The 71,439-nt window shown below is 41.5% G+C and overlaps 5 protein-coding genes across 5 annotated transcripts; 2 read left to right on the top strand and 3 right to left on the bottom strand.

The window, feature by feature from the left end:
- Positions 1–12,128: 12,128 nt before the first annotated feature.
- Positions 12,129–15,547, bottom strand: LOC134880186 (histone H3.3A). The gene is made up of 4 exons (XM_063906947.1): positions 15,407–15,547; positions 14,354–14,497; positions 14,014–14,167; positions 12,129–13,598 (listed from the first exon to the last, which is right to left on the bottom strand). The coding sequence occupies exons 2-4, from the start codon at positions 14,479–14,481 to the stop codon at positions 13,470–13,472; spliced, it is 411 nt and encodes a 136-aa protein (XP_063763017.1). The 5' UTR covers positions 14,482–14,497; positions 15,407–15,547; the 3' UTR covers positions 12,129–13,469.
- Positions 15,548–17,301: 1,754 nt separating this feature from the next.
- Positions 17,302–20,247, bottom strand: LOC134880185 (histone H3.3A). Its single transcript, XM_063906946.1, has 4 exons — positions 20,087–20,247; positions 18,973–19,116; positions 18,290–18,443; positions 17,302–18,203 (listed from the first exon to the last, which is right to left on the bottom strand). Exons 2-4 carry the CDS (start codon positions 19,098–19,100, stop codon positions 18,075–18,077), a joined length of 411 nt encoding a protein of 136 aa, XP_063763016.1. The 5' UTR covers positions 19,101–19,116; positions 20,087–20,247; the 3' UTR covers positions 17,302–18,074.
- A 1,325-nt stretch (positions 20,248–21,572) lies between these two features.
- On the top strand, positions 21,573–31,941 carry nop53 (NOP53 ribosome biogenesis factor). Its single transcript, XM_063907287.1, has 12 exons — positions 21,573–21,820; positions 22,896–22,972; positions 23,126–23,225; positions 26,721–26,923; positions 27,263–27,318; positions 27,443–27,538; positions 28,350–28,451; positions 28,546–28,713; positions 29,121–29,296; positions 31,024–31,090; positions 31,439–31,515; positions 31,626–31,941. Exons 1-12 carry the CDS (start codon positions 21,615–21,617, stop codon positions 31,684–31,686), a joined length of 1,389 nt encoding a protein of 462 aa, XP_063763357.1. The 5' UTR covers positions 21,573–21,614; the 3' UTR covers positions 31,687–31,941.
- LOC134880004 (general transcription factor II-I repeat domain-containing protein 2A-like) lies at positions 23,619–25,388 on the bottom strand. Its single transcript, XM_063906647.1, has 2 exons — positions 24,975–25,388; positions 23,619–24,706 (listed from the first exon to the last, which is right to left on the bottom strand). The coding sequence occupies exons 1-2, from the start codon at positions 25,386–25,388 to the stop codon at positions 23,732–23,734; spliced, it is 1,389 nt and encodes a 462-aa protein (XP_063762717.1). The 3' UTR covers positions 23,619–23,731.
- A 4,379-nt stretch (positions 31,942–36,320) lies between the features above and the next one.
- LOC134880799 (gap junction delta-2 protein) lies at positions 36,321–67,767 on the top strand. The gene is made up of 2 exons (XM_063907878.1): positions 36,321–37,262; positions 60,249–67,767. Exons 1-2 carry the CDS (start codon positions 37,174–37,176, stop codon positions 61,096–61,098), a joined length of 939 nt encoding a protein of 312 aa, XP_063763948.1. The 5' UTR covers positions 36,321–37,173; the 3' UTR covers positions 61,099–67,767.
- The last annotated feature ends 3,672 nt before the right edge of the window (positions 67,768–71,439 follow it).

Genomic DNA, 71,439 nt, shown 5'->3' with positions numbered 1-71,439 from the left:
ATGTACAGTGCACAGTATAGTACACACACAAAATGTAACCTCTGCATTTAACCGAGCTAATAGGAGCAGTTATTAGGTCAGTTAAAGCAGTGATTCTTAAACTAGGGGTCGCGACCCCAAACGGGGTCGGCAAAAACTTCCGTGGGGTCGCAAAATTATTTGTTACTTCAGTCGGAAATTAGCTGTTATAACACCTGGTGAAACAACGAAAAATAAAATGTCAATACAATGAAAATCTGCCTTTTTCTCATTCCTACACGCTGTTAAGAGGGAGAGAGAGAGAGAAAAAAAAAAGTTGCCCAGCTTTAAATGGCGTTTCGAATCGTTTATTGGTCCTATGATAGAAACAATGTAACAATCTGCGCCCACTGTTCAAACTCAATTTCTTCCCGGTTTTTTTACAATACGTCATAGTTAACTCGCCACGTTACTAGCCACGTTTGTGATACTAGCCACTTTTTTAGCCACTAGCCTAGTTATAACTTTCATCAAAAATGGACAGGTGGCTGCTAAAAAACAATGATTTGAGCTCAGAAGTGCCATCTACCTCCAGTTGTGCACCTACTCCTCCGCGATCCTCAGATGGGACAAGTTTGGCCGGTGGTGAGAATAAAAAAGACCCACCAACGAGGCGTCGCCGATACCTGAAAGAATTTCTTAAATATGGATTCACGTGCCAGGTAAAACATGAGCTCGACCACCCACAGTGTGTTATTTGCGGCGATGTTCTGGCACATGAAAGTTTAAAGCCCACAAAAATGAGACGACATCTCGAAAGCCGACATCCAGATGATGCTCAGAAACCCATGACATTTTTTTTACGAAAAGAAGCTGCGCTGCATGGGCAAAAGACCGTTGTGCATAGCCAAGCTACTGTGCCCACCAAAGCCTTGGCAGCGTCATACAAAGTGGCCCACCTTGTAGCCAAAGCACAAAAGCCACACACAATTGCTGAAAGCCTCATCCTTCCTGCAGCAATTGCGATGACCACAGCAATGCATGGTGAAAAGATCGCAAGTGTGCTTAAACAGATTCCCCTCTCCAATGATACCATGTCCAAACGCATTAACGACATCGCTAATGATATGAAATGCCAGCTCATCGAGAGAGTGAAAAACAGCCGGTTTTCTTTGCAGTTAGACGAGTCTACTGACTTGACTAATGTAGCCCATTTAATGGTTTTCATTCGCTACAGTCATGACGGGAAACTGCATGAGGACATGCTGTGCTGCTCTCCGATGGAAGGAAGATGTACTGGTGGAGACATTTTTAACTGTCTTAATGGTTGGATGGAGGAGACAGGCCTGGATTGGGATAAATGCATAAGCATATGCACTGACGGTGCCGGGGCTATGATGGGAAAACACAAAGGGCTGAAAGCCAAGGTCCTTAGCGTTGCACCACATGTCAAGTTCACACACTGCATTATCCATAGGGAGGCCCTGGCATCCAAGACACTTGAACCCGAGCTTAACAATGTTCTTCAAACAGCAATCCAAATAGTGAATTCGATCAAATCGCGCCCTTTAAATTCACGACTCTTCGCCCTTCTCTGCCAGGAAATGGGGTCTGCACATGAATCCCTTCTTTTTCATTCAGAGGTAAGGTGGCTTTCACGGGGCAAAGTTCTTACACGCCTGTTCGAGTTGCGAAGCGAGGTGCGCACCTTCCTCTCAGACGTGCATTCCCCTCTTGCAGACCATCTCACTGACTCGAGATGGTTATCACGTCTTGCATACCTGGCGTGCATATTTGACAAATTAAATAGTCTCAACCTGTCACTACAAGGCCCCAGCACAAACATCCTGACCCTCTCAGACAAAGTGAATGCTTTCACAAAAAAATTGCAGCGTTGGGCAGCCCGTGCAGAGAGTGGGGACTTTGAAATGTTCTCGGAGCTGCACGACTTTTTGGAGAGTGACATGAATGCCAATTCATTGAAAGAGTCAATAACCTGTCATCTTCGTAGTCTCCTCGACAAATTCAATAAGTATTTCCTCACGGAGAATGTAGAGCCTTTTGACTGGGTACGACAACCATTCACCAACTGCTCCTCAAACAACCTGCCATCTGAGCTCGAGGATGCGCTGATTGAGCTGTCCAGCGACCGCACATTGCAGGCGTCGTTTGCCTCAAAAACTCTAGATGAATTCTGGCTGTCAGTTGTGCAGGAATACCCCGGGTTGTCCAAGGCTGCCATGGACATCCTCACGCCGTTTGGATCAACCTATCTGTGCGAAAAGACATTTTCGTCCCTGGCCTACATAAAGAACAAATACAGATGTCGTCTCAACAGCATGGAGGAGAATCTTCGTGTTGCTGTGAGCAGCATCGATCCCCGAATTGACCTGCTATGCTCGCGGAAGCAGGCCCATCCTTCTCATTGACATGGCGTCCGTATAAGAGGAAGTGAGATCGTTCCAATCATACACACTCTCTGTTGACTCTTGACTCCCGTTTGATTTGGACATTTGTTTCATTGCTTTGTTTGTTCCAGTTCTTGTTTGCGTTAATAAATTGTTGCCGCCCAGGCCTTTTCTTACACATTGCCTATTTGTTTTTGCTTGATTGACAGTCGTTACCATGGGTTTGCAATGCATAACGTTGTCCTGGCAACGCGATTTACAGCCCGCCCCCAAACAACCAAACTGCAGATGGCATTGCTGTTTCTTTCAAAATGTATGACTATCACTCAAATCATTGGAGACGCAAACTCGTAAATTAATTCACACAAAATCGTTCCTTTTCCATAAAATAATCGTCATACATTGTTAATTTGTTTGGATTGGAACAAAAAATCGGTTGCTACGGAAACGTGACGTCACACTTACACACTTTTGGGAAAGTGGGGTCACCAAACCTCTCCAGTTTTTTTTGTGGGGTCGTCAGACAAAAAGTTTAAGAACCACTGAGTTAAAGCACTGATTTACAATTTTGGTGAACCAAAATTCAATTAACTCACCATACAGTGTTAGTCAAGCATTGTTTTCCTACGATACCTTTAAATTCCTACCTGGAATAAATGAAAAATCATGAATTAGATTTTCGAGCCCAACATTGAAAAGAAATTACAATTTCTCACAATCTAGTGTGTAATTACATTTGGATTCTTAATTGAAGTTAACAACTATTTTGGTATGTTTCGAAGAAGCATTTGACCGTTGAAACTGACTACTCTTAAAGTAAAGTATAGCATAAGAAAGTAAATCCGTCCATACATTGTTTTCTAAAGCTTGCTGACATCGTTAGCCTTTCAAGTTTGAAGCCAAATCTACACTTTAATGTTAGTTTCTAGAACAAATGGACGCAGACTTTTCTATTTTAGTCACTCTGCCAAAACATTTAAACATCAGCACTACATGTGGAGGGTAAGAATATTTCAAGTTCATAAAAATCAAATTAAATTATAATACTTATTCTTCAGTGCTAAAAATAGACTTATGCAATCAGATGTAACAGTACTTCTTCAAACTGAGAGGTACTTTCTACATTAACACTCTAAAGAAAATCAGACTGGGAGTTCCTGCTGAGCTGTTGAGCTTTGCCCTCTTTCCTCCACACTTACGACCTGCTGTTTTCTTAATCTGACTCCCTGCATGTTGAATACATCTTTCACATTGTGCAAAAATATTATTCACAAACATTGTATTCTTTCAGAGCTCCACTTTGTCCAACATTAGGGCCATTAGTTATGCCATTTGCATTTTTCAAATCCCCCTTTTAGTGTAAACCCCTGCATATCTTCATCCCCCCTTTATCTGCCTTCCTGTGCTCCTCTTCCTTTGTCCCAATATCTGACTATCTCCCATCTCTCTTCCCTTCTTTCTCTTTCTCATCTGCAGGCCATCTGAACTCCCCCCCCCCCCCCCTATGTAACTCCCCTCCTGCATCTCCTCCCTCACTTTCAGTAATTCCAGCGTTGCCTCTCTCGCTTGCGACGCTCGCCCTAATCCAGCTCTGACCTCAATCCCGTGATGTAACGGATCATGTGATGTAGGGGAGGAAGAGAGAGAAATAAAAAAAGGAGAGAGAGGGGACGTAAAGTGGGGAAACATGGTCTAATCCCCGCTGCTGGAGCTGCAGACCAATCACAAACTGATGGGTAGGGGGTCAGGGGGTGCCTCCATTAAGTTACAAAATATTAGTCAGACACACTGGTACACACACACATACCAGCACACACATAGGAGCACACACACACACACACACACACACACACGCCCCTTCTGGAAACAACAAGTCAACATGTTTGTTTCATCTCTGTGACTCAGTTTACATGCCAATATGTCAGCGCACTGCCAACAACAACACACCAAGCAGTCTGTTTACGACTGACAGGCAGCCTCACACACATAAATATTTACTGTGTGAGATATAATGAAATCATATAAGTGTTTTATACCTAGTGGTAGAAAAACACAGTTTGCTGCGTCCTAAACCACAGGCTCAAAGCTGAAGCCTTCAAATGATACTCTATAGACTTACATAAAAGCACCGTTGAAACACCAGCTGATCATCTAAATGTCTAGTTTTCTAGTAATTTGTCATGTCCCTTTTAACAACTTCCTTCCTCTTGTGTTTATGTAAGCACCATTATCAGCCAGGAGAATTCCTTGTTGTACATAAACCTGCTTCATTTAATAAACCTTATTCTGATTCTAAATGTGGATTAAATATATGAATATATATCCTAAATAAATATAATTTATACTAACCTTTTTATAGATGCTTTTTATGTGTGAGATTGGTGTAGTATGTTGTCTTCCATGATGATTTTAACCCTTATTAACACCTGGGAAGTGCTGTAAACATGAAATCTATGTTTAAAAAAATAGCATTAGCCATTTGAACAAACTGTTTATCAAGGAATTAATGAACAAAAGGACTTTTTGTGAATGTTGAAATGTGTTTCTTTAGTTTCCACCTGCCCGTCTTGTGTTATGTAATACCATAACTGGTCATTAGGGGGAGCTGTTGGAAAATAACACAGCATAATAACAGAAAGAAATAAAGAAAATACACTCCTGTATGTTTGCTTCTCCATCCCTCTTTTGTAGTAGAAGTAGACATGTGGCCTGCAAGACACAAGCCAGTACACAAGACTAGTCCCCACAATGTGACAGATGTGTATATTGTATTGTATATAATACAAACACACACACATATTTTCTTGCTCACAAGGGGTAACTTCAGTTGCATGTTGGCTGTGGTCTTTGTGGTGTGTTCAGGCCTTTGTGTTTAGCCTTCAGTTTTCTAGGTTGCTAGAGCTAATTCAAACAAAGTGTACTGCAACTCCTTTACTCTCTTTTCTGTTGACAAAAAAGTCAGCTGGGTGGCATGTTTGGATTTCTGTTTTAGCCCAAAGTAAGTGTGATCACACAACAGTCTTTGTAGTCAAAATCTTGAATTAAGTGATGATCTTTTTGTATTCAACACTGAATCCAATTGGGCAGTTCATCATTTTTGCTACCTGTTGTCATTCAGCTTTTCCTAATTCATTTCAGATGAACGTCACAATTCCCTAGAGTTGATTGGAGGTTCATTCAGATCACCTGTGGCATGCATTATGGGAACTGGCTGCTAATTAGGAATTGAGAGCAGCTTGATGGTGAGGAATCCTTTTCTCTTTGGTATAAAAGGGGTAAGGAAACTGCACTCCCAAATCATTCGTACCCTTCCTCCACTTGATGCACACCTTAGTTCTGCAGATATTGTCAGAAACAGTCTCATCTTTAGACCCGTTTCTGATGGAAGGTGGTCCTAAATCTTTGCTGGAGTTAATTTTATTTATTTTTCTTAACTTTCCAATAGGTTACATGAAATAAGGTGGATTTGGTGCTATCCGTGTAATAGGAATGCTTCTGTTTTGGTCAATTCTGACAGAAAATCCCATCATTTACATTTAGTTATTTTGAATAATCGTCTTCCATTGTAAAACGTACTTTTTACCCTTAAACTGCTTTATTTCTTACGTGGTTGGGAACTGGTTCTCAGGCTTTTTCCTCATCAGCAGAAATTGGAGGAATCAGAAGAACAATGTAGTCTGTTTTAGCAAGTAGATTTATTGAGTGTGTATTCATGAATTGTGTATCCAACTGGAATCTAAGTATCAGTCAGTAAACACCCATTATATTATTGGAAAATCCAGACATTGCCATGGTTGCATGTGAATCTTTGCTGTTTGTATATATTTAGAAGATCACTTTAAGTATTAGCAACTTGGTGCATGTTGTTTTGGTTTTCCAACTCATCAAAAACAGTGGTTATGTCTCACAGCACTCAAACTGTATCGACAATCTGTAGGATGTACTTTGTATCTGAAGACAGACATGATGTTCTGTCAGTGTCAGCTCTTGTTAAACAGTCTGTGTGGCTTTCCTGAACCCTGCTGTGCTGCTAGTTGTCTTCTAGTTTGTGCTAATGGCTAAACATGGTTAATCCCTGGGAGCAGCGCCCAACCCGATGCCCCACCCTTGGGTCCTGCACCCCCCCCCCCCACACACACACACTCACCATGTGTCTTTGTGCACTCGTACACTACATTAATCTCAGTGCTGAGCTCATCTAGTCTGAACCCACTAACCCCCGCCCCGCCATTACCGTCTCACCCTAACCACAACCCCCACTATAAAAACCCAAAATACCCCACCTGTACTTTTGTAACTTTTCAGAAACCAACACTGTCCGATGAAGTCTGACATTTTCCTTGCATGACTCCATTTGTAACATCAAACAAGGACAAATATTCAGAAACGATACACGGAAAACATCATGATAACTGAAGAGAAGCATGCTCAAGACCCTCTAACGTACATCAGACCTGAGATTTAACGCTCAGGTTGACTGGTGCACAAAGGAGGGCTTCAGTTTGGGACCCATTAATACTCATGAACGTAGACTGTCAAAACTTCAAGTCTTGCCGTGTATATTTTTCTAATATCTAGTCAGAATATGTCTTCACACATAATAACCTAAGAAGTAACAACGCAGTGAGATATAGGGTCTTGCTTTTAGATGTATCTCAGATGAAACAAGTATTTCTTGACATTTTTATTGGGAAATCATCAGAAAACTGAAAACCTTTGAGCATTTCTGGCACAACATTTCGTTTATCCTGGTCGAATAAAGTTCAAAATAAGTCTTAATAACAGGACCTCATTTATCTAAATACACCATCTTATTTCAAGAAATCTCCCCAAGCAAACTTTCACTTGTTCTATTGGCAGTTTTCTTGACTTATTACAACCAAAACAGCTTGTTTTTATGATTCTTTTACTTGATTTTGGAGCAGCATTTTTTCCAGCGTACCTGCAGATATTGTTCAGTGCTGCTTTGTGAATTACGCTTTGAGGGAAACATCCTTTAAACTGGAGTTTGTTTATTTTGATGCAAAACAAATACGTTTCTAACAACAGTAGATCAGCTAAGGGTGGAGGTTGGGGTAGAAAGACCCATGTTGATTTATTTGATTGAGGATGCTGTTTTGTTATGTTGACATTTTTATGAGACAAGGTTGGAAATCAAAATGTAGTTGACTTGACCTTTTTTATTCTTCAACACTTGTTTTTGTAATGATTGTGAGAAAAGGCAGTTGCCGTTGCATCTGTCTGTGATGATGGCAGGCCTTTTGGTATTAAAAGGACCATCACTTCATACAAAGGAATTTGTTTCAAGCAAACCCCGGCCTTAAGATCAATAGTCTCTCTTCCAAAAATAGACAATCCCATAATTATGGTCACTTAATGCTGTTTTTCCAGGTTAGGCTGTGTAAAGGTCAAGACATCAAGGTGTTAGCCTTCTGAAGTTCTCTTTTAAAAACCCATTCCTAATTATTTCAGTAATGTTTGATGCCTTAATCTAAAATGTGAAAGCGCAGAATAATTCTAAAAAAAACTGGCATGTTCTGCTGTGATCTTTTTGGCACTATTCATGACATGGATCTGGTACAAACACCATACATTATAATGTGTTTGGTCGTGGTTTCCTGCACCCTGGCAATACTTATGTTTATACTAATGTCATAGAAGATGTGCATTTTCCAGTAAATTGAACCAAAACTGTTAATAGGCGGGCGGTGGTGGCAAAGTCCATAGGGGCTTGGCCTGGGAACTGGAATGTCACCAGTTCAAGTCCCCGAAAGACCAAGTTGTTCCCGTGGTGTCCCTGAGCAAGGCACCGTTACCTACACTGCTCCCCGGGCGCCGTACATAATGGCAGCCCACTGCTCCTAACACTAGGATGGGTCAAATGCAGAGACCTAGTCCAGCAGTGGCTCAGTCAGTAGGGGCTTGGACTGGGAACCGTAGGGTCGCCGGTTCAAGTCCCCAACAGACTTGAAATATGGAAAGTGGACTGCTACTTGGAGAGGTCCCAGTTCACCTCCTAGGCCCTGCTGTGGTGCCCTTGAGCAAGGTACCGGATATATAATGTCCAAACAATTTTTATATCATTTGTTTTTATTATAACTTTTCAAATACTCACCTCTCTCTCTTTTTATATTACTAATGGGATGGCACCTTTCAATATATTGGAACATTATTGGGAGAACCTTTTCCTGAACCAGCCCCTTCAACGCTGGACAGAAACAACCACTTTGTGCTTTGTCAGCTTCCTTTTGATTTCATCCTTACAATCAATCAGCAATTTATTGGTTATTTATTCTTAACTACCAACACAACTCTTTAAGTGAGGGGGAGGAAGGAGACAAGGGATAATTGTGCCAAATAAGAGAAATTATTAAAACAAGTCACAGTCCTCAGCCTAAACATTTACAGGGGACGGTGTGTCACATAAACCTCAACGTCTACCTGTGTGTATATTTCTTCCGTCCTCCACTTTAATCTGCAGTCATGAATTCCTGTCTCAGCGGCTACTCGTCCACTGAGTTTTGTGCCAATTAGGACCCCCCCATCCACCCACCCACTACATACTGTACATCTGCCCCTCTTCCTTCCTCCCCTTCTGTCCCTCTCGACCCGTCTCTAAGCCCCCTCCCATCCCACACACACAACACACACACACACACACACACACACACACACACACACACACACACATACACACACACACACACACACACACTGTACCAGTTGTGTACTAATCTGGGGATGACCTCTCAACCTGCCCCCTCATCTTCCCCCCAACTAACATCTCTCTCTTCCTCAACATCCATCCACCTCTCTCCACCGACCACACACACCCCATCTCTCCATCTCGCCTCACCCCTCCTCCCTCCCTCCCTCCCTCTTCCAATCCCAGCACTGTGTTAATCTGGTGCTGGTTTGACGGTCAGCACTTTGAGCGGCAGACAGACAGATTGGCTTTAATCCCCTGAGTGCCACAGATGGAGCGCCACTACACAGACCTTGGGGAAGGCGAATGCACAGTTGTGAACACACACACACACACACACACACACACACACACACACACACACACACACACACACACACACACACACACACACACACGGACAAAGACAAAGACATGCGATTGGAAAATAAATAACTATGCACATAGATGTGTTCACATGTACGGTCCATTATATGCTCTGCAATTAGGACAGCTCCTGTTAATATACACACACACACACTAAGGTATTCTCACATGATGCTGCTCGTGAAGCCACTGTGCTCCATGTTTCTGAGGAAAAATCACAATAAACAAATAAAAAAGGGTGTTTTGTTGGATGTCTTCAGTTTCTGTTGTTTGAGCACTTCGAGCTGCATCCTGTGAGTGAAAAGTGCCTTTAAAATAAGGATCTAATATTTATCAGTATTACTATTTTGATCTCTGGCTTGTGATTTGATAACGTGATTGATTTTGAATCACTTTTATTGGTTTCTAAAGGTCTTAATGGTCTTGTGTAGCTTTTTACAAGATTTGCTTTTAATTTATTGACCCTCTAGAACTCTGAGGTCTTCTAGTCTTCTTATTTTATTCCTGTTTATTCTTGTTTTATTCAGTCCTGTGTTGGTGTTAAGTATTATTTTTTGAATCACTCTGGTTATTACCTGGTAAGCAGGAGTGGTTGTTGCTTTTAAATGTTGTGTATGTTTTTGATTTGTGAAGCACTTTGTCTTACCTTCATGTATGCAAAGTGTAAATAATGCTTGGTCTCATTCCTAGTTTGCAGAATAAAAATGAATGCAAAATATATTTCCCACAGCATGCAATCATCCTCATTATTGAGACTTATTTCGAACAATAAATCCCTGGTCCCACATACTTCCCCGGGCTTTGCTCAAAGTGTTTGTGTTCAAATCCTGAAAGAAACATTTCTTTGATATCCGGCCATGTAATCCTGCAGTTTAGCTAAGATTTATTCTTCAAACTCAAAGAATAAAACCACTTCATGTTGAATTAACTGTGTGAAGTTTTTCCTGGGAAAATGTATATTCCTGTATACACATGTGAAGAGAAGACATTATAGTACATGAAGTATACGATGGTTCAATAGTTTACAAACTCATCACAGCTCTATGTAGGTTATATGTAATACTTGAAACACATTTGGAATAACAGCTATATATCTAACTCCAGTTATTCCCAAATACTTTTACAATATTTGAGAAAAAGCAACGGGTAAAAACTGTGTGTTTTTGTTCCCGGACGGAAAATAAATGGACGGTGTTCGGCTTATTTTTAGAGTATGAATTTACACAAATAGTCTACTAACTACAAACAGCCGGCTACACAGAGAGTGATACTCAGTTTTTAACACCTTAAAATGTGCCGGGATTGAGACTGCATAAGATTTACTTGGTAAAATAAACCTAGAAAGCAAAACAATTGGAAATGTCCAGTTTGTGCCACTTCGAGACAATGAATCTGCAAGGAATGAAATAATTAATACTTCAATATGTGGCTATTAAACAATACGAACTATCAATCAGAAGTGTGTGTGTGTGTGTGTGTGTGTGTGTGTGTGTGTGTGTGTGTGTGTGTGTCCCATTCAAAACAACAGGATTAAAGGCTGGTGTTTGATTAGATGTTTGTTTGTCTACGTGTATTTTATTGTAATGAGTATACTCGAGGCCACAGTGACATTAGTGGTGTGTGTGTGTGTGTGTGTGTGTGTGTGTGTGTGTGTGTGTGTGTGTGTGTGTGTGTGTGTGTGTGTGTGTGTGTGTCTATTTCATTGTAATGAATATGGCTGAGGGCATGGCTTTATCCTCTTTTAATCAAGGAAGTAGAAGGATGAAATGAAACACTGATGAGGGGAATGATGTCGCTCCACAGAAGGATATTAATTGTAATACTGGAGTGTCACAACTGTGTGTGTGTGTGTGTGTGTGTGTGTGTGTGTGTGTGTGTGTGTGTGTGTGTGTGTGTGTGTGTGTGTGTGTGTGTGTGTGTGTGTGTGTGTGTGTGTGTTAAAGATTGGTACATAACAACCTTCCAGGCAGAAATCAATCACTTCTATCATCAGAAAAAACAACTGTAAAGAGTAGAATTCCTATTAATACTTGACCTGTATCTTCACATGTAAATGTTGATATCAATTGTTAGAAAGTAGTAGAATAACAGAAACGAATGTATACAACACACATGTCAGTGTATGTATATTTTTAGAAGGAGAAACGCAATGGCACAGGGATAACACTGCTCTTTTTAACTCCAAGCTAAAGCCTAATTTGATATCAGTAGAGCTTCATTTGTCGGTGTGCAGCAGACGTTACAAACATACATACTGCTCTGCTGCTCCCTAGTGGGGAAACGGGGGAACTGCGGAAAGGACATGAGGATTAAAGAACAATGTATTGATCCAGGATGAAGGGGTATTTTATTACATAGTAGAGGGGTTTTAGGGCAATAACATGCTTTATTTAATTGTGTTGAGACTATCTGGGAGAGCATTTCTTCGGCAGTGTCAGAAAATAAAAACAAAATCAGTTTGTGTTTAACTTTTAGCGCTAATTGTAGATTATTTTTTACAGAATTGGAAATTGTTTCAGTTGTATCTATTAAAATGTACTTTATTAGGCTGGTGAGGAAACAGAGATGGCTTTCAACTCTACTGTTACTTTTCTCTTATAGTAGTACTCTTCTATGATAGCACATTATAGGTGTTATTATAAAAGTGGGTGTGATAAAACAGATACAACATACACGTGAAGCACTGACAGTGTGTGTGTAACATCCATTTATTACCACCTTATATGACAAATCTGGAAATTACAAACATTGTTTAATTGAAACATTATCCTCAACATTTCCAAAAAAAAAAAGAAACAAAAAAGAAAAACAGGAAATCAAACTGAGCAAAAAATAATACAAATTAAGTTAAAAAGGTGACGAGTCAACCTGAGAAACAGCAAACAGACGATCAAGTGATCCGGAGAACAACTAGAAGCAAAGGGGGGACGTGAACAGAAACACAACTCATTATTTGTCATTTAATACTGATTTATAAACAGTTTCACACTTCAATCCGTTATTTGTTTTTTACACTTTGAGAGCTTTTGGTTTTTTTACATTACAAACCTAGAGCAACCGTTGTCATAAAAACGCTCTTTATTAGAAAATAAGCCACTGCTACAAAAGTATTTGTGAGACCAAACTCAGGCTCTCGAGCTTTGGCTTTAAATAATTAGATGAAACTAATTTGAACCTCACAAAAACAGAGGCTAAACTCTTCTGTCAGGTAGGAAAAGAGCGTCCACAAGAGGATCAGACTTTGGTGCCAAAATGAGTTAGTAGCTTCACATTTAGGTAGAAAAAAACAAACTGTTCGAATCGTTTTGTTCTTCTCTGTAGGTGTTTTAATTCTGATGTATCCCCCCCGCCCCTCATCTCCATGTCATCAACAAATGGTTTTAAGTAGGAAAACAAATCCTGTGCTTAAAAAACCTAACACGATGCATGAAAGCAAAGAGCAATATGATGACCGTACATTTCAGAAGATTCTGATGGGTTGTATACAATATGCTGTGGTGATCAGAGCTGACACTCATGCACAAACAGGGACAGATGATCCTTCCTGACTGACGCTGCTCTCTGCACATTTCTGAGCGGCCGCAGAGGATGGAGCGCAGGAGGAGAGGACCGGGAGCGTTCATGTAGCACCCTGCTGCAGAGAAGAGACCAGAGTCTCCCAGCAGACACAGACCCAACCTCTCCTCCGGTCTGTCCCTCCCAAATTTGCAATGTTCTAGTTTTTTCTTCCTTATTCTATCCACAAAACATCCTTAACTTCCCATCGTCACAGACAGTGCAAACTAGGAGACGTGTGCTTGAGGAGACCTCATCACCAAAGAGTCGGTACATGCAGAAAAAGTACCCTAGAGTATCCTGCTGCCGAGAGCACTATGAAAAACACGACCATACACTTTATCCATAATATAATCAGTTTTCCTCTACACACTACTAACACAGGGAGGAGGGCGGGAGGGGCAGAGGGACGGAGAGACAGACATGTGAAGGAAGGGCAGGAAGAGGTGAAAAGGAGAAAGATAAAAAGAGAGCGTTTAAGCGCGCTCCCCACGGATACGACGTGCCAGCTGGATGTCTTTGGGCATGATGGTGACACGCTTGGCGTGGATGGCGCACAGGTTGGTGTCCTCAAACAGACCCACCAGGTAGGCCTCGCTGGCCTCCTGCAGAGCGGAGAACAGGGATGTCAGCAGAGCAAAAAATATTGTTTATTTGGTAAAGTTTGTCTTTTGAAAGTGTATTATGGTTGATTTTCAGCTAAGTAATGGTACACAATGTACAGATTAATAATCATATAATACTTCCCCCCCCCCACATATTAACATGTTTAACATGAATTTGTGTCTCAAGTTTGAGGAAAATGAGTGAAAGTGTATCAGATTAGAACATGTTTAACTACATTTTTACTTTTAGCACAACATTGTATGAGTGTAGTGCTTATATGGAAAGAGAGGTATTTTCCACACTGTATATATGTATACACATTAATAGTATTTTATTAAAAAGCTTTGTCTTTGGGTTAATATCCTCTCAATCATAAGCCCATGTTTAGTGTATGGATTTGGTTGTTATTCTGACCTGCAGAGCACCGATGGCAGCACTCTGGAAACGCAGATCGGTCTTGAAGTCCTGGGCGATTTCTCTCACCAGACGCTGGAAGGGCAGCTTGCGGATCAGAAGCTCAGTGGACTTCTGGTAACGACGGATCTCACGCAGAGCCACAGTACCGGGCCTTCACAAAACATACACATTAAGTATTATTTGCAGAACTGTTGAACAACTTACTATGTCAACCAAATCTAGATCAGAGTATGATAAGCAGTGTGTTAAGTCTTGGGTTTAAGACTTTCTTGTACCAAAAAAAAATGTTGTTCTTTAAATATCATTTTGTCACCATTGTAAAGATGGTGAGTCTCACCTGTAACGATGGGGCTTCTTGACTCCACCGGTGGATGGGGCGCTCTTACGGGCAGCCTTTGTGGCCAGCTGCTTACGGGGGGCTTTGCCTCCAGTGGACTTACGGGCGGTCTGCTTGGTACGGGCCATGGCTATTAAAGATCACCTGAAGAAGATACGGGGAAGAAAGATGACACATCTCTTTAGTATCCACATTTTAGGTCATTCTCCTTTTACGAATTCATCTTTTTTGTGTATTTTCATTATCCTCTTCACCCAACAACAACAAAAACTGTCAAATGTAGTAAACGATTGTGTTTTATTGCTGTATTTTGTAGGCTCAATTCTCCACCCAAAGAAACTTCTTAAGTCATGGTTATTAACTCTCCAGGCATATACACATAAGCATAATATAAAACGTGTGTTTAGTAGTAGCAGGGAACTTCATTTAAGTTTACTTTTTCGTAAAGTAAACACAAGACAATCCCTTTAACAATCGGCCCAACGGATGTCAATCAAACACGACCGACGATACGATTGGTTGACAGACCATTACGTTTCTGTAAATACAGCGCTTTGAGCCAATCCGCGTGTAGACACTAGAAAGTAGGCAGGTTCTAACAATTGCCTTCCACTGTTGCTAGGTCCGCCTCTCCCCCGCTCTGATGATGGCGGCGGTTTGATGCGCAAACGGGATAAAGACCCAGGGCAGAAGTGCACTGGAGTAGCACGTAAACAAGTTCAATTTTACTAAAAACCGCAGTTCAACCGTACCGGGAAATACGAGAACAACACAGAAGACATTTCAGGGACCTCATAGATAAGAATATGGGAGGCGAACGGTCACTAACGGCTGCGTAAAACCGAGCTCACGAGCGCATAATTTGAAATGTTCATCTCAACGGAGAAAACGGCTGTATTTCCACCGTAGCTTCGAACGCGGTGTTTGTTATTTCCCCACGCGACAAAATAAGAGCTTTTTCTCCCTTAAATGTACCCAGAAATGAAATAAAAACACAACTTAAAAATGTTAAAGTTCTTTAGTGAAATCTGTGGTGTATTTTGAGGGGCTTACCTGGGGGGGAAAGTGAGTAGAAGTGGGGAGAAATGTTTGGCTTGTCTCTTATTTTCTTCTTCGTTTCCACAATGGGAAGCAGCGTCCAGCGGGAAAATGGCCGCCGCGTCAATCACATGTCCCACAATGCAACAGTGTTGTCAACATTTCTGTTGTTTAGTTTGATCAGATTTTGATACAAAAAATAATAATTAAAAAGATCAGATTTACGTAATTGATCTCAAATTGGGGCATTTTTTTCGGAAAAGCAGCATGTAAAACAGGGCATTGCTCATAATTAGACATTACAAGAATAGAAAATAAACAAAAACTGTTGGGAAACAGGAGAAAGCATGGACAACTTATTATAAACACTATTAATATCAAGCTTAGGGGAGTGTAATTTCAAGATATTTCAATGAATTTACCCAATAAAACTTTTAAAAGACAGACACAGACTTAACATTGAAAGTAAGTGCGATTACTGGGAGTAAAACAATACTATTAACTACATATTTTCAGTTAATTATTTATTTCCAGGGATGTAATTGCCAACTTTTAAAGAATGAAACATGAGAATATTGAACTGAATAGGCAATTTATAATGTATTGCTTCAGTCCGGAGCAGATAGAAATAATTACACTGTATTTAACTATTTATTGTTTAGGGACAATACCATTTTCCTATTTAAACGTGGTCAGGATATATAGTACATTAACTTTTTTGCACTTTATGCCTGAATTTGAAGAATTCAGCTCCTTTTTAATACATGTTAAAAGCAGACAAAGACCTTTTAAAAGTGATTATACTGAATGTGATGCATAAACTCAGGCATAGTTAAATTTTAACATATTTTCGTTTTTATATGTCTATACATACGTTTCTATACATGATGTATGGTATCATATACCATATATGAACATGTAAAGAAATAATAGAAGATAATGATGTTCAACACATGCCAACACCACAATACATTTTCATAGTTTTAATATTACCGACATAACTTTAAAGTGATCTTTTTTGAATTAAAAATCCTATTTCACTCAATTGTAGGGTTGTTTAGAGGTGGATTCATGAGACAAAGTGGTTAGCAGTGACTGATGTTTTTTTACCTCAACTACTTTATGCAACTTTTTCAAAAGTTGGTAAGTAAGAATAACTTATTCTGAGAAAGATGCATAGATTTAACTGTCGTAATACTTAAGAATGGTAAATACTACTGAATTTGCTGTAACCATCATTCTAGATACTCATTCATCTGCTTGCTTGAAAATGACAGTATTAAAGCAGTTGTAGATAGATTTTGTTAGGGAATATTTTGTGTAAGCTTGTAAATCTTTAGCTCATTTGCATCTCTTCTCTCTGTCCTCCTCTGACCTGGCTCTACGGCCTTGCAGGTGCTGTTATCTTCATTAACGAGGGGCAGCCTGGGCTTCCGAAGCCTTGTTGTTCCCACAGTGGATACAAGCTCACGCTGACCTAAGATTGGCTTTATTGTTTAGTGACAGCTAGCGCCAGTTTATCTGGCCCACTATGCTCCGGTAAACACCTTATCTCTGACCTAGATGACAGTTTAAGTCAAACATATTGTCTGAGCTTGTTTAGTCTGACATTTGAAGAATGTTGATTATCCATTTGGAACCAGTTCAAACCTCTTCCTATTGTCGAGATCTTCAGAATTGGTTTGGCAACCGCTGTGGCAACTCGTGTCTACAGTAAATGTCTTGTCAATTCTCCAGCCGTAACTCCGATTAAACCCAACAGTGTTTTGCCATCAAGTTCCTGCTCTCCAGCGTCTCTCTGAGTTTTGTCTCCATTGCTTCAGAAGTTTCCACCACAGATTTTCTGTCGAGAGACTTACTGTTTTTCAGCTCAAATATGACGTTACATAGTAATTATTCACACAAACAGCTTATAACCACACAAATCTGTTTATTATGTTTGTATGCGAATTCCAGAGTACAAATATTTTGCTCTTAAAAATGCCTGAAAACATAAATCAAAAACACAGTAGAAAAAAAAAATAGGTTCTCATATCAACCTGAGAGAGGAACAAAAAGTCAAAACATTACCTGGACATAATAACGTGGCTGAAAATCAAAGTATGATCACCATAGGTCTGCTACATATACGCCGCTTGCATTCTGCCAAAAATGCAGTGTCATCATAGCACAATGACGTTTTCTAATTGACAACCAGAATCAAACTAAAGTTTTTGACACATTGAACACTAACAGTAGAAATACACCATTGTTGTAAAAAAGAAAGAATAATCACTACTTTTACCACAAATCTATATTTAAAGTAAAGAAAAGCAAAAGACCCATTATATCAATTTAAATGTCCGTGTGAAGATGAAGATGTCTTAACCTTAATGAGATTTCCTATGCACATTTCACATCGCACACTATTCTTGCCTTGCCAAAACACCTGATGCATGGAGATAACAAACATTAATGTGAGCTAGCTAGTTAGAAGTGAGGAGTGATGGAAACATGATGATATCTCTAAGGAAACTCAGCTACTAGTAGCACCAAAGAAGACATTATCATACATTTTACGATTATCACAATCATATGATATTTATATATAGGACCTCAAACCAAACTACCAACTAAGTATAGAGGGAGGAAAAGAGTGGTGACAGGGGACAAGAGGACAGCATATAACAAACCAGGAAGCATTTTAAGCACGCTCCCCACGGATACGACGTGCCAGCTGGATGTCTTTGGGCATGATGGTGACACGCTTGGCGTGGATGGCGCACAGGTTGGTGTCCTCAAACAGACCCACCAGGTAAGCCTCGCTGGCCTCCTGCAGAGACAAAACATTCATTGTTAGTTAGAATGCTACAACATGGTATTAGTCTTTCATTATTCGTAATGGTGCGAGGTCCTGACCTGCAGCGCTCCGATGGCAGCACTCTGGAAACGCAGATCGGTCTTGAAGTCCTGGGCGATTTCTCTCACCAGACGCTGGAAGGGCAGCTTGCGGATCAGCAGCTCAGTGGACTTCTGGTAACGACGGATCTCACGCAGAGCCACAGTACCGGGCCTGGAGAGCAGAGGCAAAAATGTTCAGATGCACAATTTAAGGTGGGAGAAAATGAGCTGACCAGTTTTACAAAAAGTTATGTTATACTTTTCTGATTTCAACAAAACAAAATTATCTTGGGCTCTATTTTATCTTGACCTTGCACCTCTGAATGCTTTTGATAGGGTTAATGAGTGTTTGAACCCCAGCCTCAGTCTCTCTCTAATAGTAGGAGACTGAGAGACCAGGGTAGAAAATAATCAACACTCAAAAATGTTTTACCAAAATGTAATCCACACAACAGTCTAAATGCAGAATATACTGTACATTGCCTATTGTGTTTAATGAGAAGGTTAATAAAAATGTTATTAATAGGGAAGTCAAATACATCCCTAAAGAGTTAATTTGGGGCTGAAGGAGAACTATTGAGTCCACCTGTCAGTTGAATTTGTTGTTTATATCCACATATTGAAAAGGGGCATAAAACTGAAGCATCCCCTGTGTTGCTGATTCTTTCCAACACAAACCAAGGCACTATATGGACTCTCACCTGTAACGATGGGGCTTCTTGACTCCACCGGTGGATGGGGCGCTCTTACGGGCAGCCTTTGTGGCCAGCTGCTTACGGGGGGCTTTGCCTCCAGTGGACTTACGGGCGGTCTGCTTGGTACGGGCCATGGCTATTAAAGATCACCTGAGGGCACATTACGAAGTTTGCTTTGGTAAAGAAACTAAAATTAGTTTTTAAGGAACATGTGCAAAAGAATAGTGTGAGGGGGAGAGGATGTGAAAGATACAAATGTACTTTTTCAGTTTTATTTCTGATTGAATTAGAATTGTACATCTACTCATGAGTTAGAGTGCGATATAAAAGCAAACATCAGAACCAGAGCCTCGATTTGTTAATTTATTATAGCCAAGACAGCTTATGTAATGTATGACGGCCGTAAAATGGAAAGCAATAGTGTCGAATCATGGTAGAGCTTCTTATCATGTGAACCAATCAGATTTTGTAAACAAGCGTCTGAGGCGGGATGCTATACATTTGTAGGCCAATCATTTAATTTCAAATACAAGTCTAACCAATCACAACACGATGACGAACAGACAATTCCCGCCCCTTGCGCAGTGGACGTGGGTTGGTTCGATTCTTTACACTGCGCAGTCCGGTTGCGCACAAGGCCTGATATTTTATTCAGAATGAGCTATAACGAGGGAAAACCAAGCGTGCCCGCCCGCCTCGGCTGCCCGCTGTCAGCAAACGAGTACACATAAAGATGATGGCTGGCTGGCTGGCTAGAAGAATGTAAACGGGAAGGAAAAAAATCGTTGTACTAAACGAGGAAGGTGGTTATAAAAACGACGGAATTATATACAAACCGCGGCATTAAAGTTGAATATAGTTTTTGTAAAAGACAGTAGAGATGTCAGGGGATCAATTGGTGAACAATATTTTGTCAGATGACCCCTCAGTTTAGGCGCATTTCCGAGTCAAATTTGACCGAGATCACAAGTGCTTTTAAGGTCCCCCGAGCAGGCAGATAATAAGCTCGACTGCTCTGCGTTTTCTTTTTCACCAAAAATAATGGAAAAAACACGTCCATCCGAAAAATAACACAACATTAAATGATAGATTGGAGTTTTATCGAAATGATGAGACCTACCTTTGCAAACTTCGTGAAAGATAACAGGTCAAAAATGGGAATTTATTCTTGAGTCTCTAAAGCGTTGTTCTTCTCGCTATAAAATGAAGGGAGGAAAAAAAGGAAAAAGAACATAGGAGAGCAACAGGAGACACATTTCCCATGATGCACCTGGGACAAACATATTACATACATGCTGCAACATGACAAACAGCTGTATTGTCACAAACACATGCAAAGTCATGCAACAAAATCTCTTTAATTCTGGTTTTTGACACTTTTGATAGGTTGTGTTATTTGTTGTTTAATAGCATTTATTTTATTTTAAAAACCAAACATTCAAAAAGACTTTTAATATCCGAAAACTTGAAAAGAAACAGAGTGGTATTTACGGTTGCAGACTTTAAAAACTATATTCAGTTTTTAAATATGTAATTTAATACTTTTACATATTATTTATTTTTAATTACATTTATTTTATTTAACAAACAACCAAAGCACTTTTAATATCTGTGAAAAATAATATTATCAGAGTAGTTTCAAGTGTTGCAGACTTTTTACCAATTATATTCATAGTATTGAATTATGTAATGAATATACACAATTACAATTTAAAACCAATACAACAACAATGTTACTCCTTGTTCAGACTGCAATGGAAAACGGTCTATATTCTCACTCTGTTGTCAATTAATACAAATATCATTATGTTATAAAATGTGAAACACAATAAATGTTTAAACTTTTGTTTAAGAGACAGCAAATACAGTATTTACACTGTGAGTCCTGCAGGGGGCGCCTTTTACTTTTTTTAATACACACATTGCAGACAAGTACCCAAAGAAACATAAACTCGATTTCAAAAATATTAAACATAAAACTAAATTTAATCAAGGCAAAAATAGGGTAATATTATAAAATCACAATTACTCAGACATTTTATGTTTTCTTATGATTTCCGGTTTTACTACTTTTTTAGTCCAACATAATTTTTATTCTGTAGCATTTTTGGGTTAGGGTTAATTTATTATACATTAGTTAGTCAGTTTTTCAGAACATTTTGAATAAAACATGCTTTGAAATAAGAATCAGGAATAGGAATAGGAATCACCCATTTCAAAAAAAGGGGTGGGCACATGTTCCCAGGGACCCCAGTGTAAATAACACCTATGTGCATATAACAGGAAAGCCTTATATTTTTCTTATGCATCGGTGTATAATACCTTTAAACATTGGTTTTGCAACACATTCTTGCACTGTTTTATGTCCACACTGTTTCTACTTGCACTTTATTTTTGTATTTGTATTCATGTTTTATGTCTTATTTATATTTGTGTTGCATTGTTTGAGGATCCTGGGACTTTCATCCCCATATCTAAACTGTAGCTACTGTGCATAGGACTACAATGCCTTTGAGCCCTTGAATAAAGGTATAGTAACGTAATGGTAATACCCTCGCTGTCCTGCACAGGGCGCGCCTGCGTCGTCCCTCGCGCACATAAAAGGACGCCTCGTGACGTGTTTTCTTTCCCCATTCCTCGGCTCCATCATGGCGGCCAACAGGAGGATTAAACGCATGGCGTCCTCCCAGCCTGGTTTTCTCAATTTAAAGTCCACATCGGACTCTGCAGGCCTGGCCAGCACTCGGAGAAAACGTCTGAACAAGAACAAGAAGAAGAACTGGAACAAACACATCGACATCAACGATGTGGACGAGTTTCTGGAAGACATCCGACACCAGGAGAGAACCACAGGGTGAGAAACATGTGCGGAAAAACAACCGTGTGATGTTTACATTCAACTATAACTCTAAGACATGTCCAAAATGAAGCTTAATTACAGGATATTTTGTCAGGTTTTAACCGTTCATCACCCATGGTTTTGTCGTCGTTTCCCCTACATAACCGTTATGTTTTTCAACCGTTGAATGTGTCTTTAGCAGTTAGCTACTAAAGCTAACTTGTTGTTATAGAAGGGTTAGGGTTAGTCGTTACTCGGGTAGTTGCTCTATTCTTTTTTACGTAATGGATTTGCTTTGTTGAACAACTCCAGTCATATCTTGCCACTAGTGTAAAGTATCCAAGGACATCATTTAAATAAGTTCAATTACCTTTTACTCGAGTATTTCCGTGTAATGCTACTTTATATTTTTACTCCATACATTCAAAAATACTGAGTACTTTTCCACCTCTGCCAATTAGTTTGCCACGTTACTAATGTTCCCACATAGTCAAATTCATGTCAACGGTATTTATTTTCTTCATAAAACACAAATTGTCTGGTTCCACCTCCAAAAATGAGGATTTGCCGGTTTAGCCTTTTTTTTGTTAATTGTTAATAAAACTGAAAATGGCATTTCCCCGGGTAGCCATCACTTCAACTGGAAACTTAGCTACTGAAAAAACAAAAACCCGATGTATGCCATGAGGGCTATCCTGACAGACTTCCTAAAATAACATGTGCAAAAGTAAATAAATAAAAAATGTGTTTTCATTTATGTGATGCCCATTGCCTATTTATTTGGAAACACTTTGAATGCTTTGGACACACTTTGAATACTATGGACTATTTGCCAAAATAATGTTAGCCAACCAGTTTTGCCTCATCATATAATACTCTACAACTAAACCAAGGAAAATATGTGCATTTGTTTGTATGTTTAGTCTATAAATGCCTTTGTCTGCTCAAGATCGATTCTGGTTGTTAAGCTTTGTTTCAGCTGTTGTCTTGAATGTTTTTGGACAAAATAAGCAAGCTGCTCATCAAGGATTTGTGATTGCCAATTCCTTTTATTACTTGGCTGTCATAAAATGTTACGTTTGTTTTACAGGGGTCTGCTTTCTGAGAAGTCAGACGACACTTTGTTCTTTTTGGATGTCGGACCACCAAAGAAAGCTGAACCGAAAGGTAAATGTGTAACTCAAGATTATTTCTGCAGGTCTACTATTGGGTCATGCATTTCTCAAAGGAAAAGCTCATCAGTTTGGTGGTCATTTTATCACATATCTCAATAGATGCCTGATTCTGACTCTAGATGTTATCTTTTTCCCTTGGCTGTAGCGCCACCGCTTGAGGTGAAGATGAGGAAAGGGAAGCCGGTGCGTCCTCTGAGGATAGACCTGATCCTACAGCGCGACTCCCTCGTTCCCGTACCTAAAGAGTCAGTATCCAGCTCCGTGCTTTACCCTGCTCTTTTGCAGTTTCACTTCTAGTTGATTTTCCTTCTTTTTGATACTCATTTTGACAGCTGGCACATAAAATGTTTGGAACTTTTATTTACTAAATTTGATTTTATTGTCATAAAAGACATTCTATACCAGGGGTCACCAACCTTTTTTGAACTGAGGGCTACTTCTTGGGTACCGATTAATGTGAAGGGCTACCAATTTGGTACGCTTCAAATTTGCGCGGTTTACCTTTAATTGTATGTTATTATTAATAGTAAAACTAATTAGTTATATTCACCTGTTTGAGGACACTGCTCATTTTAACAAATTTGCACAATAGGCCTAATTATCAATAATGGCTTAAAAAGGAAGGAAACAGACAAATATCAAAATCAGCACTTTATTTCTATTTCACTGTAATCACCATCAAACAGAACAACATAACATTAAACAAAAGTATTTATAGGCCTATTTAATCCATCACAATCTTTCATAAGTTTTAATGGGAAGCCTGGCATTGCATGCTGGCAACCAGGGCCTCGTAATCTGGGCTGTAATTTGACACTGCAAGTCTGAGTGAGTCTTGCAGATGTGCATCAGTGAGCCGTGTTCTGTGTTCGTTTTTTATGAAATTCATGTCAGAAAAGGCTGATTCACAAAGATAGGTAGACCCAAACAGACTGGCAACCTTCATTGCTGCTGTGCACAGACCACTGTACTTTTCAGTATCAACAAGGCCCCAAAAGTTTGCTGCAGCCTGGTGGGCTTTGAGGCGAATGTCATTCTGCAGTGTCACTATTTCTATTTCCACCTGCCCAGCATCCAAGCTGAACATTGCACTTAGTTGCTCAGCAATGGACGTTGTGTCCACGTTTATAAATGGATTCGAAACGAACGACACACATGGCTCAAGTTTATCAATGTCACAAAACCTATTCTCAAACTCTTGCCCAACCCTGTTTATGACTTGAGTGTATTTTTCGGCAGCGTTGCCAAAAATCTCAGACGCAGAGGTATTGTCGTTCAGCACCATCTGCAAAGAGGGGAAGTGCAGCACCTTTTTTCTCTGTAAATGCGCAGAGAAAATGCTCATCTGTGCTTTAAACGCATTTAAAGCACTGATCATGTCGGCAACAGTCTTACCTTTGCCTTGCAGCGCACAGTTCAGATTGTTCAGTTTTCCAGTAATGTCCGTCAGAAATGCCAGGTCTAGTAGCCACGCAACGTCCTCCAGCAGCGATGTGTCTTCGTCTCTAGATTTCATAAAATCTTTGATCTCCCTCAACAGCGACAAAAACCGGAGCAGAATCCGTCCTCTGCTGAGCCATCGGATGTCCGTGTGGAGAAGCAGGTCCCCATATTCAGCCGACAGCTCCGCCAACATCACCTTGAAACTTCGGTGTTGTTTAGCTTTGGAACGGATGCTGTTTATGATCCTCACAACAGGAGTCATTACGTGCTCGAAGCCGATCACCTTAAAAATAAAATAAAATCACTCTTACTCAAAGCACTTAAAAACAATAACAATACAATACAATACAATACAATACAAAACAAAATGTATTTATATAGCGCCGTATCACAACTATGAAGTTGACTCTAACGACCAAAAAGCGCAGTAGGGGCCGGTCTACAAGCAGATGCGTAAAATATGCCCAATAGGCCTACTCATAATTACAAATAGGATATTAGGCCTACAACAAGGATAACATAAATTAATAAAATACAAAATGAAAACGCACCTTTGCACATAAGGCCTGCTGGTGAATGATGCAGTGGTACTGTACGAATTTCGGGAACGCTGGGTCGCTTTTACAGAGCGCGATGAACCCTGCATGCCGTCCGGTCATCGCAGGAGCCCCATCGGTGGTAATCGACACCAGCTTTTCCAGTGGTATGTTTCTGTTGTTGAAAAACTCCTTCACCGCGTTGTAGATATCAACCCCCCTTGTGCTGGTTTTTAGGGGGAGTAGTGTGAGAAGTTCCTCTTTTGTAGAGAAATCTTGAAACACCATCCGAACAAACATCATCAGCTGCGCCGTGCTGCTGCTGTCGATGGACTCATCACATTGGATGCTGAACCACCTGCACTCCCTGAGATCCTGGTCCAGCTGATCAGTCAAGTTGTTGGACATTGCTGTCACTCTCCTGACCATTGTGCTTGCCCCCATTTGAACATCAGCTACAGAAGAGAGCACTTCCTTCCCATATTTCTCGTCTTTAAGCACAGTGTTCAGAACTATCATCATCGTTTCCTTGAAAAGGTCTCCATCTGTAAATGCCTTCTTCTTCTTTATCAGGTGTTCTGTTGCTCTGAACGAGGCTTCGGTAGCTTTCTGAGATTTTTTAGCTGGTTTTGTGAAAAAAGACTGTTGCTTGCACAATCCTGCCTTTAGCTCACTTACTTTTTCCACTCGTAGTGCGCTGCCCGGTGGGTAGTTAGCATGGTAGCTTGCGTGACAGGTCTTGAAATGCCTCTCAACATTGTGCCGCTTTGGTATCGCCACAGTCGCCCGGCAAATGAGACACACGCAGGCATCTTTTACAGTGGTAAAAAAAAACTCTTGCTCCCATTCACCGTGAAAATAATACGTTCTCTTTCTTTTTTCTGCCATGTTTTCGATTAAATTGTAATCATCCGTTCATCTTGACTTCGCTTCACTGCACTGACTGGACTCGGTCTCCACGCAACGGTTGTCGTGGAGACCAGCTAGGTCCAATCTACGTAATCTGAAGCATTTTATTTTACACAAATTACGTTTTATAAGTAGGCATATGTTTATATGCGTGCATACTGCATATTGTTATCTTCTTACAAGCAATGCAATATATTTAAAAATAATAGAAAGTTTAACAACGAATAAAATAAAGTTGTGTGTCACGTGAGAACTAGGCTATTTTAGAACAGGCCTTCGCGGGCGACTCAAGTAGTCCTCGAGGGCGCCATGGCGCCCGCGGGCGACGCGTTGGTGACCCCTGTTCTATACTGTATTTCAAGTTGTTTATAGAAAGCCATTAAGCGTTTTCTCTTGTAACCAAATGTATCTACATAAAACTAATCAGTATCTATAAAGAGTCTAAGGGGTCTTTCATATATAACCTCCAAACTCTGTGGTGAGCATCGTGCTCCTGCCTGCCCCACACATACAGTGCACAGAGTTGGGAATGGAAAAACAATTTAATACACCTATCCCATCTAATAAAAATGTACATTTAAAAAATCCCTGCTATTATTTGTGTCCTGTGATGATCACATCCTTGCGCTCCCAGTATTTCCTTCACTGGGAATGTGAAGATAACTTATAGGAACTTGGGAGACTGTTGTTAACGGTTTCCTGGGATCTGAGGATATGTAAACACACATTACGAAGTGTCACTTTAACATTTAGAGTGCTGGTTTCAACTCTTCTCCATCATGTCTCTTGTGACCCCTTTCCTTCACCTCCTGTCTCACATAATTATCTCTTCTGCCTGCGCCCCCCCCCCAGTGTGCTGTCTTACCAGCAACCTAATGCCAAGAAACTCCGCCGCATCGCCCAGAAGGCAGAGCATCTGGCACACAAAGGTGTGGTGCCACGGAGGCAGAAAAAGCTGCTGAACATGCGGCCTGTCGAGAAGACGGAAAGCAAGGCTGTGACGGAGGCCAACAACAACCCAGAGAGAGACTTCTACGACATATGGGCTCAAGAGAGTAAGTGCTGTGTGTTTGTGTGTAGTGGTACATGTTTCCAGTGATGATCACATCCTTGCGCTCACAGTATTTCCTTCGTGGGAATGTGAAGACAAACATGAGGTTCAGGTGATCGTTGTGTGAACGGTCATCTGAGATCTGAGGATACACGTGTAGGAGTTTGTTTTGAATCCCTGCAACTTTATTTTTTTTAAATTCTGGATGTCACGGTCTTTCTTGGTACATAAAAAATCAGACGGTTTTCTAATAGATGTGTTTTTGCAAATGTGGAGTTTTGATCCTTGTCTTTAGTGTGCATAAATGATCATATTTAGAAACGATATTTTCTTTTCATTGTAGCAAAAAGTACAGCTGACCCCTGGTACCTTCAGCAGACGGGCAAGACGCGTGTCAAGGTGAGACATGTTTTGTGTTTTAGACATTTTAGCGCTCTATTGAATGACACTCTAGCAGAGGACCAGTATTTTATATTGCACATGTTGTGGTTTGACTAATATGGCGTCACCACTGTTCTTTCAGCGCCCAGAGAAGCTGAATGAGAAGCCATCTGTGCTTCCTGCTGTGGAGGTGATCGCTCCTGGAGGATCTTACAACCCAGACTTCTTCTCCCATCAGGTAAGTGACAACTCCACAGACATGGTAATGGCTTGGTGTCAACTTCAATTGTCTTCTTTGTAAAACAATAAAAAGGTTTAAGATTCATGGATTTCAGAGCAGGATCTCCCAACATTTCTCGGGTTCACATGACTCTGGCACACACAAATTCACAGCGATGTCTTATAATGTTCAGCCGACATTTGCAGTGATGCATAAGGACAGACAAATCCCCGTAAGCGCTGACAGACCGGCCTCTCCTCCTGGAAAAAGCAATGTCTTTTCTCTTAAAGACTAAAAGCCGTTTCTGCGGTTGCAGCATTTCACGCAGGTTCAGAGATGTAAACACTGGCTCAAAGTTATTAATGATCTTCAAAAAACAAGAGAACCTGAAGGGAATGATGTTAGTGTAAACAGCACTGCCATCACTACGTTAGAAATGGTAATCTCCAAATGTGACGCTTCATTTGTGAGCTTGGCCCTCACTGAGCAGCTTGATTTTTATGGAGAAAGAGGACATGGAAAGAATAGAGCCTGGAGACAGACAAGAGGGGAATCTCTTTATTTGGAGGAGAGTCACTTAATGCAATCTGAGGTAAGAATAGGACCAGTAAGAACTGTTAATATACAAATTGTATAAATTCCCATATGTGAACAATTTATTGGTGGGTTATTTCCCCATTTTTGTAAATAAAAGGCAAGGAACCAGAGTTTGTTTAGTTTGCATGTGTTGCATTTATCCAGTAAGAAATCAGTCACTCGTTATTTCATTTAAATGACATGTATTGTTTGTTCTGTTGTAACCCTTTCCTCCCTCACTATATGAACACAGGCCTTGCTGCAGGATGCCCATGAGGTGGAGGTGAAGAAACAAAAGGCAGAAGACAAGCTCGAGAGGCAGCTGGCCGTCAACAAAGATCACTTAGCAACAGAGGTGAGGATTATTATTATTCCCGCTTTCTTCTTCTTGTTAATGTTCAGGACGTTGGTGTCTTTGGATCTGATCTAACGTGTTATGTGTTCTGCAGGAGACTATCTTCAGAGAGCAGGTGGAGGGCCTGGTGGAAGAGGAGAATGTTGATGAAGAAGACGCAGGAGCTGAGGAGGAGGAGGATGGTGTGATGTTTGGAGCCATCTCACAGGCCATAAAGAAGACAGAGAAAGACCGGAGAAGAGAGAGGGCGGAAAAACTCAAGGTACAGGCACACTTAAATCTTTCCTATTGAGTTTTTATTAATGCTAGTGGTGTGACTAAAGGTACAGAGTTTCTATACATAGAAATCTCAAGTATTGAGCAGAAATGTGGTTTTACTGACAGTTGGACCACATTAGAATACAAATATTAATTAGTTTTCATCCTTATATTATAGCTGCAATTGCCAATTTCATAGACGAAAGGATAAATCAATGCCTCAGCAGGTCAATAAAAGGCCTCAGTTACACCCCTGCTATATGGCACATTTGGCATGCATGTGTTTTTATAGTAAAATGTATGTGCACAGTTTTCAAATCTCACACTCAAACGGTTGCCATATTGTTTCTGCTCCACTGACCATTTTTCTAATCCGCCTGACCTAATTTCTTGTCCTCTTCACATTTTTAGGAGCAACGGCGAGAGGCCGACAAAGTGAAGACCTTCAAGCAGCAGCAGCTCTTCCAGCTGCGCTCCATCAAGACCTCCATCAAACAGGATGAGGCGGACACCAAAGTCAAGCAGATACAACGCAAAGCCAACCAGGAGGCCCAGAAATCTCAACCCAGACGCCTCGGCAAACTCAAGTACGCACCTCACGCTCTCTTCTCGACTAACTTTAACATGTTGAATGACATTTATGGTTATTTTATATTGCGTATTCATGATGTTGGGGGACTCGTGAGACAGATTTATTTGTATGGTTAAAAAAAAAAAGTGAAAGATAGCTGAGCCTCTACACCAACTTTAATTATAATCAGACAAAACACTAATTGTGTTTCCAGTGCACGGAAGTTTAACAGGAAAAGATTTAGCCTGTCCAAATACATGGCATGTTAAAAAAGTAGTATGCAAAATACCAGGATGACTAGTAAACTGTATGTAAAACAGCATGCTCTACTGGCTAATCGGGGGATATATTAGCAGGATATGCAATGTTGTGACGAAGTAGTGTCCCACTTGTATGCAAACTGTATGCACCACAAATTACTTGAGCTGGATCGATTGCAAATTTACAGTAATGCAACTAAATCAGATACCCACCTCTTCCAAACTCCATACCTTCAGTTTGCAACAGGGGTTTATCACGCCAAATCTCAGATTACCCTGATGGCGTTTATCAGGCTTTAGGAAATTCCTTTCAGAGATGAATGTACTCGACAAGTAAACTGATCTCTATCCTTGGGGCTCTAACATTAGCTTGGTCTCGTTTGGCTGGGGTTAAACTGTCCTGTTGTAGAATCATTTACCACCACTAGAGGTCGTCATAGCTGAGTTTAAAATGAAACTGTTTGAAAGACAAGTTAACATGTCTTCAGTTGGAAGAGTTTTCCAAGAGGGATGCTGTTTCCCCTCTATGGCTCCATGACATTTTAAAGTATTTTTGTACCCAGGCAATGACTTAACCCATTTACTCCTAAAACGCCTGCAAAAAACAGCTCTAAAACCCTAGGTATAGTAGATATAAATGTCCTTATCTCCTGAGGGTTTTCTGAAAAAATACTTAGAGTTGGCAACGTCTATGAAAACCTTAATATCTAAGCCTCTGTAGCATAGAAACATGAAATAAATTGCACTTAAAAGGTAAGACTCACGGGTTGTATTAAAACATGCTCCCTTAGCCATAACATACCAACACATTTTTATAGAAAATAAAAAAAGGGGTGGGGAAAGTCCTCTACCAAAGGATCATCAGGTACAAAAACTTCTACTTCCACCTCCCTCTCAAACTCCTAATTCTCTCCCAATTCCAAATCGCTGTCAAAGTATTCGTCGATCGTAGCCATTTTTGCCTTTAGGCAGGAGCTTCAAAGCTGCGCTACGCAGTAGCTGGAATGTTGCGCTGCGCAGCATCCGGTACACATGGGTTAAATGGGATCCATTAAATATACATTTTTATTCCAAAAGAGAGCCTCATTATATTTGATAGAAAATTGACCATGGGGTGTTTCATACAAACTTACTGCTACATCTCATGAAAGCTAACTACAGTATTTTAATATTTATATGATTGAATTATTTTTGACTAAATTGCAGTTTTTTTAGGGGATTTGAACATATGCAAGACAAGTATACAGTTAAGCACAACATTGGACCCTGCAAGTTCCAGTTTATTTGAATTTGGCCCAATATCGCATATCTAAAATGCCAACATTGCTTTTTTAGGTAGTTAGTTAGATGTAGATGCAATATGCATATTTTTCTTTGTTCTCCAGGGCCATTTCAGCACACTTTAACACTCTTGCATAGTTATGCATTATGTCCCTTGATTTAGTTAACTCTTGTAACCGTAGTTGATGTCTCTTCCTTGCAGGTTCCAGGCTCAGGACCTGGAGGTTCAGCTGAGTGACGAGCTGGCCGGCTCCCTGAGACAACTCAAGGTATTGTTTATCCACCATTAACCTGTCTGTGAGGCCAGTCTTTAAGCTGTAATGAGTTTTGCTTCACTTACTGGGTGTATTGTCTTATTCTAAGCTTTATCCTATTCTCTAATACTGCCACGACCCACTTTTTCCCCCGGGCATCATTAGTTTCATGTGATGTAATTGCTAGTGGAAAATTCCCGGCTTTATCTCCGGCCTTTGTGCCTCTGAATAATACTCAAGTCAGCCTTTGTGATGTGAATGGGATCTTATAATTTGGTTGAGAGTTGTGCAGAGTGACGTTTGCCTCACATGCATTTGTCTGGGCTTGTTTCTCTCCCCCCCTGTAATGCTGTGACTCTGCAGCCAGAGGGCAGCGTCCTCAAGGATCGCTTCAAGAGTATGCAGAAGAGGAACCTGATCGAACCCAGAGAAAGAGCCAAGTAAGGACCTCTTGCGTAACATCTCCTCAAAGCCTCACAGTGATTTACAGATTAAAGCGGTGTATATTTATTAACGTTTCTACCCTCCCCTCCCCCGTTCCATCTCTTAGGTTCAAGAGGAGACTCAAAGTGAAATATACGGAGAAGAGGGCTTTTAGAGAGATCACTTAATGCCGCCCCTCAGACCACAGGAGCTGAACTCGGAGGCTGGGCAGCGTTTTAAAGCCACAAGCGCATCATAATTGATCGGTGTATATATGTATACTGTATGAGGGGCCCGTTTGACCCTTTCAGACAATTTCAACTGCTAACAATTTAATATGTGAAATCAATGATACTAAGTGAAGAAAAAAGGAAAGTGTTGGATATAAGTGTAGTGCATTTGCTCTACTGGTTTCATGTTTTAATATATCTTTTCACACATAATGTCTCAGTGTGTTATTTAAAGGGGCCCTCTACTTTGTCTCTCCTGGGACATGTCTCCATGCTTTAATGTTCAAAAAGCTCTTTATTCTTCCCATACTGCCTGTGCTGCAGCATCTCTTTTCACCCTCGGTCTGAAACCAGAGCCCAGTCTTCTCTGGTTGGTTAGCTGGCTGGCTCTGTTGTGATTGTGCAACCACTTAGAGATGGATTTGAGCCTTTGCAGACCATTTACATGCACTAAAATCTACATAATGCACTACAGGAAAGGGGAAAAAAGCTAAATAATTCTGTCATTTGCCTGACCATGCTCTACCTAGTGTCACTTCCATAATACAAAATGGCGATGGCCACACTGATGGTCACTTTACATTTGATCTGTACTCGAGGTGTATTTGCCCCTTTTTTTTTTAATATGACTCCATCAGGGAAAAGGTTTTCTAGTATAACTCTAAGGCCAAGTGGCAGTGTGTCACTACTTCGCTCAACCATGAGTTAAGAGTAACAGCTTGAGTTAGTAACTGGGTCAGACGTGTGAAATGTTATCTTCTGTAGGGACATTGGTCACGTCTAGGACTGCTATGAGTATCCCTGATGGTTTGTCACAAAATAGACGTGTTTGAAAATCAGTTTGTCATGATCCATTGAAAGTTCCTGAATTAATTTTTTATTTGTGCAAGACTTTTACGCTATTTCACATAACTTCATTCTTATGCTGGGCTGTGTTAGAGAAGGCCAGGTGTTGCAGTACTTCAGCTATCAGTTGAATATGGCACTGTTTTAAAAACCAGTCTTCACTGAAGTCTTTTTTTAATTGTCAGGGTTGCAACAGTACTTAACTTTGACCCAAATTAGATCGTGTTGGGTCTTGAATTTTACAATATATATATCTTTAAAAGGTATTTTTAGGGGGCTTTTTGCCTTTAATCGGATAGGACAGTAGAGAGTGACAGGAAAGTAGGAGAGAGAGTCGAGGTCCGGAAAGGACCACGTGTCGGGAATCGAACCCGGGTCATGTCCTGGATTTTCTTAATCAAATCAGGTGCAGCCAGAAGTGTTGGACAGTGATTAAAACGTTGAGAGGAAGTGTCAGAAGTATGCATTTTTAATCCTCATAGTGAGATGAGTTGATTAAGGGGAGATAATCATAGAGATTAATGATTATTTTTTTTTCTTAGGTGACAAAAATAAAACCCCAGACAGATGGGCTTGAGGAAGTTGGCGTGTGATAATTGATTCCAACCCGCTGGCTTAAAACCATAATTGCCTTCAGTGTCATGCTGGTGTGAACAAGGATGTGCACACACACACACACACACACGCATGCACACTCACTCTCCCATGGTGCCTGGAGCTACGCCAACGCCTCTTATCCCTTAATTAGTGTGAAAATGTAATCTTTACCTTCAGAATCCTGCAGAAGCCCCCCCACCCACCCACCTTGCCACCTCAGTCAGTTGATCCCCTCGTGTTGGAGAGACTGAGTGTGTGGCGTGAACCCCGGACCACCTCTAATTTCAGCTGCTTATCAATGCCTTCATGCCAACGACCTGCTGATGAATTAACCTGCAGACTCATAAAGTCACAGTTTGGCCCCGAGGAACCTCATTCTTCTTTTTCTAATTATAGGATTTAGTGGAAAATACCCCATAAGATGTGAATATTAGGTTTTTGTGAATTCTTTACATCCACCATCACGTAACGGCATTGATTCAAACTCTATAAAACCCAACCCTATCAATGCACATTTTCGTTGTGCGTGTTTAACACCGCATACCAACTTTGAATATGTTTTAGCTTGTGTTGTATTGTGAAGCTGATTATTTCTATACATCTGCCTCTCCACTTCTTTATGCATGCACAACCGGCCTTATCAGAAAGTCATAACCACAACATATTAGGATTTTAGGCAACTGAAAATCTATAGGACACTAGAAAAAGACTTTAAGTGCAGTAAGATAAAGCTACAGCCTGGCTAACATCACAGCTAACAGTGAGTATACTTTGATATTGTAAGTAGGGCGATAGGGGTAGTGTGACCGTCTTCAAATCGAAAGGTTGTAGGTTCAATGGCTGCCCTGGAAATCAACATGTTATTTCCTTTGGCAAGATACTAAACTCCAAGTTATTCCTGATGTCCAAAGGTGTGTGAATGTTGGCTTTGTTGAGCTACGTTGCATGGTAGACCCTGCCTCTGTATGATTGTGTGAGTGCTGACTTGTTTGTAAAGCGTTTTGAGGAATCGTAAAAGAGTGAGCTATAAATTAACAAAGTCCATTTTGTGTTTAGTATTATTGGCATACTTAATATAATGGCAAAAATTACCCCTTGGGCAGTAAGCCTTTTAGCTTCGGACAATTGGTGTTAAATCCTGACATGATTATGGCACCAAAAAGTCCAATGGGAAAAATGAAGGTGAAACCAACATAAAGACAATCTGTCAAGTAGTTTTACCCAAAACCATAAACCTGATGGTGTCGCTTTATGAAAAGTGACTTTGATTCATTCTATGTGGACCATGAATGTCTGTAGGAAATGTAAGAGTAATCCATCAAGGAGTAGTTTAGCTATTTCAGTGTTAACAAAAGCTGTGGACAGACCAATTGGATAGGTATTGTATGGTTTATTGAGCAGGAAATATGTGGTTTCCTTGTCAACCTGATGGTGGCACTTGAAGAAAACCCAGAATGATTCATCCTCTGTGGACCATGAATGTCGGATGGAAGTTTAAGAGTAATCCATCCACAAGTTGTTGAGATATAGAGTGATGGGCTGAGCATTTAAACTAATACTGTATAATTGAAAGAGCAGGAAACAGTCGTTTAAGCTCAAATAGAGCTACAGAAGGAACATGTGGTTTCTTGCACGCTAATGCCAGACGTTGGCAGATTGCTGCAAGGTTTTCTTTTTTTTCTCCTCCAGTTTTCTTCATTCTTTTTCTCGTGTGAGCCAAGACGTTGCCAGATTGTCTCTGCATGGGGTCGGACGGATTACATTTGTTTGTACGCAGTTGCTTCTTACCTCCTTAAGAATAGATTACTCCTCCTCTGGTCCGGGGATCTGGGGAGTGTTGGAGGAAGCTACTGAAACACTTGGTGTATGTGTATGTGTATGTGTATGTGTGTGTGTGTGTGTGTGTGTGTGTGTGTGTGTGTCATCGTGCAATGCTTGTTTGCTGACTAACGACACGCAATGTGGCACAGCTTGAGCAGATACTGTAGTTTTGCACAGGTAGAGTCACATGTACACACTGAAGTTCTTGCCTTAAACATTTGTGTTGTACTCTTTGCAAACTTGTTAAAGATGCCCTATTTTTGCTTTTTGGGGTGCCCCCTGTCCTGTGGTGTGTTTATATAGGTTTCTGTGCATGTAAATGGTCTTCAAAGGCTTAAATCCAAAAATGCCTCCACTCCACCTGCGCGAAACACCTCCATTGGACTCCTTTGTTTACTTCTTCAGTATGTAACACTGGCGCTTCCATTTGCTAATACTCCAACATGTTGTATGTGATAGGCTTAGGGGCGGGACATCTCTAAATGGTTGACTAATCACAACAGAGCCGGCCAGCTAACCAATTGGAGCAGACTGGGCTCTGGTTTCGGTCAGAGGGTGAAAAGAGGAGAACAATAAAGAGCTTTTTGAACATTAAAGGATGGAGATATGTCCCAGTAGAAATATAAAACACAAATATGAACCTGAAAATTAGTAAATGATGTTCTCTTTAACACCATATTTAGATATAACCATATATTTATTTTGGTGTTTGCCTATTTATACATCCAACAGTATTACCTCTACTTTTTCTAAACAGGTTATACAATTTGTCTGATTCATATTTCCACCTAATGAATATAAGTATTAATATATTTGAATGCAGATATTTTTATCTATTATCATCACAAACTGATTTTAATTGGGGGTTGATTTTCCAAAAACAGAGCTTCCTCCAAAATATCAACAACATTATATAATTCAGTTTGAATTAATGAAGATCTTTTTCATCAGTAGAGGCTTAATGGGCTTTCCCATCATGTGAAGTAAATAAAAGGAAGAATCAATAGATTAATTGATAATGGGAATAATGTATTTCTTAGAGATACCTTATGAAAACAAATCAATTCATTTATTTCTTACCGCACACACACACACACACACACACACACACACACACGGCAGAAGATGATTAAAATGAAAAGCAAAATCATGAGCAATTAGAGAAGAGTGGAAAATGGGTTTGTGTGGTTGGTGGTGGAGCAGTAAGAGATGAAGAGCAGGAGGCGGAGGGATAAACACAGTGATGGAAAGTGAGTGAGAGGGAGGAGGAGCCGAGAGATGATTCCTCTCTCTAATCCTCTAGACACACACACTCGGTCTGGCTGCCTACTGGCTCAGAGAGAGAGACGGAGGCAGGTGGAGGGCGCAAACGGAGAGAGAGAGAAACCAAGTGGAAAGGGGAAAAACAAGATGAAGGGAAGAGAGGAAAGCATGCCGACAGAAACCCGGAGAGGAGGAGAGAGGCAGTGAGGAGGAAGAGGAGCTCTGGAGAGACCAGTCGAACGGCAGTGGGAAGGAGACGGCGGAGGAGGAGGAGGGAGTGCGATGCTTCAGTCTGCCTGATACAAACCAGGAGAGAAGGAGCAACAGAGAGGAAGGGGGGGAAAGGAAAACATTAGGAAAAAAACATAGCTGCACGAGAGAATAGAAGAGGATGGAGGAGCGAAGAACAAGCAGAGACACAGACCCCTGGTTACTCAGGAGTGTTTGGACCTGAGTTACTACGGATGCTGTCAGAGAACCAGTGTGTGAGGGCGATGTGATGGATGTCTGTTTGCACAAAGTACCGCTGCTCCCTGAAACTCACTAGAAGTGTGTGTGTGTGTGTCTGTGTGTAAGAGAACATATGACCGACCAGCTGTTTTAGGAGGTAAACAGGGTCAGGTGCACCCAAAGGAGTAGAAAAAAAGGGACAATAACACACACAGATTATAGGTGTGTGTGCAGCTATAGCACAAAGAGGAGCTTCAGTCCAACCATCTCAGGTGCAGTTACGGGCGTGTGTGTGTAACAATAAGGTGCCACTGAGCTTGCTTGAAAGGTTGCTTTTGACTCATCTTTTTACACCGGACAAGCCACTCCCTACCTCATCTCAAGCCAACAAGTGGACTTGGAGGCTCAGAAGACTCTGGTGCCCGGCTCAGTGCAAAGTCCCCCTCACGTATTTCTTGTTTCCATTGGATGCTCCTGACTCCAAACATGGGGGAGTGGACCATCCTCGAGCGCCTCCTGGAGGCCGCCGTCCAGCAGCACTCTACTATGATCGGAAGGTGAGTTTTCTATTTGTTTTTTACGTCTTTTTGAGCATGCAGACGGTATTCAATATTTAAGAATGCCAGTGCAGGCAGAATGAAAATCCCGTCCTGCTCTCAGTCATTAATCCGTCTGAGTGACAGGAACGACACTATGAGTCAACACAGAGGATTTGGACATGAGTACATCCAGATAACTGTGAGGACATCTTACCTTTTTTAAAGTCCAAAATCCCTCTATTCTCCGTGCCGGTGTCTCACTTTGGCATCGCTTCAGAATCCATCCCGTTACACAAGTGTGCCTCACCTCAGCTTTTCCACAACCCCTCCTTCCTCTCTTTCCTTTCACTTTCTTTCTCCATCAAGTATGAAGTCACTCCACAACCTTAAAAAACGAGTCACGGGCGCAGGGTCACGGCTGTTTATGATTTATGCATCATACTACATGCCGAGATGTCTTGTATTTTAGTTTGAGTAACTCAGTCTGCCCGCAGAATAAGCAATTATTGATGAGAGTTTCAGCCACAGAGACACATCAGCCCTGCAGACGGCGTCAAACATGAGGTTACATCTAGTAAAAAGACTTATTCCTGAGTTTGAGGTTTTCTTCAGACATCTTTGCAAACCGCAGGTTCAGCATGAGTGCATGGGAGACTTTCTCAATTAGCAGTTTTAAACCAATCCCCTGGAGATACTGACTCACTCTGGATAGTCGTACTTTTGAATTATTGAGTGAATAAAGGTCAGCCAGTTGCTGAAGTTAATCATGTGGAGAAAACTGACAAAAGCTGTGTGTGTGTGAATCGTGTCGGGTTTGTGACACTGAAGTGATTTTGAGTCTTGTTGATGACTTCGGATGGTTGGTTAAAGTTGTTTCCTTTGGTGGTATGATGAATGATTGGTCAGCGTTTTGCTTCCCTTTCTTTATGAGATGATGGAAGAGCAGCTCATCATCAGGGATAGTCATCCAGGGTCTCTGAGCTAGATTGAGAGAGTAGAAACACAAACAGAGGGAATCGGTAGAGGAAATCGAGGAAAAAAAGAGTATCGTGCAAAGTAGATATCTGAGTCCACAAAGAACAAGACGTGAGAGACAGATGACGGAGAAAAGAGCGAAGGCGAGGAGCAGTTATTCACAGACAAGCGAGCAGACACATGGCCTCTGTCTGCAGGGCGTTGGTAGGAAGCCAATAGGACTGTCTCGTCACGAGGTGGTGCTGCATGTCATGACCTCATCGGGGCATTCAGGACACCCGGCGGCAGAAAAACCTCAGATCATCTCATGCACTTTATATCCAGACAGCAGGATGTTCAGGTGTTGTGAGGAACCGCCCAACACTTTTTTATAAATGACAGCATTTCCAACGGGTCTACTTACATTTGTTTAGGCTTTGGTTTCAATCCTGAAGCCACTTACTATGAAGCAATACCCCCAATTTCAAAAACGAAATTGTAACATTTGTTAAATGGGCCCTTTATGCCAATTTTCAGGTTAGTATTTGTATTTAGTGCCTCTCCTGGGTCATGTCTCCATGCTTTAATGCTCAAAAAGATCTTTATTTTTCTCATACTGCCTGTGCTGCAGCACCTCTTTTCACCCTCTGTCTGAAACCAGAGCCCAGTCTGCTCTGATTGATTACCTGGTCGGCTCTGTTGTGATTGCTCAACCGCTTAGAGATGTCCCGCCCCTTAGCCTATCACGTTCAATGTGTTGGAGCGCTAGATAATAGAAGCACAAGTGTTACATGGTGTCATTATGTTAAAGTGGAAGTGTGTATTTTGGGATTTTAGCCTTTTGCCGACCATTTATATGCACAAAACCACTACAACACACTACAGGAAAGAGAAACAATAATAAACTGATTTTATGTGCACAGATGTCAGGTGTATCTCTTCAGCTAACAGGAAGCACTTCAGGCGTTGCCTCAAGCATACTTCAATGGGATGGTCACTGATTGTGGAGATGCTTGACCTCAGGTCGACATGATGTGGTAGCAGTAGACTCTCGTCCATTGGTGCTAAAGGAATGATGCACTACGTCATTAGGCAATACTTAGGCTTTCTTTGCATCAATTGACAAAATCAATGACTCATTCTTCTCAATCAAATATTCTCCAGTTTTTTTTTTAAGCTGATTGTCATCATTAAATATTTTAGTTAAATATGTTTGTCTAACATTACAACGTGCGTTTTTCGCGTCTTAAGGTCACTCATTGTCATATTCTAATCAGTCGCTTTCGAATGTCTGAAAAAACGCAATGCATTATGGGGCGTTTTGCTTTCTAGTTCAAATCCATTCATTGATCACATGCAAAGAAAAGCCTGTGCTAAGCAGGTCTGGTTCTTACACAACCACGTTATTTTGTCTTATTGTAGTCAATGCATCTAAAACAGTTGTAAGTCTAAGTACAGCTAGTTGAGATGCAATTGAATATTTGTTAGCATTCGGTCGCTGTAAATTGACATATTGACTGACCAATTAGGCCCCTGATATGTTATTGGCTGTCCTTTCCCAGTGGAAGTCTTACTAACTGTACTAATTGATTTACTTTAGGGGTTTGGCTATGGTTAGCTCTACAGCACATCCCTAGATATGCACTTGTTCATTGGAAATCTGAACCTGCATTGCTGCTTGGACATCTCACCAACATGTCCAGTTTGTAAAAAAGGATAAAGAAATGGAGGATGCCATTCATAAATCATGCAATTAACATTTCAATGGTGCTGACCGGAAACACTCCTAATCTTTTAGTGTTTCCGATATGACATGAGGAAGTCAACCATTTGTAGCTTTAGCTCTTGTGTGACAGCCGGCACGTTCCCACATTAAAGTGCCATTCACTACATCTGGCTTTTCTACAAATCTAAACCATCTAATCTGGGACATCACCACTGACATGAATTTATATAAACGCATGCTAATACTCCCCCAATCCCAAAAGCTATTGGTCCGTCCGCTTCGATTAAACGCATCTCATTGGTCGGTGGCGGTGTAGCATAAAGCGTTGGACAGGTTGCTGTCCGGAGGCGATGCCAGTGTGTGTGTTCTCATGAGCCTCCCCTACAACAGCCTGAGAGCCCGAGTGGATTTGTCATACATGAGTCACACACACATTAGGGGGAGTATAACACTTGTTGTTTGGGCAAGATTACAAACGGCTCCAGAGATTCCCTTCTACGGTCAGAGGTGTGTGTTTGTGTGTGTGTGTGTGTGTGTGTGTGTGTGTGTGTGTGCAGAAATACTCAGACTGTGTGTAAAACGTGAGCCCGGGTGTACTTTGTGGGCATATCACATGTGCTTCAATGGGTTCCAGCAGCCTAGTGTCTGTGTGAGTGTGTGTCTGTGTGCTCACCTGCTACCCGTGATTAATTCCCCCCATTACGGGCAGTGGGGCAGGTATAAATGGACTTCCCCCAGGACCATCTGATGGACTGTGGGAGCCCGGCGCCCGTTGGTACACACAGCCTCTGATGAAGCACTCGCCACCTGACTACTGTCAACACATCACTCATGCAGTTTCTCCCACTCTCATAGGCTACTGTCCCAAATGTGCTGGCTGTCATTGGTCAGAGTGGGACTGCTTAACATGCAGGTGCATCCTCCCACCAGCCTCATATTGATCTCCAATAATGGACTGGGAAGCTTGGCTTGATGGGGGACAGTCCAGTTAATGAAAGAGTCTTTAGCCCTGTCCATTTGCAATACAAATTAAGTCATGTGTTGCAACGACCGGAATGTTAAGCGAGTGATTAAAGCTGTGATTACCTCATTGACTTTACTGCTTCAAATAAAACAAACCATGATTGTAGATTAGCAGACTACATTTCTGTTCTGGCTAAATATTTCCTTAAAAAAAGTACAGATAGATGTAAAGTGGTCCAATGTTTTGGCCGTCGCCATTTAGTTTTTTTGGAAGTGACACAAGAAGGTGAAGCTTAGTCCAACCAAATGACAAAAAATACACCTTAAAGAGGCCCTATTATACTTCCTGTGGTGTGTAATATAGGTTTTAGTGCATGTAAATGATCTGGAAAAAGGCTCAAATCCCAAAGTTCCCTCCACACATTGAACCCCGCCTGCCTGAAACACCTCCATTGGACTCTTTTGTTTACCCCAGGAACATAGTGACATCACAATGTAACACTCGTGCTTCTATTGGCTCTAACACGTTGTACGCTAATTTTCTCCAAAATAATTTCAAATCTCTTTGAATTATTTGTTGTGTTTGAGGCTGACAACATTCTCTAAAACAGTCGCATAAACAGTCTATTTACTCCCCTCTTCCAATGCTGCGTAAAGGGGCGGATATTGTTGGGAAATGTGTGAAATGCATGAGAAAGGGGTTTTCAGATGCTTTATTTGTTGACGTGAACTGAGGCCTTCGAAGCACTATATGCACATTTCAGTATTCAGTTCTTTGAGCACTAGGTAGTATTCCTGAAGTTGAATGGTTGCTTGTATCTCAGCATGCCTTTTGCACATGTGCACTCTGCAGGAGGTGAAGATAAAGTGTGTGTAGGTGTGTCTCTGCAGGAGCTTCACACCTCATTCTTGACATGCACTACCTCGCTCAGCACGGCTCCCCAGGGTCAAACAAGTTTTGTCACTTAGGAGCCCTCAGCTCACCTGTCTAGGAATATGTGTGTGTGTGTGTGTGTGTGTGTGTGTGTGTGTGTGTGTGTGTGTGTGTGTGTGTGTGTGTGTGTGTGTGTGTGTGTGTGTGTGTGTGTGTGTGTGTGTGTGTGTGTGTGTGTGTGTGTGTGTGTGTGTGTGTGTGTGTGTGTGTGTGTGTGTGTGTGTGTGTGTGTGTGTGTGTGTGTGTGTGTGTGTGTGTGTGTGCCACATACACTCTTTTTGGCAAGCCAAAAACCGTATTTGTTAGTGAGCAGTGTGTACAAGCGGCTCAGCATGCCTTTGTTTGTCGACAGGTTACAGCTCTGTCGTCACATGACCTTTAGATCATCGTGCTTTTATTTAGAAAATCCCCGCGGAGCGCTCTCAACCCCCACGGATGTGATGCATGATTTTATTTGTGCAGAATGCGTCTTATCTGGCAAATGTGTGCCTTATTGCACGGAAGAAGAAGAAAGCGAGAAAGAGGCTCGCTTTCGGCAGGTTCCCCTGAGAGATTTGAAATAAAAGAGACACTTTACAGGAGGCGTAGTGAGACCTCCCGGCATCTATTCACTTTGTCCCTCTCTGTCTCTGCTTTCACACTTCTTCCATCCATGTGTAATGACCCCAGGGATGCTGTTTGCCGTGATGCCATAAGAAAGCGGTTATTAAAATGACCTCACATTCTCCATTGGGAGGGTATGAATCAAATGAATGGGAGACAGGTGCATGAATTTCCTGCCTCATCTGAGACATTTATAACCAATATACAGCATCCACCTGCTGATAGAATTTCATCTGGCAATGCTCCTCAAGTGTGCACTAGGGCTGATAGTGTGATTGATCCATTATAGCTGCTAGAGATCCTGGAATTGAGCCCCAGGAGAAGCAGAGAGCTGCTCTGTCGCTGCTCTTTCATGACTGGAGAACTACAACCAGCATCCATAGGGACTGCTGGAGATGCACAGTTGTTGCTGGGGGAGTGAAACGGAGAATAACTGCACGTAATTATGCAGCATGTGTTCTCATTTCTTTCTGCTTGCACCTCGTGTACACTTCCCCCATGCTTTCTCTCGTTGCTCAGCTGCTTATTCTACCCACTCCTGATCCCCACAGTCCACATATGCTAAGGTCAGGGTTGACGTGGTGTGAATGAATCTGTTTGCAATTGTGTGTGTCAGTGTGTTTATCCCACATTATGTGAGCAGATGAATCTCGATCTTTATCCTGTGTTTCAGTGAACGTAGTAATACCACCGAGTAGAAATATTCACTGTTTTTTGACATTTTATTCATGCAAAAGTGTAAAAATATGACCGTTATTCATTTTTCACAATGGCCCGTATTAAATTTGACTTATATTAATACTACTGCGTACAAAATAAATGATATGAAATGATGAAAATACCGCATTAGGCAATAATCAAGCAACATGTTTTTTCAAAGTGATCTATTCTACTAAATTTAATATTTCCTCTCAACCATATTTTAAAGTCCCTTACTGTCATTCATATATATTTAATCCAACAGTAAATTAATGAACCTGTCTGCCTCACAGTCTTAAGAGCTGCAATGCATTGTAGGGCAGTTAAGAAAGTGTCCATAATTGTCACTTCTCAGGAACCGTTGCTACTCCCGTAAACATCCGGAGATTTTGTTAGTAATGTATTTATTTTTGCGTAATAATATAAGAATTGTTCACCATAATTTGTATTTTGTATAATTTACTGCTGGGTCAATTTCCCCAAGGGATCAATAAAGTGTATGTTAAGGTAATAATACTTGATGTATTATTTGTTGATACTTTTTGGTTCATTTATATGAATCTGAATCTTTAATGTAACTAAAGTTGGCAAATAAATGTAGTGGTAAAGTAGAAAAAATACAATATAAGCCTCTGAATTTTATTGCAAAATAGCAAAGAATGGAATTACTCAAGTAAAAGACCTTAAAAATGTAGTTAATTGCATTTATAAATGTACTCAACTCTCTACGGTTGCATCAATGTAGTGCATACCTAGCTCAAATATAATAACGCATAGAGAAGGGGTGAAGAAATGAATTTATAACATAAACATAAACAAAGAATTTAAGGTCAGAGTTCAGATGGATTTCACTCTGCTGGGCCTCGAGGAGCAGGAACTGTCTCTGGCAGTATGACTCAGGTTTAGCGTTAGCACGTGGCTGGAGGACAGAGCAGGTCCGTGTTAGAATGATACTGGAGGGTTAGCCTAACCCGGACACAACCCGTACAGAGGCACAAACACAAGAGAGCAACCCTGCTAAAAATATCCGTCTGAACCCCAGTCAACACAGGAAACCCTGTACACACTGAATCATGTAAACAAACCGTGTACATATTAGCTGTGAAGATAGCGTAGCCACTTGATGGGTGGATTTGTGCCATCTACCTATTTTTGTAATTTCTTTGACAGAAAACACATTTTACGGTTGACATATTTACTGGAAAGGACTTTGTTAGTCCCTCCACCTGGTCCTAGGTCTACCCCTCGGTCTCTTCCCAGCTGGACGTGCCTGGAACACCTCCCTAGGGAGGCGCTCAGGTGCCATCTTCACTAGGTGCCCGAACCACCTCAACTGGCTCCTTTCAACGCGAAGGAGCAGCGGTTCTACTCCGAGTCCCTCCCGGATGACTGAACTTCTCACCTTATCCCTAAGGGAGATGCCAGCCACCCTGCGGAGAAATCCCATTTCGGCCGCTTGTATCCGCGATCTCGTTCTTTCGGTCATGACCCATCTAGGACCAGGTGGAGGGATTATATCTCTTCGCTGGCCTGGGAGCGCCTTGGAATCCCCCAGTCAGAGCTGGTTGATGTGGCCAGGGAAAGGAAAGTTTGGGGCTCTCTGCTGGAGCTGTTACCTCCACGACCCTGACGGAAAAGCGGGAGAAGATGGATGGATGGACTTTGTTAGTCACAATGTTCAGCACTTATCTCCCTGGAACCAGTTGCCACCGTACTTAGGTTTTTGTAGTGAAACCAAAAATAACTCCTCATTGCAACGTCACTTCAGCCGTTCTTTGTCCATCGCGGTGTTTAAAATGCGAAGAAACCGATAAATAGAATCAGGGTGTACAACAAAAGTCAGACAGATTCAGAATCAGAATCGGGTTTATTGCCCAAGTACGTTAACAAATCACTTGCTTTGGTGTTAATGGTGAACACATAAAAACAGTTAGAGGAATAAGTTGAAGAAAAAGTGGAAAACAATACTGCTATTTCAAAAACCATTATAGCAAATATTTACACAAAATATTAATACACAGAAAAAAATACTAGAATTCAAAGGGGAGAGCTCTACAGATTTTCAAAGAGGAAACATTGAACAGAAACTTGCAAATATACAGTGAAATGTGAAAGATTTACAGAATGAAAACACCCAAAAGATTTATTCCAAGTGTGTGCATTAATGTAATGCAGAAGAGGAAACAATATGTAAAGTGATTTTGTCCCTGACGCTTCAATTGCATTCAGTCAGAACTGGCGTTAGAAAGATTTTGGTCCCACGTTTTGTGAAAAGGAAAAGGATCGAAGGTTGAAAGCTTTGAAACATCTTCCCCGCTGATGCATTCAAAGACCTGTGATCATATGTGACATCTAAGGGGGGAAAATCACCCGCTGAGATGTTCAGCACGCTGTCAGAAAATCAATACTTGAACATGGCAACATGAAAAGCATGTCCCTGTTCTGCATTACCACATGGTGACAACCCTGATGTGATTTATTATTTATCTCACACAAGCTTTACATCTCTGGAAAAAAATCTCTTCCTTTTTTTTTCTGACACAAGCTGTGAGCATTGCAGGCATATAGTAAATATAACGTAATGCAAACTACGTGTAATCATGGGAGGAACATGTGACCTTAGAAAAGAAGAAACCAAGATATTAAGAATCATAAATCTGTCCTCTGCTGTAACTGTCAGGATATGCATTCATCTTTTGTTTTGTATCCTGATTACGTAATCCTCCTCAAGCCTGCATATAATAGATATGTTAATTAAGTATACGTTTCATAAATATTAAATGCAAGCTTTATTGGCCTTAGGATTTAAAGTGTTACCATGAATTCTTATGGTAATGTGTTGTCTACTGTGCTGCAGGTAGTACAGTTTCTCTTTTGATAAATATTCTTTGATCAACTCCAACGTGACGAGAAAGTAAACTACCCAACTTCCCTCTTGGGCCGATCCTTCTAGTCTTTAGTCTATAGTCTTTGTCTTGTGATAAGAGATCGCTGACTCCTTGAAATGCTTATGAAGGGTGCTTCAATGCTTCCTTTCTTGTCTCCTCTATTATAGGGTGCACTGACACAGCCTTCACTAAAGGAAAGGAGATAATGGCGTCCCAAATCTCCTTGCAGTAGTAACATTTTAAGCAACGCACCATTTGGCGGCCAATACCATTCACCGTGTTGAATTGAACCCTATGGATAAATTAAAAACATCCTTCTTAGGAAGTGTGATTACTTTTTGGAGTCCTTATAAGTTGTATAGTTTGTCATTGACTTCAACACTTGGATCTCTTCTGTCTTTTCCTACGTCTTCAAGAAATCTCCTTCACATTATTCCTTGACATCCTGACATTGGTTGCTGGTAAAAGACATGAAACGTCATTCTTTTCACTTTTCACAGCCTTGGCTTTTACATTAAACTCTTCTCTATTTAACCCTGAAACCACAGCTGGTAGGAACTGAAATAACTTTAGAGTAAGTGGACATGAATATGTAACCTAAAAGGCACAAAAAAGTAATAATAGTCTTTGAGTCATTTTAAGATAAGATACCAGTGCAGCAAAGTCCAGATCTGACTCTCTTATGCGGTTATAAACAGAGGCTACATAAAATATGAGGGATAACATTCAAATAAATTGCCAACTTTGATCTTTGTTTTGTACAAAGTAAGGCTGCCGGCTTTTGAAGTTTTCCCAGTTGGGTCTATTTGTGTAAGCTTCTGGTTTATTTATGAAACTGCTTTTATTGTACATGACTAAAGGGCTTTGAATGTAGGCATCTTAAAGTTGACATCCTCGTTTTGTTTGATTGATCATATTGTTTGCCGGCTGATAACAAACACTTCTTTTCCTGTCTCCATGGATCTCTTTTGCTCTTTCTCCCTCAGCCTTTTCACTTTATCTGCCTCCATCTCATTGTTTGAAGATGAAAAGCACGCTCTGCTACCATTGATTTATTCTCCAAACCCCCAACTCCCATCATCGGCTGCATCTTCACACTTTAATGTGGTCTCCAATGAACACACTGAGGCTGCGAGAGTCACTTAGCCCTCGGTACACTCAGAGTGTTTGTGACGAATGTTCCTCAGAGGCAGTATCAGCTTGTTCACAGTGTGATTGACTCAACATGAATAAAAAATCGTGAGCGCACGCAGTCACACCTTGCTAAAGCACACGGCATCTCCACCAGGACCAACATACTATAATCTGATTCACACACACACACACACACACACACACACACACACACACACACACACACACACACACACACTTTCTGTTTTACCAGATGGTCTTCCAAATATACAAACATGTGCGTAAGCAAACTTGCAGCCTGGTTAATATATTTAGTCATCACTCAGGGGTGGAAAACCTATACACAGACAGGGTTTTTCACACATACTGCTAGAGCTGTCACAGCCCTCCACTTTGCATATGAGCAACCAGAGAGAGTGTGACAATGCATTCACACCTCCACACACACACACACACACACACACACACACACACACACACACACACACACACACACACAGTCACGATCCGAGATCTTTTTTCAATTAAGCAGTGGAGCCGAGCTGCTGGGAGTGCATTTTACTCTCGGAAATATGCTGCAACTCTGTTAGCCAATTATGAATAAGCTACCGGCCGCCCGGACTACAGCAGCATGTGGGAGTTTTGGCGGCTTTTTACTGGGGGAAGATGAATCTCCCGACAGACACCAGAGTCACATTATAATGCTGCATTATTGTCATATTGAAAGGTAAACACCACATAAAAACACTAAACAGCCACGCTACAGTTTTGGTAAAGGACAAAATATAGATGTAACATGTTCATTAGTAGACTTTAAAGGTGCCGGATTTTGATACCTTTAGAGAGAACTAATGTAGCTTTTCCCCTCCTTTTCCAATCTTTGTGCTAAGCTAAGCTAATGTCTCATGGTTTCAAGCATTCATAAGCAATACTACAAATACTTAAGTGCCTTAAAGAGGCCCTATTATGCTTTTTGGGTTTTCCCTTTCCTGTAATTATAGGTTTTACTGCATGTAAATGGTCTGAAAGGCTAAAATCCCTGTGTACCCCCCCCTGCCTGAAACACCTCCATTGGACTCCTTTGTTAACTTCCATAACAAAGCGACATCACTATAACACTTGAGCTTATATTTGCTAGCGCTTCAACATATTGTACGTGATAGTCTTAGGGGCGGGACATCTCTGAGAGGTTGACCAATCACAACAGAGCCGGCCAGCTAACCAATCAGGTAAGACTGGGCTCTGGTTCATGGTCTCAAATGCTATTATTCAAGTGTTCTTCAATAAACCAATTATTACCAGTATTTTTATTTTATTTGGAGTATAATAGTTTTAAAGATGAAGCAAGATGTGCTTAAGGGCCTGGCTACCTTTTGAATTGCAGGCTTAATTGTAAAATTCTAGTCCCATCTTGCTCAATTTATCACTTACAGGGATTTGGCTGCTACAGCATTACTTGATATAGTATGGCCAGTAACTCTCATGATGACTAATGTTAGCAAACTTACATTACCGATAACTGTTTTAGCATTTTCCATGAGTCTATCTAGTCTTAGTCTACAGCTTGGCAACAGCGACCTTCAATTAAAGGTATATGCTCTATGGAAATGGACATTTTGACATTTCCATGACAACTGCCAACTCTCTGCTGTGGAAGAAACACTTTTAATGAGCCCTTTGCTCTCAGATTAAATAAAAATACTAGTAAAATGTGCAGAAATATAATATAAAATGAGAATAAATACAGTATTTTCTGTTTAATGCATAAGGTGTTGACTAATTACGAACAGCTGAGGGTGGCTTGAGAAGGTTGAGATACGACCTGCAAAACTATACAAATTAAAGTACATCATTACTAAGACTGCAGGTATTTTCATTATCAATAATTCTGACAATTATTTTATGGATACATCGGTGAATAGAGGTGACAAATGTCCACCAGAGAAATGTAATGTCTTTAATGTTTGTATTTTGTGATTCCTACACTGCCCACTCTTGATATGATTCAAAATCTGAGCCGTGTTTTTTGAGCATTCATATTTTCTGGTGCCTTTAGAACCACAAAAGGTGGTGAAAAGAACATTTACCTCAGCACTCATTCTAGCTGCTTGTTTACTCATTTGAGTATTTTGTGTACCTTTTCAAATAACTGCTCGTAATGCTATGTTTTATACTTTTACTCCCCTACGTCTCAGAGGTTAATGGGAAGAAGTAGTGTAGAAAGGTTAGGTAAAAAACAGAGTCCTCTTTTCTGGGTGAAAATGGCATTTTTGTGAGTGTGTTCGGGATGTTCCTGCTCAGTCTGCTGTGAGTCATGGAGGCTCCCTGCATGTGCCAGAGCGGCTGATTTGGGTTGGTTTTTGGCAGGGAGAGCGGCGGTGGGTGGGGAGCTGGCATGAACGCGTCGGCCCTAACTCGGGATTGTCCAAAACCGACCGTTTTAATCCGGATTACGGCCATCATTTCTCTCTCGCTCTGTATTTCCCCTCCGATGACCCCTCTTGCTTTCCCCCGCCCATGCATTTGCTCCCTTCCCTCATGTCCTGCTGCGGCTCTTTCTCCTGCAGATACCTCCATCACAACCACCACCTAAAAAAAAATACAAATGTGTGCACACTGTTGCCATGGTGACCACTCCTGTCGTATCCCCTTTTTTATTCCCCGGCCAATGAGCTGTCGTGAATGAGAACTCGGAGTCAAAGTCTATTTTTAACGTCCGGGCTCCAATTTGACTTCAATCGGCCTTGTTTGTTGCCAAGGTAACTGCCAAAGTTATTATCGTCATGGAGACCCTTAGAGCGCAATTACTGTAGGCACCAGTGCACAGAAAAAATATCTTTTGATGCGTTTTACCTCCGGATCAATCTAAGGTTTAAGAGTCATTTAAGAATACAAATCAATATCCTTTTGTTGTCATGAGTCAGGCTGAATAATCTATACATCAAATTGTTTTGGAAGTGGTTAAAGGAACCCTATACCGCTCATTCTGAGGTTCATATTTGTATTCTGTGTCTCTACTGGGACATGTCTCCATGCTTTAATGTTCAAAAAGCTCTTTATGTTTCTCATACTGCCTGTGCTGCAGCCCCTCTTTTCACCCTCTGTCTGAAACCAGAGCCCAGTCTGCTCCGATTGGTTAGCTGGCCGGCTCTGTTTTTAGAGATGTCCCGCCCCTTAGCCTATCACTGGACCTTTGCATGTGAGTGTGTTCATGTGATAATGCGTGTATGAGAATTATTGTTTGCATCATCAGGCCGTCATCCATTAATCTCCAGAGCCCGTCAGTTCACTTTCATCATCACGCCACTTAAGTGTGTGTGTGTGTGTGTGTGTGTGTGTGTGTGTGTGTGTGTGTGTGTGTGTGTGTGTGTGTGTGTGTGTGTGTGTGTGTGTGTGTGTGTGTGTGTGTGTGTGTGTGTGTGTGTGTGTGTGTGTGTGTGTGTGTGTGTGTGTGTGTGTGTGTGTGTTGGACAGACAGATGGATAGATAAGTGAACTGTATTAGAATCTGCTATTATTAGATATCCATTTTAGAAGATTACAGAAGCAGGATTACAAACAACAAGACTATTGCGTAAAAAAAGAGGACTGACACAGAGCATCTCGTCACTGCTGAAGAAACACAGTGAGAGGAGGAATGTATTTGAAAAGAAATGTGTGTTTGTAAATGTATCTTTATACATGAAGTGTAAACTTCTTTGTACATTATTTATACTGCTGCATGGAGGCATTTGACTGTTTTTCTCGGTCTATGTGAAGATTTAACTGCTTTATATTCAGCCGATGTTGCGGCCAAGGAATCTGAGGGCGCTCCTGAGAAGATTAAAAGGTGAAACTGCGGACAACTTGTACACATCTGAAGCGGGACAAACCGGCCCAAACCAGACAAGAATATTTATCTGAGCCTATTTTTTTTAGGTAAAAAGGAACCGCTCATCAAGGCTGTCAAATAATTATTGGAACAAAACCTACAGAATTTCCCTCTAGAGTTGTGGAGCACAAGTATTACGTTGCCTGAAATCATTTTCATGGCTGTGTGAATGTTAAAGACCATTTCTTTCTCCATCGTACGATATTAGCATTTATCCCTTTTTAAACGAGTGCAGTGATACCAAACGCTCAGTGTGAATTTTCCGAAAACTGAGCGTCTTTATTCCCAGATCTTACTCTGACTTTATGACACAGCTTACCCGAATCTGATTGGTCAATTTGGACATTTCAGAAGTTGTTAAGTCTCGCTCACAGACCGTTGCTAGGGAGGATCAAGGGACAGAAAGAAGTGTGGTAAATTTAATGTCAGCTTTGGCCAGAAAACATCACAGAATACCTTTTGAATATTCATTTTCATATTTGTGTAGAGCACAAAACTTTAAATTTACTGTACCCCGTAAATAAAATAAAAAGAGAGCAAGAGAATGAAAGAGGTTAAAGGACGTCCCTAACTATCTGTGGAGATGGCAGTGTTAAGTCTGTTTAATGTCTATAAGTTCAGGATTGCTGTGTGTGTGTGTGTGTGTGTGTGTGTGTGTGTGTGTGTGTGTGTGTGTGTGTGTGTGTGTGTGTGTGTGTGTGTGTGTGTGTGTGTGTGTGTGTGTGTGTGTGTGTGTGTGTGTGTGTGTGTGTGTGTGTGTGTGTGTGTGTGTGTGTGTGTGTGTGTGTGTGTGTGTGTGTGTGTGTGTGTGTGTGTGTGTGTGTGTGTGAGGGAGGTTACATGCACATATATGTCAAATCAATCCTCCTGGGATTATACATCATAAGTTGCTTTGCATAAACTCGTATACTCCTACACATGTACATCTGTCACTTAATGAAACTCAGCGGCTCCGAGGCGGGACAAAGGTAGCAGGGGTTCGTCCGACAGAAAATTCATCTTCATCTTCTCGTGAGTAGATGGGACTATCACCCGGCTATGTCAGACACAATCGGCTTTGTCACGCCATGCAACAGCTGGAGGACAGTGTGTGTGTGTGTGTGTGTGTGTGTGTGTGTGTGTGTGTGTGTGTGTGTGTGATTAAAAAAGTGTGTGTGTGCATATATGCATGGAGAGGTGTACTTAGAGATTTCATGCTCTGATTCTGTGTAAATCTGGGTATATTTTTTTCATAGCGTTTGTGAGCGTGTGTGTGTTGTGGATCTGTCAGCATGGGAGAGTGCAGCCCCCTCACTCCTTCTGTCACTGGCCTAAAGCACCGGAACAATTCCCCGTGTGAGTGTGTGTGCAGTAATATGTGTGTGTGACGGCTCCTGTGTGAGGTTGGATACAGCTGTATGCCAGATGACCCGCCGTGAACTACGAGCTATTGATAAATCTTGGCAGAGGAACACAGACAGAGAGACGGAGAGACGGAGAGAGAGAGCATGACGAGTGTCCATCCATATTTGATGTGACAGGATTAGGGTTGTCAGAGCTTCTGGTGTGTTAAATTTGGGTTACCACCTGGCACCATCAAGACACTCCGGAGAGACAGAAGGTCAAAATATTCAGGGTGGAAATAAAGGATAAAGGTTGGAGTAAAAAAAGAAACGGATAAACTGAGGAAGGATTTTCCCCGAACCACTTACACGACTGCACAGGATTTTTATCATTTTGTCCCACAAATTAGAGTCGATGTTCCTCCTTTTTTGACAGTTGGCCATCTAAGACTTGGCTTTTCTACAAGGGTCATCACCATTAGCTGTGTCAGATGTCAATCAATCAACTGAGAAATGTATTTAGCTTAGGGTGTAGCCGGTGGAGAGTGATTCCCGGAGAGTTTTTCGTGACTTTTGCCAGAGTTTTTCCCAGTTTGAGTTTGTTTTAAGTAATTGGATTGAATGGAAGTTACTAGCTTTGGGGACAATTGTTTTTTTGGGGAAAAAAATCCATATTAAACCTATATTTGAGTCCTTTAATGGCATGGTTTGTGCAAACAATTGACCTTGAGTAAAGCGTTGTTATTAATGTTTATAAGCTAATATTTTCAACGGAAAGGTTTATTTTGAAGGGTTTGATGCACCTCTTTTCATCACAGTATTATGTCCTGCTCAAACACACTCACTGTCCCACTTGTGGCTCATTGGCACACGGTTAATGTTTGTTTAACTCGTGTTAGAAGAAGGGAAATATAAAAATACTATTTTAAGCCTAGGACACTGTGAGCTTCAGCCAAAGGTGAAAAAAAAGACAGCTCAGCAGAATCTCTGAAGCTCACTAATTAGCCAGTTATATAATTCATCTGTTTCCCCCTGATACAGTCTCTGTGGTAAGCTAAGGTAACTTTAACTTCTGTCTCCAGCTTAGATCTTATTATCTAAAAGTTGCATTACAGGGCGAGGTTACGAAAGACTGAGGATATTCTTTGAAATCATACAAATATTTTCCTGTAGAATGACGACTTTCGCTTTGATGGGTCATATAATTAAAATCCTGTGAGTCATTTCAAGAGAGAGATGCCTGATCGTGGCAATCCTTTAATTGCTTCAAAGGGTTTATTGTCACTTAGACAACAGCTACAGATCTTGGAAATGAAAAGCCCCAGGATCCTCCTCCAACGACGCAACATACTGCAGGAAGACAATAATGCCATTACGTCACGTTAGCTACTACGTTTATTCGAGCTCGTCTGGCTCACAATCCCATCATGCTGTGTAACAATAGTTAAATGTGCTGAGCTCTTGGGACTTGGGAGTGAAATGGAAGAACAGTCTGATTATCCGGCTAAGTGAGCGGCATACAGATCAGAGCATGTGAAGCTGGGGGATCAAACAAAGACAGATGCAGGTCAAAGACGTTATGAGCAGCAGCAGGTATCTGTCGAATCATAGGAGCAGGGGGGAGGGTGTCAGGCAGAGAAAAAGCAGAGCCTAGCGAGGGAACAGGTATTGATGGAGGCTAAAGGTGAAGATTAGCAGGTCAGCCGTAACATTGGACTTGTTTACACACTCAAGCCTGCAGCTCCCCACTGATCATCCTTTGAAATTCAACATATTGAACAATATTTTTCGAGGCTTTTGAACCACAGTAGGGTTCTTCTTCTTTAATATCTAGCCAATATGTTCTGGTTTTGTTAATGTCATTATCTTTCCAGAAACGTTATCACACCCCAAAAGAAGGATTTTTTTACAGAAAATAAACAGGCTCTTTGAAGCGCCTCCTCTAACCGGGTGCAGTAACACTTCGCTCATCACTTGACTTCGCTTCTATACTCGGCACACTTTCTGCCTCTCTCTCTCTCTCTCACTCTTCATCTCACTTTTCTGCCCCTTGCCTGTTGCCGTGGTAACCAGCAGAGGGGGGAGAGTGAAGGGAGAGATGGAGGCAAGATGAGAGGAAGGGAAAGGAGGTAGGGGGTAGTGTTAGGTTTCTGGGTAAAGTAGCCACTCTTCTTCCTCCCTCTTTTTATCTTCCAATCTCTCCAAAATCTAAGGCTCCTTATCGATCCCAGGCCAATTATTCCCCGTCCTTCTGCTTCCTCTTCCTCATTATTTTCCCACAGTGGTGGAGGGGTTTATTTTGTTCTCCTTTGTCCACAATTGTGTGCTTTTCTACTCCACCTTGTGCCCATCTCCAATACATCTCAATGGAAAACATCAATACTTAAAAGTGCCTCACAACAAGTGTATATTTTTCAATAAATTTGCCTCACTAAGCACCAAAACTCATCTTCATCTCTACCAACGGATCCACACACACACCTCCCACATTACCTGTATTCTAAAGCACCTGATCCCGAATGTAAACAGCGTGGAAGGTTTCATTACAAGAGGCTGACATTAAACACGTTCTCGGATAATATGAAAGGAGCCGCTGTGAGAGAAGCATTTCAATTTCCCTGGAAGTTGAATAATGTAGATCGCTGGAGCAGCAACACCATTGTGTGTGTGTGTGTGTGTGTGTGTGTGTGTGTGTGTGTGTGTGTGTGTGTGTGTGTGTGTGTGTGTGTGTGTGGCTGTGTGTCTGTGTGGAGTGTGTCTGTGTGGAGTGTGTGTGTGTGCATGCGCAGAATGCAGACTGTCAGACGCACAGTGTGATTATATTTCACATCACTGTACGCATTTCATTTTTGACAATTAACTTCACGCCTGTAATGAGAGCTTTAGATGTGACAAACACCCACTCAGTGTCAGATAGTGAGAGGAAGAGAAAGGAAGAAGAGACGGCAGGTCGGGAGGGACAATTGCTGGAGGAGAAGAGGCGTTATGGACTTGTGTTGGCATAATATTTTAGCATAATTACCACCGCCTGTGTGATAACATATTAGCCAAAGGGAGCAACAAACACAGTCTGCTGGGAGTGGGTTGTGATATCACGTGTTAATATGTCTGCCATGTCTGAAGCATATTTATACAACATAGGGCTGAGATGAATGATGGTTCATTTCTATGAATTGATCAAACTTTAAATCTACAAATGGTGAAAAAATGATTCCCCTGAAAGCGTTATACCATTCAAACTGCGTGTCTCTTCTTACAATTCAAAATGACCAATCACAAAAACAAACAGATTTGAAAAACTTGAATCAAAACTCCAACATTTTTTTGCCGATTGGCCAATAAATTATTCAACTAATGAATATGTGAGTCTGCAGAGACAATACATGTGTGTGCATTAAATGTACTTTGATGTTAGGTTTTAGTGGGAAGCCCCAGACAATGTAAAGAGGACCTATTGTGCTTTTTGGGGGTTTCACCTGTCCTGTAGTGTGTTATATAGGTTTAAGTGCATGTACATGGTCTGCAGAGACTAAAATTCCTGTGTTCCCTCTCTAAGCGGTTGACCAATCACAACAGACCTGGCCAGCTAATTAGGTTTCAGACAGAGGGTGAAAAGAGGTCCTGCAGCACGGACTGTAAAATAGAAAAATAAAGAGCTTTTTGAACATTAAAGCACGTCACAGTAGAGACATAAAATACTCATATCAACCTGAAACTCCACTTTTGAATCAATGACTTTTGTATTGATTGGTGCATACATTATTAAACTAATCAATATGTGAGTGTGCAGACAATCACAGCGTGCAATAGAGGAACTTTCCTGTGTGTTTTTTTTTACATTTGAGTGCGAAGCCACAGGCAATTTAAATGCCTCTTCTGGATATTTTTGCATAGAAATGAGGCTCTAGGTATGCTCGAGATATTCTAGCCTAGAAATAGGGTCATATAGCCCTGGGAGTGCAGGAAAGAAAGAAATAAAGATGCTCTGGAGAGGAGAGAAAAAACAGGTGGGGGGTTTGCTGTGTGGATAATCTAAAGCTATTCGATGGCATTAACAAAAAAAAAAAAACCTAATGCAAGAATCCTCCCTCGGCCCCGCCACAGATTACAGCAGTGGGTTCGCGTGTGGAAGCTATTATATAATTCATTCTCCGTGATGAGATTTTCCTCCATGGCTGGTTCTCCTTTCGCGCTCGCTGTCCTCAGCACTGGCAGGTTTCTCTTTTAATTTAAGGCCGAGATGTCCGAGCCACTCTGAGGGTTTTCTTTTTTTTGGGTGACTCGATAATCTTTTTATCCCTGTCTGGATCTAATTCATCTTAAACAGTAATTGTATGTCTTATTTCAGTGCGTTTTAAAACAGTCTCTGCTCACCGCGTGTTGTGCGAGCGTGCATACATGTGCATGTTTTGCCCTCCCATTTAGTGCGATACCATCTCTCTCTGGCATTGTGAATTCTCGGCGCACTAAGCTCCTTAATGGAGTCACTACAAGGGCAAACGCATTTTATAATTTTTGCATTTATTTCCCTCCCTCCATCTCCCTGCTTCCCCTCCAGCTGATCAGAGGTGTGCACATTAGCATTAAGTCTTTTATTCTTCATTTTATTTTGGAAGCCATCCCTGCTAACCTGCCATTTTTGATGAGAGGTACATGTGAAATAGACTCTGTGAAGGATTCCCTCCTAACCTTCGACTCCACATCTGTGCCATGCAGGACCGACAGAGCCACTGTGTGATTGGAAGATTACCCCCTCACACAGACAAATGCCCCCTAATGATTATCTGCCTATAAGGTGTTCCTCCCCCTGGATCCATTGTCACAATAGTGTCGGCATAAACACATCTTTTCTAATTGATTTATTTACTGTGCACAAAGTCAATCATATGTTGATTTTATCTAATAAATCCAGACTTATCTTGAAGGAGGGTTGCAGATGAAATGGAGGACTGAGGTTACAGTGGGATTGGAAATGAAAAGCTGTCCACTGAGGCTGTCAGAGTAGATAGTGTATGAGGGATGTCTCTATAAAAGTTCATCGATCTTGCAGGAAACGTGACCCTTAAGCTGGTGTTGGAGGTTTGTCAGATTGCTAAATCCTATTTACTATCGAACTCCACATTATGTAACACCTTACACAATAACTATAGACTTCCTTACTACAATGTTGGCTTATTTACTCTTAAAGGGACCACGATGTGTGTGTATAGGAGTGCCCTTGAGATCCGTGTGTGTGCCCTTATGTTGAACTTGCTTTTTTTGCATGGCATATGTAGATTAATATCCCACAAAGATATCTGTTGACTGGCAGCTGTACATACTCCAGTTAAAAAGTGATGCTCATCTTCAGGTTCATATTGGTATTCCTGTCTCTCCTGGGACATGTCTCCATGCTTTAATGTTCAAAAAGCTCTTTATTTTTCTCATATTGCCTGTGCTGCAGCTCCTCTGTTCAGCCTCTGTCTGAAACCAGAGCCCAGTCTGCTCTGATTGGTTAGCTGGCCGGCTCTGTACGTGATTGGCCTATCACGTACAGTACCAAAAACCTTTATAAGACACTACAGGAAAAGGAAAACCCCAAAATTGCGTTATAGGGCCTCTTTGAGCAACAAATGAAAAACTAAGTCCAGGTCCCTCTGCAGCTTCGTTCCAGACTTTAGTCACAATATACACAGCGTACATGCTCACACACACACACACACACACACACACACACACACACACACACACACACACACACACACACACACTGTGCAAAAGGCAAAAAGCTTGCCGTCTAAAGTGCTCGCCTGGTCTCAGATATGAAACATAAATGAGGGATGAGTGAAGTAAGCGAAGAACAAAAACAGGACTGTTTGTAAAGAAAGGAACAGAGAGGAAAATAGAAACCTGTCGTCCAGCTTCTGTGTGTGTAACATCACAAAGCACATAGGTGTGTACAGACATGCCAAGTCAGCGCAATTAAGCTTTGTTGACATTCACACACACACGCTTAGAGAGTGAATTGAAGGTAACCCAGTTCCTGCATCTGTAATCTCCCCACCCCACACACACAGTAATAGCTGCTAATCCACAAACCAGGTTCATCACGCTGTCACCTGTTGCTAGGACAGGGAGGCAGAGAGAGGGAAGTTTATATCCAAGTCAACAACGGAGGGATTACACTCTGTGTGTGTGTGTGTGTGCACATGTCTAAATCGTCCACAGCTCCAATTAGGCTAATCTGAGGTCACAATGGTAACGTGTCCTAATGATTCATAAGACACTCAGGTAAAGCACTGGATGAGTTTCACCTGGGGATAAACCAGATTATAATCCCATTCAAATCTGCCATGGCCTTCATTTGTCACTTTTTATTGCAACAAATGTGCATGTGCTAATATATATATATAGTTATATATTTATGTTATTTAGGGACGTATTCTTTTGGCAAGGTTTTTATTTAATTCTGCATAATTTTAGCCTTCTTTACCGATCTGGAATATAATATATATAATATATTCAGTGGTGGAAAGTACTTTTTTGACACATTTAATGCCACTTTGTACTTTTTTGTCCTCTACATTTATTTTAATACTAATTACAAATGCAGTACTGTACGACTAAACTACACAGCATTTAAATTATCTTAATTTGGTCCACATTGGGAAACAACAATACTATATATGCTATGTATAAACTGCATAATACAGTATAATAACCATAAAAATATGTCTAATACTGTCCAAAAATCCATTCTGCATAACTATTTCTGAGTACTTTGACATTTGCATTGCGCCTTAGTGCAGGATGAGTAACTTTTCTTTTTGTACTTTAAGCATATTTTAATGCTTTTAATTTGAATGTAGTATCTTAATGTATTTCTAATTCTGCCAACGCTGCATGTACTCGAATTTATGAGTAATAAATGAATGATTTGACAGCATTTTGGGGGCAGATTACAAAAACATGGAGAACGAGTCGCACGGGAGCGAGGTGTTATCTTTGTAACATACATAATATACCACTAGAAATGTCAAATATAGATAATATGTAGTTCTTTTTATTATAAATGGATGTTATTCAAAGGCTTCACATCATATCTGGTTTATAATAACGGTAAATCAGAGAAAAATCTAAACGACTTCCCGTATCTTGTGCAAATGTGCCACACAAGTACTATAATATAAATGTTAGTCCTGTACGAATAAAGAAGATGTCTCCACACACACACACACACACACACACACACACACACACACACACACACACACACACAAACAAACTGCGTGTTGATAACAAGCTGTGAGTTATGAGTGCTGACGACCCGCCGAGGCTGCGCTCACAACCGTCCTTCTTCTGCGGTGTTTACTCTGGCTGAGAGATGAGATTTGGAGCGCTCCTCTTCTCTGGTTCTTATCAGCAGAAGCAGTGACTTGTCTCTCCTGCATTTTTAGTCCTCCTTTCCTTCTCTTTTTCCTGCCTCTGCTCCTTCTCTCACACTTTTTTTTTTAAGGGGTTCAGAAGTTCTTCATGAAGCTCCCTGCTGTGATTTCAATTTCAGATCCTTCCTCTCAGCCGTCATTCTGAGCCTTCTTTCTATTTTCTACTTTAACTTTTTCATCTGTCATTTCAAATGAAGGTGTCATTGGGTTTGCTTTTTAAAACCAATAATAGTGCAGGGTATTTTTACATTGCAATATGTCCATTTTTAGTCTTTTTGAAAGCTGATTACTCAAAAATGTTCCCTTCATTTACATTCATCCTTTCTTCGCTCTCTTATCTTTCCTTCCTTCGTCTCTGTGTCCTTCCACCAAGCACGTGCCATTCCTGGGAAGGATATCTGAGGACATCTCCTCCTTCCTGACACAGTAAATCATTGTGCGTTTCTGACGATTAACCCCATTTGTCTCACTCTTTCTCTCTCTCCAGGATCCTGCTCACTGTAGTGGTGATCTTCCGTATCCTGATCGTGGCCATCGTTGGAGAGACCGTGTACGAAGATGAGCAGACCATGTTCGTCTGCAACACCCTGCAGCCCGGCTGCAACCAGGCCTGCTACGATAAGGCCTTCCCCATCTCCCACATCCGATACTGGGTCTTCCAGATCATCCTGGTGTGCACGCCCAGCCTCTGCTTCATCACCTACTCCGTCCACCAGTCGGCCAAGCAGAAAGATCGGCGCTACTCCTTCCTCTACCCCATCATGGAGAGGGACTACGGTGGAAGGGACGGGACTCGTAAGCTCCGCAACATCAATGGTATCCTAGTTCAACATGGCGGGGACAGCGGGGGAGGGAAGGAAGAACCAGACTGCCTGGAGGTGAAGGAGATCCCCAACGCGCCGCGGGGCCTCACCCACGGGAAGAGCTCCAAGGTTCGCCGGCAAGAAGGCATCTCCCGCTTCTACATCATTCAGGTGGTGTTCAGGAACGCGCTGGAGATCGGCTTCTTGGCCGGCCAGTACTTCCTCTACGGCTTCAGCGTGCCTGGGATTTTCGAGTGTGACCGCTACCCGTGTCTGAAGGAGGTGGAGTGCTACGTGTCCCGCCCCACGGAGAAAACGGTGTTCCTGGTGTTCATGTTCGCGGTGAGCGGCATCTGCGTGGTGCTCAACCTGGCCGAGCTCAACCACCTGGGCTGGCGTAAGATCAAAGCCGCCATCCGAGGCGTCCAGGCCCGCAGGAAGTCGATCTGTGAGATCCGGAAGAAGGACATGGCGCACCTGTCCCAGCCGCCCAACCTTGGACGCACCCAGTCCAGCGAATCAGCGTACGTCTGATGATGAAGAGAAGAAAAAGGTTTGAGGAGGAGGAGGAGAGGGGTGAATGTGCAAGGGAGGGAATTAATTATGATTTTAATTTGAGGAAGGCGGCGCGGAGATGACCCCTCCTGAACGAAACAGAATGTAAAAAGAACCAAACCTCCGTCTCAACGACTTTGAGGGTCGAGAAGGAGGAAGCGAAGAAGAAAATTAAAAAACAGAGAGACCATATTTTAAAAAAAACATATTTTGGTCTCATGGGGAGATAATCCAACTGCCATTTTCTACTTTTTGTCTTTAAAAAAAAAACTAATTACCCTCTCCTCTGCCCCTCTTTTCTTTTAAAGTGGGGGAATTAAATCCTCAAGGGGCTGGAGAGGGAAGGACTTGAGATGAGAAGTCGAGGGTTAAGGAGATGAGAAGAGATGAGATGCTGTTTTGTATTCTTCGGGGACATTTGGAAGATGACGGCGGTGTTTGATGCATCCCATGGTGCTTTACTTCTGGACTGTGTCAGGTTAAGAAGACGGGAGGGGGAGCCTGAGCAGCAGCATCGTTAAAAGACGAACGGAAGAACTGTCAGGGCTGTCTAGAGAGCGAAGTTTGTGAGATGGAGAGGAAGGACGGTGGGCCACATCACTCTGGGAAAACACATGATATACTCGAGGTTTGGAGGGTCTTGCTTTCGTTCCCCTCGGCCGTAGCCAAGAGAGAGAGAGCTGCCTCTTATCAGTGTCAGCTGCGCCTCTGTTGGAACATTGTCACGAGCTGAAGCCAAGAGAGACTGACGATGTTTATGTTTTGTCTCTTGGCAAAAGATGATTTTAACACAAACACATCAAGTACCATAAACACTTTTTCTTTTTTTGTTTCTCCCCGATCCCTCGTCCCTCTCTGCTCCGCTGGTTGGCAGCTATATGGACCCCAGGGGCTTCTGGTGACAGTAATGACTCTCGCTGCTCTGCTTCTGCTTAAACTTCGGAGGGGTAACTAATGAACAAACGGTCGTGTAAACGTGTGTCTCTCCTAAAGCACAAACCAAACTTCCAGCATTCCTGTGTGCTGAGAGACGGGGGAGAGACGGGAGAGGAAGGGAACGGGAGTCGGAGAGGAGATCACTTTATAGCAGATTTTATAAAAATATATCACCATGATTTTTTTTCTTTGTTTTTTCAAAAAAAAGCGATGGTGCCATCCTTGAGATATTTAATTATTGTTAAGAGTATATCATGGTAATATTATTTATCCATTTAGAGTATATCCAAATAGATTTATTTATCTTTGCGTGCGGGGTTGGTTGGGACATCTTGTCGCTGTTTCTTTTTTATGTGTAAATCGTCTGTCTTTTTTTCATTTTTGATTAGTTAAAGCATTTCTCACCGAAGGATCTGATTAATGGCATGAAGGCCTACAGTGCAGGAGGAGTCTGTGCAGCTGATTTTTATATTATGTGCAACCTCATAACAATTGTTTCTTAATTGCATTCAAAATGTAAAACAAAGCATGTTCGGGCGTCTCCTGCAGAGAGCCTTCTTCAAAATCAGCTGCACAGATAAAGCCTGTGAGCCGTTAGAAAAAGGCATGTTTACATGACGTTGTGTTTCTTGAATGATCAAGCTGTGTAGCCGACGAGTAGTAACTCGACTAGGGACAGTTGTGTTTTTTGAATCTCAGTGTTTTTTCTTTTTGTTTGCATTTCTTTCCTGACTGGATTTCAGCATGCATGCCTTGTAAGAGAAAAAAAGAACGTCAAGAAAGAAAAAAGATAAAGATGACCGAGAGTGTTGCACCTTGATTTAACGCGGACCAGTTGGAGAGTGGCAGACTGAAGGAACTCATGTTGGAAGCATCCAACTCATACACTAGTGCATCATCAAAACAGGCCTGTGAAACCAGACATAGGGACGATTCAAAGGACTGCAAATGGTGTGTTTTAAAAGAAATCCAATGATTTAAATCACGTTAACACACGCATTTATAGCCATTACATTTAAAATCAGTCAATCTTCAAACCTGTTGCAGAGACCACTATAAGTTTAAGTACAATTTTGATTATCCTCTACAGAAAAAAGCAGAAATGCATCTTAAACCCGGTCTAAACACGCTGTAGCTGATCAGCAAACTTATCTTCAGCTTGCTGTTGAGAATCTTCTAGACCACTGCCGAATGAATGGCCTTATGTAGCTTGACACTGTAGGAGCCTAACACTGCCACATTTGGGGGTTTAAAGGGACCACCCATGCACTGATGCACAAATATATAAACACATCAGCAGACCAAACCGTAGCTACAGTATTTTCTAATTTCTTTCCTATTTCATTTCCACTAAATTGCACCAGAACTTGTTGAAATTGTAAAGTAAAAACCTTTCTAATTTATTTTATGTTGAATTGTCTTTCCTTTAACTTGCCTTATCTGCTTGTGCTTTGTTAAAGGATATCCTACATTTCCCACAATGCCTTTGGACACTTCATTATGCTTAGGGTTAACAAAGGGGAAATTTGATACTTAACTAGTTTACATTAAGCAAAATAAAATGTACGCGATTGCAAATGTTTAGTTTGAGTTCATTTGATTGTTTCTACAACTCAAATAGACTTACAAATAAACAAAATACACTTTTTACTTTAAAAAAATGATGTTTAAGCTCTTAACTTTCTACAATTTGTGTAGTTATTTTTCAGAAGAAACGTTTGTATTCTTAATAGCATTGTAGCTACTCTGGATTTACCTTGACACGACAGTAGCTAATACTGTGTCAGAACCCTAAGCATATTTCGACTAACTGTCAGTAGTAATTGATGCAACACCAACAGCTGAAGCGGAAGAAGTCCCCCCCCCAGACACTCTGTTTCCCCATTCACTCAAACTGTCATAATCTCAGTGATTCTTACAGGTGATTATCCCCAGATTTAGGCTCCTGTGAGGATCTCTGTGGGGCTCAATGGGATCGGTGCAGTCTACTGTATGCACGGGGGTGGGGGGCGCTGAAGGTCACGCCAGAATGCCTAAGAATAGAGTTTGAGTCATGGCTCCCCTCAGTAACTGAGAGCCTGTGCTCCTAGCGAAGGCTTAAACTCTGACCTTCAGCTTAGAGGCCAAGCCGATGTCCTGAACTAAACGCTGCTCCTGCAGGTCTTATCTGCACAGAGCGAGTGTGGGGCCCACACATGCCGAACATTTTAGGAAACACATCTGAATGTGAGGAGAGCAGTTTGAGTTCACAAACAATGTTGTGCCATGATAGACTGGTGCAGTGAGGATGTATTTGACCCAAAGTTAGCATTGCAAGGACTCCCTCTGCACAAGCAATATTTGTAGTAGTAGTAATATTGCAGCAAACACGTGTTTATGATACCAAACACGTTTTGGTCAGCAGGAGTCTCCACATATTTTATAACACCATCAATTCCAAACTTCAAATGCAATCGGCAGTGTTACATAGCTAAGATAACGCTTTGAACAAACTACATCATAGTTGCAAGACTGCACCTGCGCTAAGCTAAATGCGGCTGCGACCTTTATTCGTTTATTTGAGACATTTATAGCTTTTGTATTTACTGCTGCTTAAGCTTGTGTTTACACCAGACCTTATTTCAGGTATGCATCCATAAATATGTTAGAAATGTTCTGCAGGGGTCTCTTACTCCTCAAAGTGTTAGACATAGGGTTGAGGGGCTGCTAGCTAACTGCTAACAATTCCTCAGCTTGTTTCTTTGCTAGAAGTTTTTACCTAAGGTTTCTTATCCTACAAAAATAACGGACACTGTGTTTAAACCAGAAAAAACACAGAATGAAGTGGTTTCACAAGATTTCATAGTCAAAAAGGATGAAGGGGCTGCAAGCTAAAGGCTAATGTTGGCTAACCTGGTTGTACAGATAAATGAACAACAAGACGTTCAGGAGGTTTTTACCGAAATTAATATTATCCACAGAGGTCTTCTCCTCCCCAGAGAAAAAACATTAAATAAAGTAGATTTACATTTTTATAAAACGCAGGGCCAACTAGCTAAATGCTAACGTTCCTCAGCTTGTTTGTTTTTTTGATAAATTAAGATTGTTGTCCGATGACTTAAATCGTTCACCCTGTTAAATTATTGAGTCAAAAGTGACTCAGATCTTAATAATGTAAACATGTGACTTAAAACTTGATTAAAAGTACGTTTATGACAGCTTCTGGCAGACAATCACCACTCTAAAGCTTCCTCAAAGGGGATACGTCACCATTTAAGGCCAAAACTAAACACACGTGATCAACGTTTATCTTAATACAGGATTTCTCTAGGTTTGAAAATCGATGCAAACAATTTCGGATGATGCAGATACACATCTCAGCCTTTGTGTATTTGAACTTCCTCCTGTTGAATTCTCTTGTTATGTCTGGTTTCATTCAGGTCAGCAAACTGACAAACACAACGCGAAGATGCAGAGGGCCATAAATGTGTCCTGGTTTTCTTCTGTTTACATTCATCCAGCGTTGAAGGCTCACACAGTCAGTGAGTTCACAGTCACACACTTTCCAAAGCAAGAGCCGATCTTCCGACAGTCCACTTCTCTCCACGGTCTGCTTTTCTATTTGTCGATGTGAAATGAATTATGCAACCTTTATTTTTTTCATCATTTGCTCATCTGTTTTGACTTGTGGATTCTTTTTGTGCAGTGACATATCAAAACATGTAAAGGAACAAAACTTTTTTTTTTCAATGTGTGAAACCAAGGGTCGAATGTCGAAATATAAGAAGAGCAGAAAAACATGTTATATTTCCTCCCTTGCCAAAGTGATATGCAACATTTTGTTAATTTTCCAAGGTTTGTTTGCATGTGTAATGGCTAGAATAAGCATGTTTCTATGTTTTCTTCAGCAGAATCTTTAAAGAAAGACCTTTTTTAAGTCCGCAAAGCTTTTAACGCCAGTTGTGTATATTAATAACCCAGTTCTTTAGATGGTACAGAGCCAGGCACACGATACCAACTCAGTGATGTTTAAACTTCTTATTACAGTCTCAGTTTCCCAAAAGATTTTGAAAACCACCTCACACCGTGAAATGTTCTACTTTAAGAAATTTGCACATGACTATATACCTTTTTAATTTGTGGTAGAAGAGGATTTATAAGCCAAGCAGTCAGGTGATTTACTGTCAAACACAGGGTACGCAGGAATACACGCAAACAGGTTGAAGACGCCAGAACATTCCAGGGTTTAGTCCCCAGCACAATGTGTAGTTAACCTCCAATTTACAGCATCTTTATGTGATATGATTCAATCCTCAGTGAAACTCCTTGTGAGGAACAGTACTGCCACCAGACTCAGGAAAGAAAAACAATGCTGATCTTTTACAACAATATTTTCTAGTAAAAATGCTGTCATTGAAAAATGGTATTACACCATGTCAGCATACTTTCCATTGACCACCTTACCCTGTACTGTAAAGCCCACCCAAGAAAATGGTCTGATTATTTACCCCGTCGGTGCTATCGAGGTCGGACTCTTTACCAAAAACGTGAATCCAGATGCATTCCCTCGTCGTCCTCAGCACACTACTGCCCCACGTATCGCAGGTCATGTAGCAATGCAGGTCCCCTTAAACAAAAACAAGCTAGTTACTCTTGACTGTTACTTTTTTAAAATGGGCTCAAAATGATCCACTGTCATTCTCATTGAACTCCAAACTAACTTTGTGTAGCAACTAATTGGATTCCTCAGGAAAGCAGCATGTTATTAAGCTGCTTCAATCATTAACAGATCATTGAACAACCTCATTACTACTGATGTACTGCCAAAAGACGTTACATTTAATGACATTAAAGCCAATCCTAAGGGCTTTGAAAGTGCCCCCTCTTATACATACTTTATATAAACATAAAAGCCATAATTTAGAAAAAAGAATGATTTTAAACTTGACTCGGTGCATCTTTTTGAAAGTACAATGTGCACTCCATGTAGTCAATCAAGCGATCATGTTTGCATTTAAATGAAAACTAGACATCGTGTTGAGAATGAAAAGCTTTTTACTGTGTTAAATTGAATGAGGACAATAAAGCTCCAGATTCATTTTCTGAAATAAAATGCTTCCCCCCCTTTCAAACCCCCGTCTGATACTGGTGCGCCGTAGATTAAAAACCATTGCAGGGTTCAGAGAGCGACCTCTCAACCTCTCCGTAATCTGTCATGATATCAATCGTGATTACTTCATCTAATTACGCTGAGTGGCAGATACAGGCAGAGCGGGATTTAAACCGACATCCGGATTTGATCAAATGGCCCCCCTGTGCATCCGGCTCGTCTCTCTTTCACCAGATCTGCGACAACAAGCGGGGTCGCTGATTTGAGATTAAGACCAGAAATAGCTTCGGTTTGTGGCGAAAAACGTGGGGAAGCAACGTCGAGTTTAGCCAATATTTGGCATCATAGTCGTTATCAATGTAAGGAATAAAATTCAGAATCAGAAAGGGGGAAAAATGCATTTCTCAGCCCTAGAAACGTATAATTCTTCAGCATCTACTGATGTAAAAGCATGGACTGAAAACAGAAACACACTCACGCTTTGTAAACCTTTCATCTAAAAAAAAAGAAGAAATTTCCGGCTGCAGATTTTATGGTGTACCTGACGGACCTTCGCTGAAGGTTCACTGTATATTTCTGACTGGTGTACTGTATGTAAAGACTGAATAAAACCTTGAATGTTACATCAAGCCTGAACTGGCCTTGTGCCTGCTGATTTATGACCTGTGTGTGTGTTCATGCATTATGTGTGTGCATTGTTTCCTGTTGTGTGTCTGTGCGTGTGCGTGTGTGTGTGTGTGCATGGAGGGGACAGAAAAACACAAAAACGTGAGTGGGAGGATTTTGAGCACGTGGGAGGGATTTAGGAAATAAAAAACAAGCTTTCTTTGGTGCTAGGGAAACTAGAGTTCATATTGATACGGGGCTATATTTAGCCGCCTGAAAACAATATTTGCAGAGAGCTGTCCGGCCCAGCTGGCTGGCGTAATGACATTTCTGAACTCAATAGGTGACACCGAAACCTTTCAACAGGATTAAAACCTTCAGACCATGGTACTGATGAAAGGAAAGGGAGCGTGTGTGTGGTGTGTGTGTGTGTGTGTTTTTTTCTATTGACCTCCCCTCTCATTAAAGGCACAGTTTATGTGCATTCACTGAGCATGTATCATTTCACCAAATTATGGAGCATCCATGGTGTGAACGTGTGTGTGTGTGTGTGTGTGTGTGTGTGTGTGTGTGTGTGTGTGTGTGTGTGTGTGTGTGTGTGTGTGTGTGTGTGTGTGTGTGTGTGTGTGTGTGTGTGTGTGTGTGTGTGTGTGTGTGTGTGTGTGTGTGTGTGCAACCCCCCCCAGCTCGGTAAGGTCACATGGTGGATGCGCTGGACTGGGATTGAAGGCTTGTTGCCACGGCGATAAGCCAGTCGGTAATATCTCTAAACACAGCCAGGATTAATCTGCCGACAGATGGCTGGCTGCTGAGCGTCACTTCCTGAAACACACACACACACACACACACACACACACACACACACACACACACACACACACACACACACACACACACACACACACACGTAGAGGGGGATTCATATTCACCATCTTCATTGTCCTCTTATCCTCTAAACGACACCACCACCTTCACTTGCTTTGCATCACGCACATCGCTTTCCCGCACGCCATGCATCAACGCAACAGAAGCCCTCTGCTGCTTCATAGCATTATCATCATGACTGCAGCGGCCTTCATCAAGTCCATCCTCTTCCTCACCTTCATCAGATTATCCATTACCACTCCTATCATCTGAAACGCCACGGTCATTACCGAAAATCGCCTTGGCCCCCGCAGGGATCAATACAGCAGGCGTGGAGCTGTTTAAATCACCCTGGGCGTGCGGCGCCCTCATACATCAACACTCATGATGAGAAAGACCTGAGCTCACGGTTCAGGGGGTCTGCGGCTCACACACACTTCCTGATTTCATCCCTGCAGATTTTTTTTTTTTTACAAGCCTACAGGCGGGTAACATTGAACGCTAAAAGCCCCAGGAGTGGATAACCACTGTGAGCCTCCAACCTGTATAGCATTCAGTTAGCAGCTATTGTTGTGTAAGGGTGTTGTTGTTTTGGACATGCATTCTGTTGAGGGTTAGTAAGTTCATTCATAAAGCTGGCAAGTGATTGGTCCTGTGTTTTCCACTACAGTGTGATGCAATCTTATGCAACAAGCCTCACCAGGGCTGTATGTGTACTAGAGACATGCAGAGGTAGAGAGGTTCATCTGGCCTCTTTCCTGGTGGCCATCAGGAGCAAAAACCGCACTGCACGTTATAATCCAATCACCGAATGTCAACAAGCTCTCCGGTCCCAGCTGTGTGTGTAACTTTATAGTGTCCCGGTTTCCGATGTGTTTTGAGCTTCTTGCAGCGCTTTGTGTTTGCAGCGTCTTGTTTATGGTAAATGTTATTCATGGGTTTCGAGATGTTTCTTCAGTTCCATGTGTTTTGGCACATTTGTGTTTTTATATTTGCATCGTTTCTGAAGCTGCAGCGTGCTTCTCCCAATTCAACAGAGAATCGTAGGATGAAACCCTCTTTATTGCTCACATAAATGCACACAGCAGAGCACACACAGTGAAATTGGTCCTCTGCATTTAACCCATCCTAGTACTAGGAGCAGTGGGCAGCTATCGTGCAGCGCCCGGGGAGCAATGGGGAGGGGGGGATTGGAGGTGTCCGGTGCCTTGCTCAAGGGCACCACAGCAGGGCCTAGGAGGTGAACTGGGACCTCTCCAAGAAGCAGTCCACCACTTTCCATATTTCAAGTCTGTTCGGGGACTTGAACCGGCGACCCTACGATTCCCAGTCCAAGCCTCTACTGACTGAGCCACTGCTGGACAATGGAGGTGTTTCGGGGCGGCCAGCATATCTTGAGCTGATGTGAGTATACTTTGAGGCTAGATGTGTTGTCATTTAACTCTATTTAGGATCACCTACAGATTAAATGAATAGATGTCATAGGTCCCTTGCACGATATAAACCACCTGATGTCTTTGTACCTGACTTGTTCAGCTTTAGTCTTGCTGATTCGACGGCCTGACAAAGTTCCTCGTTAGATCGAAATGTTGTACAAATAAAACAGCTGACAGTCTGCAGATCTTTAGTTTGTTTCCTTTTATGATCCAGCATCTATAAAAGCTTTTTAAGACAACCTCCTTCTTCACTGTGCCGGAGGCTTTAATTTCACTCATCAAGCCTGTCAAACTTACCCCCTCTGCAGATGAATGTGGAAACATCCATCTATGTAAAACTCTGCACGCACACACACACACACACACACACACACACACACACACACACACACACACACACACACACACACACACACACACACACACACACACACACACACACACAGAAGCTCCAACAACCACGTAACCTACAACGCGTAAAGCACATTTTAGAGAAGAGGGGGAGTTTAAGTAATTGAATCCCTCTGCAGTTTTAATTAGTTTGCCTCATACAAAGATCAGACTGTTTCTTAATCACTTCCACTAATCAGTGTAGAGCTCACTGCACTAAAATGTATTCGTGCTGAATAATGTCGTCAGGATTGTGTATCTATCGGGCTCATCACAAAAACAACGTTACTAGGAATGCACATACTGTATCTCTGCCGCTCAACAGAAGCGAGAAATAATGAATGCATCTGCAAGTGATTTGGATTTGTCGGAAAATTGGTGCACCCTCTGACTGAGCTTCATGAATATCAGTCCAGTAGTTTCCTTCATTTCACTTAAATGAGCAAAGTTCATCGAGTGCAGGAAGTCATTTATAATCAGCATGAATTTATGTGCCCACCATATTAACGAGCTTCTGAAATGTTAATTGGGAATCTAATATTAGGTTGAAAAATGTAACCATCAAGACCTTTAAAGAGGCCCTATTATGCTTTTGGGGGGTTTCCCTTTCCTGTAGAGTGTTATATAGGTTTTAGTGCATGTAAATGGTCTGCAAAGGTTGAAATCCCTTTGTTCTTTCAAGAGAATTTCACACACTCCCCCTGCCTGAAAAGCCACCATTTGACTCTGTTTATTTGTGTAACATAGTGACATCACTCCGTAACACCCGCCTCACTATAAGCTAGTGCTCCAACACATTGCATGTGATAGGCGAAGGGGCGGGACGGGACATCTCTAAGCAGTTGGCCAATCACAACAGAGTCAGCCAGCTAACCAATCAGAGCAGACTGGGCTCTGGTTTCAGACAGAGGGTGAAAAGAGGGGCTGCAGCAAAGACAGTATGAGGAAAATAAAGAGCTTTTTGGACATTAAAGCATGGAGACATGTCACAGTAGACTA

Source organism: Eleginops maclovinus, chromosome 18 (assembly GCF_036324505.1).
Source record: "Eleginops maclovinus isolate JMC-PN-2008 ecotype Puerto Natales chromosome 18, JC_Emac_rtc_rv5, whole genome shotgun sequence".
Classification (NCBI taxonomy): domain Eukaryota; kingdom Metazoa; phylum Chordata; class Actinopteri; order Perciformes; family Eleginopidae; genus Eleginops; species Eleginops maclovinus.
The sequence above is the reverse complement of the archived record's forward strand: the minus strand, read 5'-3'. Positions and strand labels throughout refer to the sequence as shown.

Coding starts and splice junctions, on each gene's coding strand:
- LOC134880186 (XM_063906947.1), bottom strand. CDS start 14,481: ATGGCCCGTACCAAGCAGACCGCCCGTAAGTCCACTGGAGGCAAAGCC. Junction 14,168..14,353: donor AAGAAGCCCCATCGTTACAG/GTGAGACTCACC, acceptor TGTTTTGTGAAG/GCCCGGTACTGTGGCTCTGC. Junction 13,599..14,013: donor CTGCCATCGGTGCTCTGCAG/GTCAGAATAACA, acceptor TCCGCTCTGCAG/GAGGCCAGCGAGGCCTACCT.
- LOC134880185 (XM_063906946.1), bottom strand. CDS start 19,100: ATGGCCCGTACCAAGCAGACCGCCCGTAAGTCCACTGGAGGCAAAGCC. Junction 18,444..18,972: donor AAGAAGCCCCATCGTTACAG/GTGAGAGTCCAT, acceptor TCTGCTCTCCAG/GCCCGGTACTGTGGCTCTGC. Junction 18,204..18,289: donor CTGCCATCGGAGCGCTGCAG/GTCAGGACCTCG, acceptor TTGTCTCTGCAG/GAGGCCAGCGAGGCTTACCT.
- nop53 (XM_063907287.1), top strand. CDS start 21,615: ATGGCGGCCAACAGGAGGATTAAACGCATGGCGTCCTCCCAGCCTGGT. Junction 22,973..23,125: donor AAAGAAAGCTGAACCGAAAG/GTAAATGTGTAA, acceptor CCTTGGCTGTAG/CGCCACCGCTTGAGGTGAAG. Junction 28,452..28,545: donor AAGATCACTTAGCAACAGAG/GTGAGGATTATT, acceptor TGTGTTCTGCAG/GAGACTATCTTCAGAGAGCA.
- LOC134880004 (XM_063906647.1), bottom strand. CDS start 25,388: ATGGTCAGGAGAGTGACAGCAATGTCCAACAACTTGACTGATCAGCTG. Junction 24,707..24,974: donor AGCAGGCCTTATGTGCAAAG/GTGCGTTTTCAT, acceptor TTTATTTTTAAG/GTGATCGGCTTCGAGCACGT.
- LOC134880799 (XM_063907878.1), top strand. CDS start 37,174: ATGCTCCTGACTCCAAACATGGGGGAGTGGACCATCCTCGAGCGCCTC. Junction 37,263..60,248: donor CACTCTACTATGATCGGAAG/GTGAGTTTTCTA, acceptor CTCTCTCTCCAG/GATCCTGCTCACTGTAGTGG.